The sequence below is a fragment of the Petromyzon marinus genome, chromosome 49 (genome assembly GCF_048934315.1).
Source record: "Petromyzon marinus isolate PM22_M1 ecotype Great Lakes invasive population chromosome 49, UKy_Petmar_22M1.pri1.0, whole genome shotgun sequence".
NCBI classification, from domain to species: Eukaryota; Metazoa; Chordata; class Hyperoartia; order Petromyzontiformes; family Petromyzontidae; genus Petromyzon; species Petromyzon marinus.
The window spans coordinates 14,013,818-14,084,812 of NC_133715.1; the positions used below are offsets into that span (position 1 = coordinate 14,013,818).

At 48.3% G+C, this 70,995-nt stretch overlaps 3 protein-coding genes and 1 long non-coding RNA gene across 5 annotated transcripts in view; all 4 read right to left on the reverse strand.

The window, feature by feature from the left end:
* Nucleotides 1-17,154: 17,154 nt before the first annotated feature.
* Nucleotides 17,155-37,983, reverse strand: LOC142931129 (mucin-2-like). Its single transcript, XM_076074701.1, has 13 exons — nucleotides 37,434-37,983; nucleotides 36,976-37,025; nucleotides 36,821-36,850; nucleotides 35,899-36,002; nucleotides 34,796-34,940; nucleotides 34,053-34,191; nucleotides 31,493-31,594; nucleotides 30,605-30,799; nucleotides 27,534-28,559; nucleotides 22,324-22,449; nucleotides 20,461-20,587; nucleotides 18,834-18,871; nucleotides 17,155-18,368 (listed from the first exon to the last, which is right to left on the reverse strand). The coding sequence occupies exons 5-9, from the start codon at nucleotides 34,915-34,917 to the stop codon at nucleotides 28,251-28,253; spliced, it is 867 nt and encodes a 288-aa protein (XP_075930816.1). The 5' UTR covers nucleotides 34,918-34,940; nucleotides 35,899-36,002; nucleotides 36,821-36,850; nucleotides 36,976-37,025; nucleotides 37,434-37,983; the 3' UTR covers nucleotides 17,155-18,368; nucleotides 18,834-18,871; nucleotides 20,461-20,587; nucleotides 22,324-22,449; nucleotides 27,534-28,250.
* Nucleotides 37,984-38,847: 864 nt separating this feature from the next.
* Nucleotides 38,848-45,078, reverse strand: LOC142931128 (uncharacterized). Its single transcript, XM_076074700.1, has 6 exons — nucleotides 41,516-45,078; nucleotides 40,686-40,754; nucleotides 40,275-40,568; nucleotides 40,001-40,084; nucleotides 39,571-39,723; nucleotides 38,848-39,076 (listed from the first exon to the last, which is right to left on the reverse strand). The coding sequence occupies exons 1-6, from the start codon at nucleotides 41,703-41,705 to the stop codon at nucleotides 38,868-38,870; spliced, it is 999 nt and encodes a 332-aa protein (XP_075930815.1). The 5' UTR covers nucleotides 41,706-45,078; the 3' UTR covers nucleotides 38,848-38,867.
* A 1,693-nt stretch (nucleotides 45,079-46,771) lies between these two features.
* Nucleotides 46,772-57,671, reverse strand: LOC142931130 (mucin-6-like). Of its 2 annotated transcripts, XM_076074703.1 has the most exons (11): nucleotides 56,874-57,671; nucleotides 56,044-56,112; nucleotides 55,820-55,926; nucleotides 55,359-55,442; nucleotides 54,924-55,079; nucleotides 54,292-54,429; nucleotides 52,773-52,902; nucleotides 52,302-52,351; nucleotides 52,147-52,176; nucleotides 51,221-51,324; nucleotides 46,772-50,264 (listed from the first exon to the last, which is right to left on the reverse strand). In XM_076074703.1, exons 4-11 carry the CDS (start codon nucleotides 55,426-55,428, stop codon nucleotides 50,115-50,117), a joined length of 828 nt encoding a protein of 275 aa, XP_075930818.1. In that variant the 5' UTR covers nucleotides 55,429-55,442; nucleotides 55,820-55,926; nucleotides 56,044-56,112; nucleotides 56,874-57,671; the 3' UTR covers nucleotides 46,772-50,114. The 2 variants fall into 2 exon arrangements, with proteins under 2 accessions (XP_075930818.1, XP_075930817.1); XM_076074702.1 differs by having other exon boundaries at nucleotides 56,044-57,671.
* A 12,191-nt stretch (nucleotides 57,672-69,862) lies between these two features.
* The window catches only part of LOC142931131 (uncharacterized), a 7,151-nt gene continuing 6,018 nt past the window's right edge, over nucleotides 69,863-70,995 (reverse strand). Inside the window, exon 3 of the long non-coding RNA XR_012947154.1 lies at nucleotides 69,863-70,995. This exon is cut by the window's right edge and continues 591 nt beyond it. This is a non-coding gene — a long non-coding RNA (uncharacterized LOC142931131).

Sequence of the window (70,995 nt, forward strand, 5' to 3'; positions counted from 1 at the left end):
TAACACTGAACCCTATGGGAGTCTCACTGATGAACACTGAACCCTGTGGGAGTCTCACTGATTAACACTGAACCCTGTGGGTGTCTCACTGATTAACACTGAACCCTATGGGAGTCTCACTGATTAACACTGAACCCTGTGGGAGTCTCACTGATTAACACTGAACCCTGTGGGAGTCTCACTGATTAGCAATGAACCCTGTGGGAGTCTCACTGATTAACAATGAACCCTATGGGAGTCTCACTGATTAACACTGAACCCTGTGGGAGGCTCACTGATTAACAATGAACCCTGTGAAAGTCTCACTGATTAACACTGACCCCATGGGAGTCTCAGTGATTAACACTGAACCCTATGGGAGTCTCACTGATAAACACTGAACCCTGTTGGAGTCTCACTGATTAACACTGAACCCTGTGGGAGTCTCACTGATTAACACTGAACCCTATGGGAGTCTCACTGATTAACACTGAACCCTGTGGGAGTCTCACTGATTAACACTGAACCCTATGGGAGTCTCACTGATTAACACTGAACCCTGTGGGAGTCTCACTGATTAACACTGAACCCTATGGGAGTCTCACTGATCAACACTGAACCCTATGGGAGTTTCACTGATTAACACTGATCCCTGTGGGAGTCTCACTGATTAACAATGAACCCTGTGGGAGTCTCACTGATTAACACTGAACCCTATGGGAGTCTCAGTGATTAACACTGAACCCTATGGGAGTCTCACTGATTAACACTGAACCCTATGGGAGTCTCACTGATTAACACTTAACCCTGTGGGAGTCTCACTGATTAACAATGAACCCTATGGGAGTCTCACTGATTAACACTGAACCCTGTGGGAGTCTCACTGATTAACAATGAACCCTATGGGAGTCTCACTGATTAACACTGAACCCTGTGGGAGTCTCACTGATTAACACTGAACCCTATGGGAGTCTCACTGATTAACACTGAACCCTGTGGGAGTCTCACTGATTAACACTGAACCTTATGGGAGTCTCACTGATTAACACTGAACCCTGTGGGAATCTCACTGATTAACACTGAACCCTATGGGAGTCTCACTGATTAACACTGAACCCTATGGGAGTCTCACTGATTAACACTGAACCCTGTGGGAGTCTCACTGATTAACACTGAACCCTGTGGGTGTCTCACTGATTAACACTGAACCCTGTGGGAGTCTCACTGATTAACACTGAACCCTATGGGAGTCTCACTGATTAACACTGAACCCTATGGGAGTCTCACTGATGAACACTGAACCCTGTGGGAGTCTCACTGATGAACACTGAACCCTGTGGGTGTCTCACTGATTAACACTGAACCCTATGGGAGTCTCACTGATTAACACTGAACCCTGTGGGAGTCTCACTGATTAACACTGAACCCTGTGGAAGTCTCACTGATTAGCAATGAACCCTGTGGGAGTCTCACTGATTAACAATGAACCCTATGGGAGTCTCACTGATTAACACTGAACCCTGTGGGAGGCTCACTGATTAACAATGAACCCTGTGAAAGTCTCACTGATTAACACTGACCCCATGGGAGTCTCAGTGATTAACACTAAACCCTATGGGAGTCTCACTGATAAACACTGAACCCTGTTGGAGTCTCACTGATTAACACTGAACCCTGTGGGAGTCTCACTGATTAACACTGAACCCTATGGGAGTCTCACTGATTAACACTGAACCCTGTGGGAGTCTCACTGATTAACACTGAACCCTATGGGAGTCTCACTGATTAACACTGAACCCTGTGGGAGTCTCACTGATTAACACTGAACCCTATGGGAGTCTCACTGATCAACACTGAACCCTATGGGAGTTTCACTGATTAACACTGAACCCTGTGGGAGTCTCACTGATTAACACTGAACCCTGTGGGTGTCTCACTGATTAACACTGAACCCTGTGGGAGTCTCACTGATTAACACTGAACCCTATGGGAGTCTCACTGATTAACACTGAACCCTATGGGAGTCTCACTGATTAACACTGAACCCTGTGGGAGTCTCACTGATTAACACTGAACCCTGTGGGAGTCTCACTGATTAACACTGAACCCTTTGGGAGTCTCACTGATTAACACTGATCCCTGTGGGAGTCTCACTGATTAACAATGAACCCTGTGGGAGTCTCACTGATTAACACTGAACCCTATGGGAGTCTCAGTGATTAACACTGAACCCTATGGGAGTCTCACTGATTAACACTGAACCCTATGGGAGTCTCACTGATTAACACTTAACCCTGTGGGAGTCTCACTGATTAACAATGAACCCTATGGGAGTCTCACTGATTAACACTGAACCCTGTGGGAGTCTCACTGATTAACAATGAACCCTATGGGAGTCTCACTGATTAACACTGAACCCTGTGGGAGTCTCACTGATTAACAATGAACCCTGTGGGAGTCTCACTGATTAACACTGAACCCTATGGGAGTCTCACTGATTAACACTGAACCCTGTGAGAGTCTCACTGATTAACACTGAACCCTATGGGAGTCTCACTGATTAACACTGAACCCTGTGGGAGTCTCACTGATTAACAATGAACCCTATGGGAGTCTCACTGATTAACACTGAACCCTGTGGGAGTCTCACTGATTAACAATGAACCCTGTGGGAGTCTCACTGATTAACACTGAACCCTATGGGAGTCTCAGTGATTAACACTGAACCCTGTGGGAGTCTCACTGATTAAAACTGAACCCTGTTGGAGTCTCAATGATTAACACTGAACCCTGTGGGAGTCTCACTGATTAACACTGAACCCTATGGGAGTCTCACTGATTAACACTGAACCCTGTGGGAGTCTCACTGATTAACACTGAACCTTATGGGAGTCTCACTGATTAACACTGAACCCTGTGGGAATCTCACTGATTAACACTGAACCCTATGGGAGTCTCACTGATTAACACTGAACCCTATGGGAGTCTCACTGATTAACACTGAACCCTGTGGGAGTCTCACTGATTAACACTGAACCCTGTGGGTGTCTCACTGATTAACACTGAACCCTGTGGGAGTCTCACTGATTAACACTGAACCCTATGGGAGTCTCACTGATTAACACTGAACCCTATGGGAGTCTCACTGATGAACACTGAACCCTGTGGGAGTCTCACTGATTAACACTGAACCCTGTGGGTGTCTCACTGATTAACACTGAACCCTATGGGAGTCTCACTGATTAACACTGAACCCTGTGGGAGTCTCACTGATTAACACTGAACCCTGTGGGAGTCTCACTGATTAGCAATGAACCCTGTGGGAGTCTCACTGATTAACAATGAACCCTATGGGAGTCTCACTGATTAACACTGAACCCTGTGGGAGGCTCACTGATTAACAATGAACCCTGTGAAAGTCTCACTGATTAACACTGACCCCATGGGAGTCTCAGTGATTAACACTGAACCCTATGGGAGTCTCACTGATAAACACTGAACCCTGTTGGAGTCTCACTGATTAACACTGAACCCTGTGGGAGTCTCACTGATTAACACTGAACCCTATGGGAGTCTCACTGATTAACACTGAACCCTGTGGGAGTCTCACTGATTAACACTGAACCCTATGGGAGTCTCACTGATTAACACTGAACCCTGTGGGAGTCTCACTGATTAACACTGAACCCTATGGGAGTCTCACTGATCAACACTGAACCCTATGGGAGTTTCACTGATTAACACTGAACCCTGTGGGAGTCTCACTGATTAACACTGAACCCTGTGGGTGTCTCACTGATTAACACTGAACCCTGTGGGAGTCTCACTGATTAACACTGAACCCTATGGGAGTCTCACTGATTAACACTGAACCCTATGGGAGTCTCACTGATTAACACTGAACCCTGTGGGAGTCTCACTGATTAACACTGAACCCTGTGGGAGTCTCACTGATTAACACTGAACCCTTTGGGAGTCTCACTGATTAACACTGATCCCTGTGGGAGTCTCACTGATTAACAATGAACCCTGTGGGAGTCTCACTGATTAACACTGAACCCTATGGGAGTCTCAGTGATTAACACTGAACCCTATGGGAGTCTCACTGATTAACACTGAACCCTATGGGAGTCTCACTGATTAACACTTAACCCTGTGGGAGTCTCACTGATTAACAATGAACCCTATGGGAGTCTCACTGATTAACACTGAACCCTGTGGGAGTCTCACTGATTAACAATGAACCCTATGGGAGTCTCACTGATTAACACTGAACCCTGTGGGAGTCTCACTGATTAACAATGAACCCTGTGGGAGTCTCACTGATTAACACTGAACCCTATGGGAGTCTCACTGATTAACACTGAACCCTGTGAGAGTCTCACTGATTAACACTGAACCCTATGGGAGTCTCACTGATTAACACTGAACCCTGTGGGAGTCTCACTGATTAACAATGAACCCTATGGGAGTCTCACTGATTAACACTGAACCCTGTGGGAGTCTCACTGATTAACAATGAACCCTGTGGGAGTCTCACTGATTAACACTGAACCCTATGGGAGTCTCAGTGATTAACACTGAACCCTGTGGGAGTCTCATTGATTAACACTGAACCCTGTTGGAGTCTCACTGATTAACACTGAACCCTGTGGGAGTCTCACTGATTAACACTGAACCCTATGGGAGTCTCACTGATTAACACTGAACCCTGTGGGAGTCTCACTGATTAACACTGAACCTTATGGGAGTCTCACTGATTAACACTGAACCCTGTGGGAGTCTCACTGATTAACACTGAACCCTATGGGAGTCTCACTGATTAACACTGAACCCTATGGGAGTCTCACTGATTAACACTGAACCCTGTGGGAGTCTCACTGATTAACACTGAACCCTGTGGGTGTCTCACTGATAAACACTGAACCCTGTGGGAGTCTCACTGATTAACACTGAACCCTATGGGAGTCTCACTGATTAACACTGAACCCTATGGGAGTCTCACTGATTAACACTGAACCCTGTGGGAGTCTCACTGATTAACACTGAACCCTGTGGGTGTCTCACTGATTAACACTGAACCCTATGGGAGTCTCACTGATTAACACTGAACCCTGTGGGAGTCTCACTGATTAACACTGAACCCTGTGGGAGTCTCACTGATTAGCAATGAACCCTGTGGGAGTCTCACTGATTAACAATGAACCCTATGGGAGTCTCACTGATTAACACTGAACCCTGTGGGAGGCTCACTGATTAACACTGAACCCTGTGGGAGTCTCACTGATTAACACTGAACCCTGTGGGAGTCTCACTGATTAGCAATGAACCCTGTGGGAGTCTCACTGATTAACAATGAACCCTATGGGAGTCTCACTGATTAACACTGAACCCTGTGGGAGGCTCACTGATTAACAATGAACCCTGTGAAAGTCTCACTGATTAACACTGACCCCATGGGAGTCTCAGTGATTAACACTGAACCCTATGGGAGTCTCACTGATAAACACTGAACCCTGTTGGAGTCTCACTGATTAACACTGAACCCTGTGGGAGTCTCACTGATTAACACTGAACCCTATGGGAGTCTCACTGATTAACACTGAACCCTGTGGGAGTCTCACTGATTAACACTGAACCCTGTGGGAGTCTCACTGATTAACAATGAACCCTATGGGAGTCTCACTGATTAACACTGAACCCTGTGGGAGTCTCACTGATTAACAATGAACCCTGTGGGAGTCTCACTGATTAACACTGAACCCTATGGGAGTCTCACTGATTAACACTGAACCCTGTGGGAGTCTCACTGATTAACACTGAACCCTATGGGAGTCTCACTGATTAACACTGAACCCTGTGGGAGTCTCACTGATTAACAATGAACCCTATGGGAGTCTCACTGATTAACACTGAACCCTGTGGGAGTCTCACTGATTAACAATGAACCCTGTGGGAGTTTCACTGATTAACACTGAACCCTATGGGAGTCTCAGTGATTAACACTGAACCCTGTGGGAGTCTCACTGATTAACACTGAACCCTGTTGGAGTCTCACTGATTAACACTGAACCCTGTGGGAGTCTCACTGATTAACACTGAACCCTATGGGAGTCTCACTGATTAACACTGAACCCTGTGGGAGTCTCACTGATTAACACTGAACCTTATGGGAGTCTCACTGATTAACACTGAACCCTGTGGGAGTCTCACTGATTAACACTGAACCCTATGGGAGTCTCACTGATTAACACTGAACCCTATGGGAGTCTCACTGATTAACACTGAACCCTGTGGGAGTCTCACTGATTAACACTGAACCCTGTGGGTGTCTCACTGATTAACACTGAACCCTGTGGGAGTCTCACTGATTAACACTGAACCCTATGGGAGTCTCACTGATTAACACTGAACCCTATGGGAGTCTCACTGATTAACACTGAACCCTGTGGGAGTCTCACTGATTAACACTGAACCCTGTGGGTGTCTCACTGATTAACACTGAACCCTATGGGAGTCTCACTGATTAACACTGAACCCTGTGGGAGTCTCACTGATTAACACTGAACCCTATGGGAGTCTCACTGATTAGCAATGAACCCTGTGGGAGTCTCACTGATTAACACTGAACCCTGTGGGAGTCTCACTGATTAACACTGAACCCTGTGGGAGTCTCACTGATTAGCAATGAACCCTGTGGGAGTCTCACTGATTAACAATGAACCCTATGGGAGTCTCACTGATTAACACTGAACCCTGTGGGAGGCTCACTGATTAACAATGAACCCTGTGAAAGTCTCACTGATTAACACTGACCCCATGGGAGTCTCAGTGATTAACACTGAACCCTATGGGAGTCTCACTGATAAACACTGAACCCTGTTGGAGTCTCACTGATTAACACTGAACCCTGTGGGAGTCTCACTGATTAACACTGAACCCTATGGGAGTCTCACTGATTAACACTGAACCCTGTGGGAGTCTCACTGATTAACACTGAACCCTATGGGAGTCTCACTGATTAACACTGAACCCTGTGGGAGTCTCACTGATTAACACTGAACCCTATGGGAGTCTCACTGATTAACACTGAACCCTGTGGGAGTCTCACTGATTAACACTGAACCCTGTGGGAGTCTCACTGATTAACACTGAACCCTGTGGGTGTCTCACTGATTAACACTGAACCCTATGGGAGTCTCACTGATTAACACTGAACCCTATGGGAGTCTCACTGATTAACACTGAACCCTATGGGAGTCTCACTGATTAACACTGAACCCTGTGGGAGTCTCACTGATTAACACTGAACCCTGTGGGAGTCTCACTGATTAACACTGAACCCTTTGGGAGTCTCACTGATTAACACTGATCCCTGTGGGAGTCTCACTGATTAACACTGAACCCTGTGGGTGTCTCACTGATTAACACTGAACCCTATGGGAGTCTCACTGATTAACACTGAACCCTATGGGAGTCTCACTGATTAACACTGAACCCTATGGGAGTCTCACTGATTAACACTGAACCCTGTGGGAGTCTCACTGATTAACACTGAACCCTGTGGGAGTCTCACTGATTAACACTGAACCCTTTGGGAGTCTCACTGATTAACACTGATCCCTGTGGGAGTCTCACTGATTAACAATGAACCCTGTGGGAGTCTCACTGATTAACAATGAACCCTGTGGGAGTCTCACTGATTAACACTGAACCCTATGGGAGTCTCACTGATTAACACTGAACCCTATGGGAGTCTCACTGATTAACACTGAACCCTGTGGGAGTCTCACTGATTAACACTGTACCCTGTGGGAGTCTCTTTGTCTGGCTCTGTGAGCCATCTCACCGCTCAGTGCTGAGGTAGGCTGTGACGTCATGGGGCGGGGCACGTGACACCAGGCAGGGAGGCGTCTGATTGGTCACCTGGCGGCTCACGCTGGGACCCAGGCGCGTGGTGAAGCCGTCGAAATACCTGGGGGGGGGGGGGGGGAGAGTCACGCCCATCGTGAACCCAAACCACTAACTCACTAACTCACTCACCAACTCACTCACCTACTCACTCACCCACCCACCCACTCACTCACTCACCTACTCTCTCAGCCACTCACTCACTCATCTACTCACCCACCCACCCACTCACCCACCCACTCACTCAACCACTCACTCACCAACTCACTCACTCACTCACCCACTCACTCACCCATCCACTCACTCACTCATTCACCCACTCACTCACTCACCCACCCACCCACCCACTCACCCACTCACTCACCCACTCACCCACCCACTCACCCACTGACTCACCCACTAACTCACCCACTTACCCACCCACTCACCCACTCACTCACCCACTAACCCACCCACCCACTCACTCACCCACCCAATCACCATCGTTTCAGGCCGGTCCCGAGAGAGAGTTTCACGGCGGAACAATAGACCAAGCTCCCCTCCCTTTCTTCCCGGTTCAGTTTATTATCCCCATATTATTTTTTCCTTTACTCACGGGGCGCCCGAGCAAGATTACGCCTCGAGCAACCCGTGAGTTCACGCCGGGTAACAACGACGTCGGCAGCAGCAGGAGTGCCGACGGGAACAACGAAACCACGCGCGCAGGTGTGTTGTAGCCGGCTACCATCATGGCTACACACACGAAACTGGAGAACCTCACACGGCAGCACGCGATCGTCGCGTTCCCTCCATCGGAGGTGTCCGTGGAGGCCGTCGCAACCGCAGTGGCGGGGCATGTGGGATGCTCCGCCGTCCTCGCAGCCCAGAGATAAAACCGTGGCGTCACCGTCTACGTGGCGGAGGAGGGGATGGTGGCGCGCCTGGTGGAAGCGGGGCTGACCATTGGGGACGGTTTGTTCCTGACGTGTTCCCCGCTCGCGACGCCCGCAGTCCGGGTGGTGATTTCGGGCGCACCACCTTTCCTTCCAACCGCGGACATACAGAGGGATTTGCGGAGGTTCGGCACGATGGTGTCGAGGATTACAATGCTACCTTTACGCACGACGAACCCGAGGATGGCGCACGTGATGACACTGCAGCGCCATGCTTTTATGATTCTAAAGGGCGGTGACACTGAGCTGAATGTGACTCTTAAGTATAATATAAAAGGGCACATTTACACGGTGTATGCATCCTCAGCTTTGCCGCTATGCTTCGGGTGTGGTGGAGTCGGACACACCCGGAGACATTGCCAAAACAAGAAAAGCGGGAGCGACGCTCCTGCCGTACCACCCACACCGGCGCGTGAGGAGCAGAGGCACCAAGAGAAGCTGGAGCAGCAGCAACAGCCGCAGCGGCAGAAGCAGCAGCAGCAACCGCAGCAGCAGCAGCTGCAGTAGCAAGAGGGGCAGCAGCAGCAACTGCAGCAGCAGCAAGAGGGGCAGCAGCAGCAGCAGTCCACCCGAGGTGAACCGCAGGAGCCGGCGCCCAGCTGCGGCGCGCCGGCCCCTGGGGACGACGCCGCGGGCTTTACCCTGGTCCGGAGAAAGAAGCGAAAGGCCAAGGAGGGCTCTGCAGTGGGGGATCGCGCCGGCGCTCCCTCGAAGCGGACGGCGGGAGCCGGGAGAGCTGCGTCGAAGGAGACCGTCGACGCCGAGGCGGTGCCGCAGGAGGAGGAGATGGACCTCGACGGCGGCTGCCTCGACTCGTCGGACGAGGACGAGAGCGCAGAACATGCGAAGGATCCGGCGGAGGGAGGGGACCGGCCACCTGCCGCGGAGGCGCCTGACGCCGCCGCGGCTCCTCAGGTTGGACCGCCGCCCCCCCCCCCCCCCCCCCCCGTGACGTGGCATCGGCGACGACGATGGCAGTGACAGCGGCCGCGGCGCCGGTGGAGGAGAGCCGCCCTGGACCTAGCGGAGTCTCGGCCCCAGGTGGCTCAGCGGAGGCGGTGGTGGCCGAAGCCAGTGCCGCATGCGGAGATGGCGACGACGACGACGAGCTGGAGGAGGAGGAGTTCGCGGAGTTCGACGGCATCGACGGAAGGGAATGCGCCAGGAGCTATGTGTCGGTCCCGGAGGAGAGGGAGATCCCCCTCGGGGAGATCCTCCGCTACCTCCGGGTCAATTACAGGAGGAAGAAGAAACCCTTGGAGACCTTCCCAGATTACATGGCCCTCCTGCAGGGTGCGCAGAAGATTGTTCGGAAGCCGGCAGAGTTCAGTTGCACTGAGCAAGAGCGCTACCATCTGAAGGCGCTGGTTACAATGCTGAGGACGCATTCCCGCGTCCGGCCTCAGAAAAAACCGGGCATCAATCTCCCCTAATACGTCATGGCCTCACACATTAGAGTGGTGAGCCTCAACTGCAATGGTGCTCGCAGTGATAAGAGGTGGCACCGTATCTGCCTGTTTCTCAAGGAGCAGAGAGCGGACGTGGCTCTCCTCCAGGAGACACATTTTGATGATGCGCTGCAAACCGCTCGACAGCCCCTGATGGGCAGCCAAACTTTCTTCAGCAACGGAGACGGCGGGCTTGCAGGGGTCGCGGCTGTGTTCGGCTCGAGCTTCTCCCCCAATTGCGTAGCCTTTAGGGAAGTTGTGAAGGGCCGCCTGATGACGGCGGAACTCAAGGTCAATGGCGTGTGACTGAAGTGCATCAATCTGTATGCACCAAGTAAGAGCCGAGAGAGGGGGGAGTTCTTCGCCGGCGCCCTGCGGTCCACTCTGGAGGCTGGCGTCGATGAGGACGTCGTCACCTTGGTCGCCGGCGATTATAACTGCACCCTTGCCCCGGCCCTGGATCGGAACGGCGATGAACCGCACCCGGAGACTGCGCGGCCGCTGGCCGACGTGGTGCAGTGCCTGGGTCTGGTGGACACGTGGCGGCTGCACCACCCGGGGCAGCGGCAGTACTCGTGGTGTCGCGTGACTCCCCAGGGGAGGGTAAGCCTTGCCAGGCTCGATCGGATTTACATTAGTGCCGGCGCGGCCAGCCTGCTGGGCGACAGCACCATCACCCCATCCGGTTTTTCAGACCATCACCTCGTGAGTGTGCGGCTGCGGTTCCCCGGGATAGAGCGCCGCAGCGCCTACTGGAAGCTGGACGTGCGGCTGTTGGACAATGAAGGGTTCAAGGCGACATTCAGGGCCTGTTGGGCTCGTTGGGAGGCCGGTAAAAGTGCCTTCGTCTCGGCACGGCAGTGGTGGGAGGACACAAAGGCCCAGGTCAGGGCCCTCTGCCTGCAGCTGCGGGGCCACTACGCGACCGTCGGGGCGGAGACAGAGCGACGGCTGGGGCGTGAGTTGCTGCTGCTCGAGGGAGAGTTGGGCTTGGTCCAAAGCGCGAGCGGCAGCGGCGGCGACCCTGATGACAAGGGGAGGGTACTGCTGGGGAAGCAGCGGCTTTTCCGAGCAGTCACGGACCAGCAACCCCACGACTTTTTTATGCGGGAATAGATTGCATCATTTAATGCACATGGACGCGCCCTCTAAATATTTTTTTGGGCTGGCAAAAAAACCCCCGGTCGGGAGGAGCATTTCGGGACTAAGGACCGCGACAGGGGAGGAGGCCACGGAGGAGGGTGAGATTGCCAGGGTGGCGAGGGATTACTATGCTGGGCTTTTTAGCGAGGGCGTGGTAGATAACGAGGCTGTGCGGGATCTACTGGAAGGAGTCCCCGCTCTGGAGGTCTCGGATAGCGAGCGTCTCGACAGCCCCATCGCTCTGACCGAGCTCACCAACGCAGCGAATGGCCTCGCGACTGGCAGGGCCCCGGGGTTAGATGGTTTGCCGGTAGAGTTTTATAAAGTCTTCTGGAATGAGATTGCTCCCCACCTGCTCGAGGTGCTGGAAGAGAGCCTGCGAGAGGGAGAATTCCCGCTGAGCTGTAGGAGGGCCGTGATCACGCTGCTGCCCAGGAAGGGGGACTTGAGGCGCATTGAGAACTGGCGGCCCGTCTCCCTCTTGTGCGTAGACTACAAGATCTTCGCCAAGGTCGCGGCGAATCGGCTCAAAGCGGTTGTGGGGAAACTGGTTGGCCCTGAACAGACTTATTGCATCCCTGGCCGGTGCATTTACGACAACATCAGCACGATCAGGGATGCAATATCTCTGATTTTCATGGCAAGGAATCAGGCCTCCTCTTCATGGACTTAGAAAAGGCCTTTGATAGAATTGACCGCACGTACCTGGGGAAGCTGCTCCCCTCTCTGGGTTTCGGACAGTTTTTTTTGCATATGTGAAGCTCCTGTATGAGGGCACGTATAGTCTGGTAAAGACAAATCAGTGGCTCGGTCCCCCCTTCCCTGTGACGAGAGGGATCAGGCAGGGGTGCCCGCTCTCAGGGCTCCTCTACGCCCTGAGCGTTGAGCCGCTGGTGCGCAGGCTGAAGGAAGTTTTACCTGGGCTCGCGGTTCCAGGCCCGGGGAACGTCGCTATAAAGGTGTCGGCCTATGCAGATGACGTGTGCGTGGTGGTCAGCGACGCAAGAGACCTCTCAACGCTCTGCAGGGCTGTGGCGACATTCGAACGAGCGTCCGGCGCCAAGGTCAACTGGGAGAAAAGCGAGGCCCTCTGCCTGGGAGCGCTTGGCGTCGTGCGCTCTGTGCTCCTCCCCGGGGCAGTCACGTGGCAGGACGAGGGTGTGCGGTACCTGGGGGTTCACCTGGGCAGACCGCGGGCGGTTGAACGAAACTGGACTGAGCTGAAAGAAGCATTTGAGGCCAAGCTGTCGGCATGGACAAAGCTGGCCCCACTACTGTCCTTCAGGGGGCAGGTACTGGTGGGAAACAACCTGGTGGTGTCTGTTTTATGGCACCGGGCTAAAGTCCTTCAGCCCCCTGACTGGTTGCTCCGGGGGACGGGCCATTCGCTCGTCCACTTCGTCTGGTGCGGTAAGCACTGGATGAAGCCGGGCGTGCTCCACCTGCCGATGCGAGAGGGCGGTCAGGGCCTGGTGGATGTCACCGCCAAAGTTATGTTTTTCAGGCTGCAGGCCGTGCGGCGCCTGTTGTACCAACGAGAGGGACCCCAGTGGACAGCGCTGGCCCTCAGCCTGTTGAGGGGTGCGGGCGGGCGCCTGGGGTACGACAGGGAGCTGGTCCTATTGGACTTGGACCTTGTTGACTATACGGGGCTGCCCGAGTACCATCGGAGCTTACTGGACGCGTGCCGGAGTCTTGCGTGGGACAGGGCGAAGCCGCGGGATGGCCTCGCACAGTTCCTGCGGGAGCCTCTGTTCTTTAATCGACTTTTTGCAGGGATTAGGGAGGAGAGGACGCTCGCCCTCCGCTTCACCGGGGCGGGGGTGCGGAGGGTGGGCGACCTCGTGAAGTGCCGCGACTGCCGCCTGGCGTGGAAAACCGCGGCGGAGGTGAGCGGCACTGCGGGACTCCGCACCATGCTCGCGGGGGAGAAGTTGCTGCGGGAGGCGCTCAAAGTAATGCGGGGGCTGTGCTTAGTGGTGTATGTGCCGGAGGACCGTGGCACCGAGGGACCCCCCACCCCGACCCCCCCCACCCACCCCCCCCCACCCACCTCTACCCCCCCCACCACCCCCCCCCCACCCTTCCCGGGGCTCCTCCTCTCCTGCGCGCAGCCCCCCGGGCGCTACGATGCCGGAAAGCTGCTGCGGCTCGATCAATGCAAAGACGTGGCCCTCGAGGGCGCTCCGAAGAAGGCGCTCTACGAATGCTGCGTGAAAGCGCTCCACTGCACAGAGCTGGCGGACACGCCGGACATCAAATGGAGGGCTCATTTCCCCCCCATGACTGAGGCCCACCCCCAGTGGGAGTGTTTTTACAAGTCCCCCGTAACGAAGCGCTGCGGAGACCTCCAATGGAGGCTCGCGCACTGGACGCTGCCCTCTGCCGTGTGGCTCAGCAAGATCACCCCCGGGGCGTCGGACCTGTGCGAGTTCTGCGGCGCGGTCGAGGACCTGGCTCACCAATATCTGGAATGCCCACGGCTCGGCCCGCTGTTTCAGCTCCTGGGAACGTTTTTTGTGAAACTGGGGGTCCCCTTCTACAGGAGCCGTTTTGTCTGCGGGGTGCCTTACCTGACAAGCAGGTGGCACCACTTGGCGAACTTTGCCATCGCGCAGGCGAAAATGGCTATATACAAGACCCGCAAAAAGAAATTGCAGGGTGTCGCCGACAGCAGCTGCTCCGCGGTGGCGGTGCTGCGTGGACATCTTAAAGCGCGCATTCGGTTGGAATATGAATATCACGCCTCCGCCGAGGGCGCGCTGGCCGGCTTCCTTGAGCGGTGGGGGGCTGGCCAGGCCCTGTGTACCGTCACGGACGGCACGCTGACTTTTACTTTTTGAACGCTCCTGGTGCCCGCCCACACGTCATGCGAGCCGAGGCTCCTTCTGGCAGCGTGGGGCGAGCATGGACTTGTGTGGCGTTTTTTTTTTGAGGATTGTGTTTTTTCTATTGTCTGTGCGCACGCAGGGATGAGTGGAGGTTGCGGTGTAACTCTCACTTCATCCGCGCTATGAAGTCCGTGCTTGTATGCACCAGTTGTGCCGTCGGTCGTGCGGGCGTTGACGCGCTTTACCGGTGTCGTTGTCATTTTTTGCTGTTTTTAGCTGGGACTACCCCCCCCCCCCCCCCATAAGCCTGGCGCGGATGACGCCCGGTCGCGCGCGTCGTTTGAGAAGGGGTTTTTTTTTCCGTGTACGGGATGCTGTAGGTGACCGCGTGTGTGCAGCCGCCCAGTGTCGTTTTTTTTCCCCCCATCACCGTTGCTGCCTGGACTATGATCCTATGCACTGTGGCTCCACTGCAATAGCAGGTGGAAGCCTGAATAAAGGCAGTCAAAAGTCAAAGTCTCTCTCCCCGTGTCTCTCTCTCTCCCCGTGTCTCTCTCTCTCACCGTGTATCTCTCTCCCCGTGTCTCTCTCTCCCCGTGTCTGTCTCTCCGTGTCTCTCTCTCCCCGTGTCTCTCTCTCTCCCCGTGTCTCTCTCTCCCCGTGTCTCTCTCTCTCTCCCCGTGTCTCTCTCTCCCCGTGTCTCTCTCTCTCCCCGTGTCTCTCTCTCTCCCCGTGTCTCTCTCTCTCCCCGTGTCTCTCTCTCTCCCCGTGTCTCGCTCTCCCGTGTCTCTCTCTCCCCGTGTCTCTCTCTCCCCGTGTCTCTCTCCCCCCGTGTCTCTCTCTCCCCGTGTCTCTCTCTCCCCGTGTCTCTCCCCGTGTCTCTCTCTCCCCCCGTGTCTCTCTCTCTCCCCGTGTCTCTCTCTCCCCGTGTCTCTCTCTCCCCGTGTCTCTCTCTCCCCGTGTCTCTCTCTCCCCGTGTCTCTCTCTCCCCGTGTCTCTCTTTTTTTTACGATCAGAAGAAACAAGAAGATGCTCGGTGTAGTCGGCACTTTGCTCCGTTCATGATTTCGGGTTTTTTTTAATGCTTTGCTTTATGTAACACCCCCCCCCCCCCTTTTAAATGAAAGACCCAACATTTTTTTCTTTTTTCTTTCCCCTTTCCCTCTCACTCTACCCCCCTCTCTGCCCCCCTCTCTCTCTACCCCCCTCTCTGCCTCTCCTCTCTCTCTACCCCCTCTCCGCCCCCCCTCTCTCTCTGCCCCCTCTCTTCCTACTCCATTTGGCTCTCTCTCGCTCTCTTTTTTCTTTGTAACTACGACAAGTGCTGCATCTGCACGCAGCCCTTGCCACAGTCAAACGGCCTCCGACGGGTAGCTTAGATCTGCATGCAGAGCTCTCCGTCATCTGCCACCGAGCACACGGCCTCCTCCAGCGCCCACTGCTCCTTGAAGGCCGGCACGGCGTGGGTCAGCCGCGCGTGGCGGAACTCCAGCCACACCCTGTCTCCGACCAGAGCGCGGAAGATGCCCAGGCTGCTGGCTGGACGTTGCCCCTCCAGAGCCACCTTCCTCGCCCTGTATATGGCGAACTTGGCGTAGCCGAACAGCACGTTGACCAGCCCCTGAAGATGTTGGGGTCCGTCGCCCTTCGGGTATCCAAAGATGAGGACCGTCGGGGAGAAGTGGAGGCTGAACCTTAGGAGGATGTTTCTCAGGACCTTGAACAGCGAGTCCAGGCTCTTGCACTCCACGTATTGGTGCGCCACCGTCTCCGCTTTACCGCAGAACCGGCACTCCGGGGACGTGTCGGTGAAGCGCGCCAGGGAGAAGGTGGTGGTGACGGTGCCGTGGGCGATGCTCCAGCTGAGGTCGCCGATGCGGTTGTACGTCGGTCTGCAGTAGAGTTGCCTCCAGCGAGGCCTCTCCGGAGAGACGCAGGGCAGGGCTTTCCTCCAGGCATGGTCCTTGTGGCTCCTCAGGGTGTCGTGTTGGTGGAACCGGACCATGTAGGAGTAGAGCACCTTCCTCTCTCCCCGTGTCTCTCTCTCTCCCTGTGTCTCTCTCTCTCCCCGTGTCTCTCTCTCTCCCCGTGTCTCTCTCTCCCCGTGTCTATCTCTCCCCGTGTCTCTCTCTCCCCGTGTCTCTCCCCGTGTCTCTCTCTCTCCCCGTGTCTCTCTCTCTCCCCGTGTCTCTCTCTCCCCGTCTCTCTCTCTCCCCGTCTCTCTCTCTCTCTCCCCGTGTCTCTCTCTCCCCGTGTCTCTCTCTCCCCGTGTCTCTCTCTCCCCGTGTCTATCTCTCCCCGAGTCTCTCTCTCCCCGTGTCTCTCTCTCCCCGTGTCTCTCTCTCCCCGTGTCTCTCTCTCCCCGTGTCTCTCTATCCCCGTGTCTCTCTCTCCCCGTGTCTCTCTCTCCCCGTGTCTCTCTCTCCCCGTGTCTCTCTCTCCCCGTGTCTCTCTCTCCCCGTGTCTCTCCCCGTGTCTCTCTCTCCCCGTGTCTCTCCCCGTGTCTCTCTCCCCCCGTGTCTCTCTCTCCCCATGTCAATTACACACAGATACATACACAGATACATACAGATACAGATACACACAGACACACACACAGACACACACAGATACACAGACACACACATATACATACAGATACACACAGATACACACAGACACACACAGATACACACAGACACATATAGATACACATAGATACACACACAGCCACACACAGACACACACAGATACACACAGATACAGACAGATACACACAGATACAGACAGATACACACAGACACATACAGATAAACGTCTTCATTAACATAGTAGATTAAAACCAGCGTTCAGGGTTTGTGACTTGGTGCTCACATAATCGCAAACATTTAAGCAAGCAAACCAATTACTTTAAGAAACAAGAATAGACAATTTTGCATTCTCCATGTTTTTTCTTTATACGACTTAATCCCTCCGCCCCAGGAGTGATGGCACAGAGGTCACAGCGTTGAGTTGGTACCACTGTTCACCTGGGTTCGATTCCAGGCAGCTGCCTGTGGATATGTATATGGTCCTCAAGTGCAATTAATTTATTGACTGTCTGGTCACCAATGATTTATGCACTTGATTTAGCTCAATTCCAGCTGTGAGATAAAAAATGTCAGGTTGACTACCATGCAAATTACCTCACTCTCATTAGCAGAGCGAGTCGGAGGTTAAGGTGTGTAATATGTGTGTGGACATTAGAAATAGCTTCAAGGGATTTGTGAGGTCGCTTTATAATATCCGTTTTTGTGGGCTGTTTTCAAACACGAAGGACTGAACTTCTCTGGCAGAGTTCCATTCGTCTTCTGACGTGTCACCAATACTAAAATCAGGATAAACTGGGGGGGGGGGGGGGGGAATTACACCAATAAATTTCCATCCTGAAACCCACCATCAAAGCATAAGTTACCTTCATCTGGCACTGGGGATGTCGGTGCTGTTGACAGAGGAGCAGTGGTTGCTGGAGAAATCAGCGAGCAGCAAAACCTGACCTTGTAGTTGTAGCAGAATGGCATGGTCTGATCCGTGTGTGAGCATTTCAACCCCACGTCCTTGTTACAAGTGATTGCCTGGCCCAACTCCTCCCAATGGTGTGTTCGGGTATTTGTCCGCACGGCAGTCGATGTTTTCCACCAAGAATCCCGGTGCGCAGACAACTTTCCCTGAGGCTATGACCTTCTGGTACGACTCCTCGTCGCCATCGTTGTCGGCGTCCGGAGAATGTTCGCTGTACCACTCAGACCAGCTTCCTGAGCAGGGCACTTGACTCACGCTCGTCGTCGCTGTTGGCTGCTGCACGGTGGCACCTTCAACCGGAGCGCCCACCGTGGTCGAACGTCCCTTGGGCGGTTGCATTGGAGCCACGTCGGGCACAGCTGTGCTCGAGCCGACGATGGGTGGCTCGGTTGGGAGCGGCGGTACGGCGGTGGTGGTGGTGGTGGCGTTGTTCACGTCGATGGGAGTTATCCCGCACTCCACGGAGTCTTCCACCTCCCCGAGTTGCAAGCAAGTTTTGGTGGTCGCGCAGTACTGATCGGGGTCTAATTCTCTTGATATGAAGGCGCCCAGCTCGTACAGTTGTTCGTGGTAACAGCATCCATCTGGATATAAAATATTAGTGAGCGTTATGGGGTCGGGGGGGGGGGGTTGTAATAACTGGCTTTTGAGCAATTGATTGCTCATTCCACTGCTAACACACTGCTGGGTGGACAGAGGCGAGGGGGGGTTTGAGAAACCTTCACCATATTTTCAACTTCTGCGCTGGGAGATTGAATCAAACTGGCAGCCTCTGGATTGCAAGCCCAGTATGCCAAGCATTACGCCGCAGCAGTACACCAATGTTGGTTTAATCGCACTGGTTATGCAATTCATTCGAGGGTGGCTACGTATTATGAAAGAGATCGCAATAATATCAGCTAATGACACGTATGCAAAAAGGTGATTTTGAGACAACAAAAGGTGACCATAGCCTCGGTCTTCCCATCGTGCCTGGGCATGTCACAGGCCATCTTAAAGAAAAGGTTCCCCCCTGTCCCTGACATGAAGGAATGGCTGTCCTTGGGTACCTGGTATTTCGCAAAGCAGCTCAGCATTGTCGCATGTGCTGCAGTCACACAGAGAAGACACACAACAAGGGCAATTATACAGGCACATGCCGTTGTATTTATAAAATAATGTTCAAAGTGAATGTGATACTGGAGAGAACGAGCACTCAAGCAGAGCACATGGATGGCCGTCGGTGTCCAGTGGAAGAGGTTCAGTAATTCCGCACAAACCGATGGCTTTTCAATCACCAGTGCGCATACTCATGCCGTCTGCTGCTGCATGCAGCTTAAATTATCACGCAAGCAATGTTCCAACCGAATATTTCAGTTTATCTTTTGTGTTGCAATTGCCGCGATTGGGGATTTACCTTGTGACCTACGTTGTAACAGGACTGTAAATTATCATAATATAAACTATCTACATAAATAAAGATATTTAACCTGTATGTATCAAAAACCTCTAGTGTACTTTCCGACAAGGTAGGAAGCTGAAATGTGCTACCCAGTAAACTTTTATGACACAAATAGCAGGAGAAACAATCTGAATATTCGAGATTTTTTTTATTTTAAGGCCCCCAAATCTCTATTTTAAGCACTCAATAAACATGTTTGTTCGTGTCATTCAGCAGAAACCATTCAAAATATAACATTGCGGGTTTTTTTCTTTTGATAAAACGTTAAACAGCAATAAAATTCTATCTTTTATTGTTTTTGAGACATTTCGGATTCAAGTGGTTTTGAATGAAAAAATAACACATGTTATGATGTTCAAATCTGAATAATTCCAAAACGGTAAAAGATAGGAGCTTCCCCTCATAGAATATAAAGTTCATTTTTTTGTGTTCTTTCTAATAAAAAAAAAGAGCGTAATCTTTAAATTGAGCGATTTCTGATGGGTACGTCTTTAAATATAAGAAGTTGAATCAAATTTTGATTTAAAGCTTTCGTGACTGCAGTAATTCATATTCTTAGTTTTTTCGGTAAAGTCACGTTGTTGTTTCTCTTCAACGTGACTTTACCGAAAAAACTAAGAATAAGTTGAATCAAGTTGTCAACACATTTGTGTTTTTTTTGCGGAAAATACCTAATTTTTTTAGTAGGTGTTAGTGTCTGATCGTAGATAAAAATTGTAAAAAAAAACATCAGGTTCATTTTTATATTTATTGAAAACTTGTGTCTGGCGAAGACAGGCTTAATGAACTAATTCTAATATAAACAATGATAATTATTTTTTCTTATTTTACCAGGTAAGGCTCACTGTACCTATTCAGCTCTTTTTCTTAGAAGCCACCTTGCCCACAAGTGAGAGCCCAACAAAGTGGCTTATCACGTGTCAATATATATCAGCCAAATCCTCTAAATGCGTGTTCCTTAATGTGGAGGGAAAAACCGGAGGACCCCGGGGAAAAATCAACGTGACCACGAGGAGAGAGACACGCAAACTCCAAATATAAAAGCGTCAGGGTCGGGATCGAACCCACGACCTCCTGCATAACAGGCGAGGCAGTCAACATCTCCTAGCCACCGTGCTAACCCATCGCACCACGGCAGCATCCGTGCATTCGGGACAGACGAAACATGTCAAATGGACGCGATGTTGATCCTTGAGCACGCGGTGTCAATGTGGGTGAAAGCAGAGGGATCTCACCAGATTTGGCAAGTCTTGACGATGTGGATCTGCTGCCTGGCCAGGATGACGTCATCCTCAACAAAGCAGCTGCAGTTGGTTTTTGGCACGCAGTATTGCGCGTCTGGCGGGCAGTGCGGGTAGCAGCCTGCAGCAAGAATAGCGGTGAATCGTCATCCCTACGGCTCACACCAACACCAGGACTACCGTCACTACTAAGACCAAGGGGCCATCCATAAATGACGTCACGCGATTTTGGACGATTTTTGACCCCCCTACCCCCTTGTCACACGGCGTCACAAAAAGTCAGACCCCCCCCCCTCAAATATGACGTTACAAAGTTCTGCATTCTGATGTTGTAGGAGTGTTGTTATAACAATTCTATATTTATTTAAAGTTGCGCATTTTTATGTGACGTCACATTTCTCAAACCCCCCCCCCCGTCACACATCGTGACGTCATTTATGGACGGCCCCATAGCTCGCACCAACACCAGGACTACCGTCACTACTAAGACTAACACCAACCGCCATTCACCACTAGTGGCGGTTACATCACCACGGCACTTGTGCCATGCTAAGGGGCCATCCATAAATGACGTCACGCACCTGGGGGGGGGGGTCAGACATTTGTGACGATGTGTGACGGGGGGGGGTTAGAAATATGACGTCACGTCAAAATGCGCAACTTAATTAAATAGACTTTTTAAGCAATGTTTTCTCCTACAACATCAGAGTGCAGCATCACATTAAATACGCACTACAATGACAATAGTTTAAAGCGATTTGAAGCATGTTTTATTTTTGTGGGGGGTGGGGGGGCAGAGCTTTGTGACGTCATATTTGAGGGGGGGTCTGACTTTTTGTGACGCCGTGTGACTAAGGTGGGGGGGGGGGGGGGTGTTAAAAAAAATCGTCCAAAATCGCGCGACGTCATTTATGGATGGCCCCAAAGTGCACTTTGAGGTCACGTGAAGTGGCGAAGGCCCACTGGCAGGAGGTCACGGAACAGACCCAGGTGCCACGGGTTGAATGACTGGGATGAGTGGCAGATGCACCAACTGTGCTTCCCACTGCGCCACTGTTCTGCGTTTTAGCTGCTTGTTGTTGTGAGCGTCGCTCCTCTGCCCTCCTTTATTGCTGGAGGACGACTGCCGCCAACTCCCCAAGGAGCGTCCTTCTCGCGCCTCCCACAGGGGCCGATCTTGACACTGCTGCTGCTGTTGTTGTTTTCCTCGCACTTTCTGTTTATAGGTGGCGTCGTGTCGCCACTTTCGAAGGGTTTAGCCAGAGATCAATCTATTTAATTTTTGGTCCGTGTTTTAGGCAACTGAGAAAATGGGAGACGTCTTCTGGCGTTGCTTGGCACAAAGGGCAGCAGTTTGGGTCGTTTGGGTCGATTCGATTTTGGTAATCGGCGAGCATGGAGCAGTGACCTGCCGCTGCTCGTACCAGTTGTCGGTAAGTCCAATCAGCTCCACATCCTTCGGCTCCACATGAGTCCATCTTTTCTCTAGCCTGTGCCATGCCCGTTTAGTCCCATATATCTGGCCAAACAGATGCTCCTTGGGCATGTGGTGGCTTAGCATGCAGGCTACATAACCCAGCTAACGCAGCCAACCACTAACACCACCACTACCGCTATTAACATTGGCAACCAATGCCATCAGTACTGGCACCACCACTGCCACCACAACTATCACAATAATGGAGCGTTTTGTAAGGTTGCACTCAGGGTCAGCAGATCAGAGGAGGTGGACAAACGTATGCATTCAGAGGATGTTGATACTGACGATGACGATGATGACGACGATGACAATGATGACGACAAGAACGATTATTATGATGCTAATGAGTTGATAGTGATGATGCAGTCAAAACAAACCTTCGATGGGAGGCAGGGAACCTTGGTTCAGTTTCTGGAGGTGGCTGCAGGTGCTGGGAAGGGAACTGCATGGATTGCAGTGCCACGTGCATTCCGATTCCTCGTTGTAGAAGTCGCAGAAGACGGCTGAAGGTGGGGGGGGGGGGTGCGTCGCGCGGAGGGGAGAGGGATTAACAGAGGTAACATCATAAGAAACTCATCATTGGCATCGATCTCCGCGATGCCTGAAGGGTTGCACCACTAGCTCGGCACGACATCCAACGTTTCTCACCGCGCGCTAGGGGTTTCTTCAGGAATTTCATCTGCTAGAGAAGCTCGTAGCGCGCGAAGCAAAATGTCGGGAAAATCGTCCGGAGCAAAACGTGGAACGACCCGAAAAACACACCGTCAGGCTATGTGTGTGTGTGTGTGTTTATTGAACTTCTTTCCCACCGTACGTAGCCAATCGTGCTAATCGGTGGTGTGGACTATACGGTAGACACCCTCTTAACGACGGCATTTGGTTCAACAAAACCGGTCATTAAGTGATTTGGTCGTTAAGCGAGTATAGTAAATACAGGCAAGTCCCCGGGTTACGGAAGGGGTAGGTTCCTGAGCAATATCCACAATCCGAATTTTCCGTATGTCGGAAACTGAACCATTTTCCCCGAAAATCACGATGAAATCCCACATCCGGAAATAGTTGTGCCTCCCCTACGGTTTGCACTCAGTGCTGTATCGTGCTGTTGTCCGTTTTCTATCACTACCCATGTCGTATCGCAGTACATACGCTCTGCACTTCTTATGATTATTTCATTTGATCGAATATCTACCCTAACACTGCCCATAATTAAACTAATGGAACATAAACTGTATCCAATTGTTGATTTTAATATTCATTGTTAACAGAAAGCAGTCACTTCCGAATGTTTACCGTGCATTTGGCTAGACCTAGACTTCACATACAAAAAGACAAAGATCCCCCAGTATCGCCTTAACAGACTTCTAGGGCAAGTGCTGAGTCGCTGAGAGCAGAGTTGCTGTGTGCAGAGTGTCTGAGTGCGGAGTCTCTGTGTGCGAAGTCTCTGTGTGTGGAGTCGCTGTGTGCAGAGTCTCTGAGTGTGGAGTCGCTGTGTGCAGAGTCGCTGTGTGTGGAGTCGGTGAGTGCGGAGTCGCTGAATGTAGAGTCTCTGTGTGTGAAGTCGCTGAGTGCAGAGTCGCTGTGTGCAGAGTCGCTGAGTGTGAAGTCGCTGAGGGTGAAGTCGCTGAGTGCAGAGTCACTGTGTGCAGAGTCGCTGAGTGCGGAGTCGCTGTGTGTAGAGTCTGTGTGTGAAGTCGCTGAGTGTGGAGTCGCTGTGTGCAGAGTCGCTGAGTGTGAAGACGCTGTTTGCGGAGTCTCTGAGTGTGGAGTCGCTGTGTGCAGAGTCGCTGTGTGCAGAGTTTCTGAGTGCGGAGTCGCTGTGTGCAGAGTCGCTGAGTGTGAAGACACTGAGTGTGGAGTCGCTGTGTGCGGAGTCGCTGAGTGCGGAGTCGCTGAATGCGAAGTCTCTGAGTGCAGAGTCGCTGAGTGCGGAGTCGCTGAGTGCGGAGTCGCTGTGTGCGGAGTCGCTGTGTGTGGAGTCGCTGTGTGCAGAGTTGCTGTGTGTGGAGTCGCTGAGTGTGGAGTCGCTGTGTGCAGAGTCGCTGAGTGTGAAGACGCTGTTTGCGGAGTCTCTGAGTGTGGAGTCGCTGTGTGCAGAGTCGCTGTGTGCAGAGTCTCTGAGTGCGGAGTCGCTGTGTGCAGAGTCGCTGAGTGTGAAGACGCTGAGTGTGGAGTCGCTGTGTGCAGAGTCGCTGAGTGTGAAGACGCTGAGTGTGGAGTCGCTGTGTGCGGAGTCGCTGAGTGCGGAGTCTCTGAGTGTGGAGTCTCTGAGTGCAGAGTCTCTGAGTGTGGAGTCTCTGAGTGCGGAGTCTCTGAATGCGAAGTCTCTGAGTGCAGAGTCGCTGAGTGCGGAGTCGCTGAGTGTGGAGTCGCTGTGTGCAGAGTGTCTGAGTGCGGAGTCGCTGTGTGTGGAGTCTCTGAGTGCAGAGTCGCTGAGTGCGGAATCGCTGAGTGTGGAGTCGCTGTGTGCGGAGTCGCTGTGTGCAGAGTCTCTGAGTGTGGAGTCGCTGTGTGCAGAGACGCTGTGTGCAGAGTCTCTGAGTGCGGAGTCGCTGTGTGCAGAGTCGCTGAGTGTGAAGAAGCTGAGTGCAGAGTCTCTGAGTGCGGAGTCTCTGAGTACGGAGTCTCTGAATGCGAAGTCTCTGAGTGCAGAGTCGCTGAGTGCGGAGTCGCTGAGTGTGGAGTCGCTGTGTGCAGAGTCGCTGTGTGTGAAGACGCTGAGTGTGGAGTCGCTGTGTGCGGAGTCGCTGAGTGCGGAGTCTCTGAGTGCGGAGTCTCTGAATGCGAAGTCTCTGAGTGCAGAGTCGCTGAGTGCGGAGTCGCTGAGTGTGGAGTCGCTGTGTGCAGAGTCGCTGTGTGTGGAGTCGCTGAGTGTGGAGTCGCTGTGTGCAGAGTCGCTGAGTGTGAAGACGCTGTTTGCGGAGTCTCTGAGTGTGGAGTCGCTGTGTGCAGAGTCGCTGTGTGCAGAGTCGCTGAGTGTGAAGACGCTGAGTGTGGAGTCGCTGTGTGCGGAGTCGCTGAGTGCGGAGTCTCTGAGTGCGGAGTCGCTGAATGCGAAGTCTCTGAGTGCGGAGTCGCTGAGTGCGGAGTCGCTGAGTGCGGAGTCGCTGTGTGCGGAGTCGCTGTGTGCGGAGTCGCTGTGTGCAGAGTCGCTGTGTGTGGAGTCGCTGAGTGTGGAGTCGCTGTGTGCAGAGTCGCTGAGTGTGAAGACGCTGAGTGTGGAGTCGCTGTGTGCAGAGTCGCTGAGTGTGAAGACGCTGAGTGTGGAGTCGCTGTGTGCGGAGTCGCTGAGTGCGGAGTCGCTGAGTGCGGAGTCTCTGAGTGCGGAGTCTCTGAATGCGAAGTCTCTGAGTGCAGAGTCGCTGAGTGCGGAGTCGCTGAGTGTGGAGTCGCTGTGTGCAGAGTGTCTGAGTGCGGAGTCGCTGTGTGTGGAGTCTCTGAGTGCAGAGTCGCTGAGTGCGGAATCGCTGAGTGTGGAGTCGCTGTGTGCGGAATCGCTGTGTGCAGAGTCTCTGAGTGTGGAGTCGCTGTGTGCAGAGTCGCTGTGTGCAGAGTCTCTGAGTGCGGAGTCGCTGTGTGCAGAGTCGCTGAGTGTGAAGAAGCTGAGTGTGGAGTCTCTGAGTGTGGAGTCTTTGAGTGCAGAGTCTCTGAGTGCGGAGTCTCTGAGTGCGGAGTCTCTGAATGCGAAGTCTCTGAGTGCCGAGTCGCTGAGTGCGGAGTCGCTGAGTGTGGAGTCGCTGTGTGCAGAGTCGCTGTGTGTGAAGACGCTGAGTGTGGAGTCGCTGTGTGCGGAGTCGCTGAGTGCGGAGTCTCTGAGTGCGGAGTCTCTGAATGCGAAGTCTCTGAGTGCAGAGTCGCTGAGTGCGGAGTCGCTGAGTGTGGAGTCGCTGTGTGCTGAGTGTCTGAGTGTGGAGTCGCTGTGTGCAGAGTCGCTGTGTGCGGAGTCGCTGTGTGTGGAGTCGCTGTGTGCAGAGTCTCTGAGTGCGGAGTCTCTGAGTGCGGAGTCTCTGAGTGCGGAGTCTCTGAGTGCGGAGTCTCTGAATGCGAAGTCTCTGAGTGCAGAGTCGCTGAGTGCGGAGTCGCTGAGTGTGGAGTCGCTGTGTGCTGAGTGTCTGAGTGTGGAGTCGCTGTGTGCAGAGTCGCTGTGTGCGGAGTCGCTGTGTGTGGAGTCGCTGTGTGCAGAGTCTCTGAGTGCGGAGTCTCTGAGTGCGGAGTCTCTGAGTGCGGAGTCTCCGAATGCGAAGTCTCTGAGTGCAGAGTCGCTGAGTGCGGAGTCGCTGAGTGTGGAGTCGCTGTGTGCTGAGTGTCTGAGTGTGGAGTCGCTGTGTGCAGAGTCGCTGTGTGCGGAGTCGCTGTGTGTGGAGTCGCTGTGTGCAGAGTCTCTGAGTGCGGAGTCGCTGAATGCGAAGTCTCTGAGTGCAGAGTCGCTGAGTGCGGAGTCGCTGAGTGCGGAGTCGCTGTGTGCGGAGTCGCTGTGTGTGGAGTCGCTGTGTGCAGAGTCGCTGTGTGTGGAGTCGCTGTGTGCAGAGTCGCCGTGTGCGGAGTCTCTGAGTGCGGAGTCCCTGTGTGCAGAGTCGCTGTGTGTGGAGTCGCTGTGTGCAGAGTCGCTGTGTGTGGAGTCGCTGTGTGTGGAGTCGCTGTGTGCAGAGTCGTTGAGTGTGAAGACGCTGAGTGTGGAGTCGCTGTGTGCAGAGTCGCTGAGTGCAGAGTCTCTGTGTGTAGAGTCGCTGAGTGCAAAGTCGCTGAGTGCAGAGTTGCTGAGTGCGGAGACGCTGAGTGCGGAGTCGCTGTGTGCAGAGTCGCTGAGTGCGGAGACGCTGAGTGCGGAGACGCTGAGTGCAGAGTCGCTGAGTGTGGAACCGCTGATAGCAGAGCTGCTGAGTGCAAGATAGGTGGGGTGCAGAATAGACAAGAGCGGGGAGAAGTCAAGTGTATGTGACCGTAAAGAAAAGAGATATAGGAGTGCCTACAACTGGCGCGAGACAGCAGAAATAAAGTGTAAGCAGGTGACTTATTACTCCGTGTCGGTGTGAGGATTTTTTAAAGACACTAGACTATATAGCAGTGTACACTACACTACTATACACTACACTACTATATACTACACTGCTATCCACTAAACTACTATATACTACACTATACACAACACTACTATCTACTACACTATACACAACACTACTATATGCTACACATTTGGCTCTATGGAGGCCCGTGGTTAAGTGATTAGTCGTGAACAGGGGTGCTCGTTAAGAGGGGTTCTAATCTCCTGTGAAAACACATGCGGTGATTTTTTTAAATGGTCGCTGTCATCGTGGCCATCATCATCATTATCATCCTCGCTTCGGCAACCCAAAGCCCCCGGTCGGTCAGTCCGCATTTGCTGGGAAGTCGCTCCCTCTCACACGAACCGTCGTGTCGGGACAATGGCGCCGTGGGAGATGCGCTGAGCGGCTGAGCAAACCGTTCATTGCCCGAGGCCGAGCGGCCGGGTTTGAGGAGCAAAGAGGACAAACGAGCAGGCCGGTGAGTGGAGCGACCGTGACCACCTACCGCCCCCCCCCCCTCCCCCTGTCACATGCATTCCACTCACGGCAGCGGTCGGGAGTCCTCCACTTGATGCACACGCCGGCCTCATTGCAGACCTGGGCGTACGCAGCCACCGCAGTGCAGAAGCACTCGCAGTCGCTGCCATCGCATGCGCACGAGTCGTAAATGCACGCCTCCAGGAACGGCGCATGGTCCACCTGGGTCAGGACAAGGGGAGCGAGGTGATATTGGAAATCCGCGATCAGTCGCCGACAGAAAGACAAGGGAGAGGCGCAGCCACGTCGGGTGTCGAGGACGTCCACAAAACAACAACAACCGCCGTTCACCACTAAGTGGCGGTGACGTCACCACGTCAGGTGAAGAAACGGGACTCTCCGGAAGACAGCGCTGTCTTCCGGACAGTCCTGTTTCTTCACCTGAGGAAGGCTACTTGTGTTGTGGCCAAAACGTCGTGAGAATTTATTCTGTTATTATTTTTTAATTATTATTTTATCTCCATTCTACGTGACTTTACCGAAAGAACCCAGAAGATGAATCCCTGCAGTCACGAAAGCTTTAAATCGAAATATAATTGTGGCTGTGTCGGGTGGTGGCGGATTTAACGACACATTTATATTCACACGATCTAGCCCAAAAAAAACCATATAGTTGTATGGTGCACACTACCATGGCCACGGGGAAACCACAGACAAGCAGGAAGGCAGCCAGAACCAGTGTCAACAATTGCCTAAGCTCTGTGGTCATATATTTGGGTGTCTATTTATATCATTGACCCCTCCACTTGCTCCTCATGCCTTCTCATCGTGGACCATCGACGACCCACGGGTAGTGGGTCGTGGCATGAGCTGAAGACGTCACTGGCGAGGACGTAACACTGGCGCAGCGCCCACGCTTGGCGGTGCGGATTCTGCTGGCAAGGCTCCGCCGCCTCTGTCATGGCGGCGCAGCTCTCCTTTATCCTCCAACTGTTGCCGAACGCCAGCACGGACGCGGCCGTGGAGCCGTCGGCCGCTGTCAAGTCGTCGCTGTCGCGCCCATTGTAGTTGCCGCAGAGGCCGCACAGGGTGCTCTGGGGTGGGGTGTGGGGGGGGTCGGGAGCGGGGTGGCACCGAGCCGTGAGCGAAACGAAGCCGAGAGTTTACGACTCCCGGGCAGCCCAAAGGGGGTGACCCCCTCGGATTCGCGAGAGAAACTGTATCAACTTGAACTCGTTTGATCCTAATCTAATGATTATAATTATCCGGTGGCTTCCGGTGGGGAGGGAGGGTGCAGATTTTCATAAATGTCGGAAAATCACCAAACATCATAATTTAAAATAACCTCATTTTGGGCATTCTTGTATGACATAACTTTTTTTAGGTGTTGCCGTATGTTTTCAGCGTTTACTATCGTAGTGTAGTAGTATAGTAGTTTAGCATAATAGTGTAGTAGTAGTATAGCAGCATACTAAAGTAGTATAGTAGTGTAGTAGTAATGTAGTAGTATAATAGTGTAGCAGTATACTATAGTAGTGTGATGGGACTTTGTAGGATGAACGTTGAGAGATTTATAAGGGGCACGGGATGACCAATAAGGTCTGAATTGGTCTGTAATAAGGTAGGGCACTAATAAGGTGTTGACAGGTATGAATCTAAGATCGGCAGTTCATGCGCATGTGGAGGAGTAAAGTACGCAGCTCCGATCTCTTCCGGGACATCTCGCCGGTGTAGGACTTTCTAGAACTCCCCTCTAAGAGGCCGTTCCGTCGGCATGGTTATAAGCAACCATTTGCAGTGCTCCACAATTCTCTTTGTCCCTAACACCTCTCTTTGTCCGGGCAGTTGGCTCGGCAGTTGAGCGAGTGGCTCGCAATCGAAAGATTGCAAATCTCTGGTTGGGAGGTGACAACTCGGCCTCCATAATCCGTCTGGGATCTATATGCTGATTAAGACTCTTTGGGGAAGTCTGAATAATCATTTGAGTAGGATAAAAGTGTGGGTTTTTTTATTTAAAAAATACAGTGAGGGAAAATAGTATATGATCCCCTGCTGATGTTGTACGTTTGCCCACTGACAAAGAAATGATCAGTCTATAATTTAAAAGTTAGGTTTATTTGAACAGTGAGAGACAGAATAACAACACCAAAATCCAGAAAAACGCATGTCAAAAATGTTATAAATTGATTTGCATTTTAATGAGGGAAATAAGTATTTGACCCCTCTGCAAAACATGACTTAGTACTTGGTGGCAAAACCCTTGTTGGCAATCACAGAGGTCAGACGTTTCTTGTAGTTGGCCACCAGGTTTGCACACATCTCCGGAGGGATTATGTCCCACTCCTCCTTGCAGATCTTCTCCAAGTCATTAAGGTTTCGAGGCTGACGTTTGGCAACTCGAACCTTCAGCTCCCTCCACAGATTTTCTATGGGATTAAGGTCTGGAGACTGGCTTATAATCTCTCGCTCACCTCCATCTAACAATAATAAGCGGAATAATTAGTATTATTCTACACGCACAGGTTTCGCTCTCCCCGTTGAAAAGACAGAACAACTCGGACACGCGATTAATAGTAGACGAGTGGGAAAGGAAGTAGGAAAATGATCCCGGTGCCAACAGCTGCCCAAGCCCTACGGACCTCGATGTGTTAATGTTTTTCAGCTAATTATTAAGTGCTTATACACATATACACAAAGACAACCCATGTGCCCGAGAGGGCAACAACAACAACACCACTACCCCATGCAGATCGAAACAGATGGCTATTAATCCACGTGCTCCACTGCCAACTCTTGGCGAGCCAGGGTGTGGATCCTCCTCAACGCCGCATCCTAGGGGAAGGGATATTCGCAACATCTGTGTGGTGATCCGCCAAACCCTCGCTGCTGCCTCCACGGAGCTTGATCACACCGCGGGGGAGGCAGCCACGTCCAGCAGCAGCATAGCAACCACCGTCCATTTCTATCTCCTGTACATTGCACCACCTTGGCTTTGGCCCTGACCGTGTACTTGGAGTCGACCTGTGACGAAGATGCTTGTGCGCTGGTCCCACGTGACCATGACGCCACCACCACCTCCAGCACCATCACCACCAACCACCACCAAAATCACCACCAACACCACCACCGCGACGCTGACCTTGTACTTGGAGTCGACCTTGACGAAGATGCTCGTGCGCCGGTCCCACATGACCATGATGCCGATGCCGGTCTGCACGATGCGGTAGAGCCCCACCGAGTGGATGGTCAGGTCATCCACCATCGCCGGGATCTCTCCGGCCACGGGCACCACCATCACCTCCCCGGCCACCATGTGAACCTCCACGTTGTAATCCTGTAGTGGACGAGGAAGGGAGAGAGGGAGGGAGAAGACGGAGGGAGGTGAGGGGGGGGGGGTTACAGAGGGAGGTGAGGGGAGGGAAAGTTTGAAGAGGGAGGGAGACGACAGAAAGAGCCCAGTGGCCAAGCACATTCGGCATGGACCCTGATGCCAGGGAATAAACTAAACTGGCGATGGGGGTGAGGGAACCTGTCGTCTAAACTTCCTGGACCTCCCCTGGCCCGTGGATACCGCGAACTTTTGCACTCCCTCGTTTGCACACTCAATTGCTATGCTAAGAACAAAGAGCCAGCGAAGACTTACTCTTTGGTTCTATTCGGTAAAGTCACGTAGGTAAAAAATAAAACAACAAAAATCACGACGTTTCGCCACAACACAAGCGGCCTTCATCACAAGCGGCCTTCATCAGGTGATGAAGGCCGCTTGTTTTGTGGCCGAAACGTCGTGATTTTTGTTGTTTTGTTTTTTACCTACGTGACTTTACCGAATAGAACCAAAGAGTATGGATCCTTGCAGTCACGAAAGCTTCAAATCTAGAACAGCATAGACTTATCGAAGAAACCAATCGACTCGCGCGTACACCGAGACGCGCAAGCTCATCAACTCGCAGCGCTTGGAAAGCTCGCGCTTAACCCAGCCCGCGTCGCAGCGCGGTCAGCCAGCCATTGGAGTGGCTCTTGACTTCACCTTGATGTAGAAGCGGATCGCCTTGGAGCAGCTCGAGTCCACAGCGCTGCAGCCCTTGCCGGTGATGATCTGAAAGTTGCCCTCGGCTGTGGAGCAGTAGTCCTGGTCGGCACAAAGCGAGCGCAATTAGGTGATCCATCCATCCAATCGTCGTGCATCCCTCCGTTCGTCCATAGGTAAATCCGTCCATTATGTGCGATCATTCTCCCCCACCCAGTTGTGGCGCTGCCTGCTGTAAAGTGTATAGTGTACTATACACTATACAGTAAACATTACTATACACTACTATACGCTACACTACACACTATACTATACACTACACTATACACCACTATACACTACACTACACACTATACTAGACACTACACTATACACTACACTATACACTACACTATACACTACACTATACACTACACTATACATTACTATACACCACTATACACTACACTATACACTACATACTACACTATACAGTAAACATTACTCTACACTACTATACACTACACTACACACTACACTATACACTACTATACACTACTATACACTACACTACTATACACTACTATACACCACTACACTATACACTACCTTATACTACCACTACACACTGCCTTATACTATTATACACTACACAAGTATACTACACTACATACTACACTATATACTACACTATACACTACTGTACTACACTGCTATACACTACACTACTATACTACACTTTACACTATACACTACACTACATACTACACTTTACACTATGTACTACACTACACTATATACTATACTACATACTACACTTTACACTATGTACTACACTACACTATATACTACACTACATACTACACTTTACACTACATACTACACTACACTATATACTACACTACACTATATACTACACTACTATACACTACACTATACACTCCACTACTAAACACTACACTACTATACACTACACTTAACACTGCTATACACTGCACCACTGTACTACATATTCTTGGTTCTTTCGGTAAAGTCACGTAGAAGGGAAATAATAAAATAATAAAAGTATAAAATAATAAAATTCTCACGACGTTTCGACTGCAACACAAGCAATCATCATCAGGTGTCAAAACCACAGCAAGAAAATTTGAAAGAAAAAACGCCACTTTTTTCAAATTTTCTTGCTGTGGGTTTCACACCTGTTGATTATTGCTTGTGTTGCAGTCGAAACGTCGTGAGAATTGTACTATTTTATAGTTTTATTGTTGTATTGTTTCCCTTCTATGTGACTTTACCGAAAGAACCAAGAATATGAATCCCTGCAGTCACGAAAGCTTTAAATAATTTTTTTACTATACTACACTTTAGACTATGTACTACACTACACTATATACTACACTACATACTACACTTTGGACTGTGTACTACACTACACTATATACTACACTACATACTACACTTTACACTGTGTACTACACTACACTATATACTACACTACTATACACTACACTATATACTACACTTTACACTATGTACTACACTACACTATATACTACACTAAATACTACACTACACTATATACTACACTACTATACACTACACTACTATACACTACACTACTAAACACTACACTATACACTCACTACTATACACTACTAAACACTAGACTACTATTCACTACACTTAACACTGCTATACAATACACTACTATACTACACTTTACACTATGTACTACACTATATACTACACTACTATAGACTACACGATACACTACACTACTATACACTACACTACTAAACACTACATTACTATACACTACACTAAACACTACTATACACTACACCACCATACTACACTTTACGCTATGTACTACACTACACTATATACTACACTGCTATACACTACACTATATACTACACTACTATACACTACACTACTATACACTACACCACTATACACGACACTACTATACACTACACTATACACTACTAAACACTACACTACTATACACTACACTACAATACACTACACTAAACACTACTATACACTACACTATACACTACTATACACTACACCACTATACTACACTTTACACTATGTAATACACTACACTATACACTACACTACTATACACTACACTACTAAACACTACTATACACTACACCACTATACGCTACACTATACACTACTATACGCTACACCACTATACTACATTTCTTTTGAACTGCTTGTTGTGTTTAGTTTGTTGTCCTTACCCCGCACCTCCGATTAGCACGGTTGGCTAAGTACGGTGCGAAAGAAGTTCAACACACATGTAGAAATGTCGATGTTTGTAAGTCCCGACCAAAAACCAGTTTCCTCTCATGCACTTTGATCCTCTGGCTCTTCTTCTGCCCTTCACACCCCCCCCCCCCCCGGTTCATGCTTATTCTTCTTTGTGCGTGGCACCTCGAGATTTTATCGTGAAAGGCGCCTGATAGTCACAAATTATTGTTACGGATTCATTATGAATTAATGAATTCACTCGCCCGACGTCAGTCCGTGGCGTGCGTGAGCAAGGCGCGTCCGTTCTGGTGCCCACCTGCACGATGCTGGAGTCGCAGTTTCCGTCGAAGACGAACCTCTTGCCGTCGAAGGTGATGTAGTGGCCGTCCCCGTACATGCGGCACGTGCCAGGGCGCTCGGCCGAGTTGCAGCTCCACGCGCCGCTGCCGCTCGTGCTGCACCCGCGCACGCGCGCGACGTCTCAAAGGGAGGGGGCGGCGAGCCCTTCAAACCCCTTAGCCCAATATTTTCTCTCGGAATAACAACATTTTTTATATCCCAACGGGTATTTGGTCAAGTCTAAGGAGACTCAAAAGTAGGTGGCTTCCGCGCCACCCGGATATGACGTCACAGGCCGGTCCCGGCTGCTTTCACAATGTCACGGATGCGCTCCTGGAAAACCCCGTCCTCGCAAATCGGATACCTTTAATTCTCCCATAAATGGCAGAAACAGTAGACGCGTCGCTTGCCCGTGTGTATTTTTCCTCCTTATCAGCCACATTCAACGGGGTTTAAACGGTACAAAATTCACCAACGCACTTAATAATTATACAAAAGCTCGCTGCGCCAAAATGACACTGGAAACTGGACCATGTCCAAACGTGCTCGGAGTCTTGTCGGAAGACGCGCCGTAATTCAAGTTTCTGCGTCCTAAACCTATGCAGGTGAAGAAATGCTGTTGTCTTTCCCCCCCCCTCCCCCACACAAAGCGGTAGCCATCTTAACGCGCAGCCACCAGGCTCGGGACAGCCGCGCCGCGCTAAGCCCCCACTTGCTCACCACACGTTGCAGTCCACCTTGATTGTATCCCCCTTGCTATAGACAATGCCGTGGTGCCGGCACGGGCAATCCTCCGCGGGATACAGTTGCCGTTGTCGTCTGGGATGAATCCATCCCCGCATGGGCAGTCCGATTCGCACGGCGGCTAAGACGGAGGCCGAGAAGTGGGGCAAACAACAGAGGAAGAGTAAGAAGGCGGGGATTCGCCTTTCGCTCCGAGCCATCCATCGCGCAATGCCTGTGCTACTAGTCTGGCCAAGAGGGCATCGAAGAAGGTCGCTTTTTCCTCTCCATGTCAAAGTCCGTCTTTAACGCCGAGCAATTATCACTGTCGCACGAAGGACACTTTTCGGCTAAGGTTTTCCCCTGCTGATGTCGTGGCTGTAGTGGAGTGCCCAGTGACTGCCTCACTGCTGCAGCAGAGAGAATTCGGAGTGAATCAAGTTGTCACGGGGGGCGATCGATGCTCCAGCACTCACCGATTCACTCCAGTCAGCTCCTGATTGCTCACCGGCAGTCAGTCGCCTGCTGGTCGCTCTTCTATCGCTACTACTACCGTGGTTACTCGTTCCCGTGAGCTTCACTCGCCCGTGTTGAGGACTCTATCTCTACTGGACACTAACCGTTTCGTCCCGTCCATACTGTGTTCAACCACCACCATCACACAGGTCAAAAAGCTTGTGCCCTGAAGCATACGATTATCACTGTTGCTAAGCACAGACCAAATAGCTTAAAAGCCAGTAAAGGACATTTGCTAAAGTCTGAATTCATATCCCACGGTTTAATACTTTATGTCCCCATGCTCAATGCATGACATGGGCAAAAGACAAAGCTACCCGAGTGGCATGGAACAGGTAGTAAGCCACTTTGGTCTGCGCTATTTCTAAAGAAGAGTAGCAAAGCGACGCTAACTTTATCCTCTTAAGCCCTCTTGTCGTGGCCAGCAGCCCTCAGACATTGGCTATTTAACTGCTGAATCATATTGCTGATGCTGCTACTGCTGCTGCTGCGATCATACAAGAGAGCATAGAACAGAACCCTCTGAGTGGTGGGTGAAAGCCAACCCCGTGGGCTGTGTCTAAGGGGGGGTCGAGTGTACTCACGCAGGGCAAGTTGATGGTCTGGCAGGTCCTCTCGCAGGCCTTCGTGTGGCTCCTGCCTCTCAGGGCGCTGCCATCGACCAGGAGTTGGAGGGCATTTTCGACCTCTGCCCAATGACATTTCACCATGGAGGACGTCAAATACAAAATATCCCGTGCCGCCATTCGCGAAAAGAGTAGCAGGCCAATGCGCACGCTGGGCACGTCAAAAACACAAATTTGCCAATTTCGAACACAAAAAAATTGACCGCAAATTACTCGATTAGCATCACAACGACAACAGCCGCTATTTGCCACTAAGTGGCGGTGACATCACCATGGCGCTTGTGCCAGGCTATGTGCACGTTAAGGCCATCATGTGAGGTGTGTTGAACGCTACCCGCCGGCAGGAGGCCATGGGACAGACCCTCCTGGCACCATGAGAAACGGTGCGATTGCCAAAGGTGTTCGTGATTTAATTCTGTTCGTTGAGATGGGCCGAGGTTGCCCGGGAGGGAGGTAATTCTACTGTTGAGCGGTGCGAGGGAAGAAGCGGACAGAGAAGTGGACGTGACCTGCAGTGTGGTGAGTGGGTGGGTGGCTGAGTTGGGTGGTGAGTGTGGGGAGAGCGGCAGTGTGGCGGTTAGCGTGCTGCGCTATGGACCCGGCGACCCGAGTTTGATTCCCGCTCACGACCAATAACGCTGGTGAATATCTGAATCGGTCCTGGGCCTCTCCTAGGTCGACTCAGCTGTGCTGGCCTTGCTGACAGTACTTACCCAACAACAGCACATTAAGGCTATGTGGGGGGATTTTTTGTCTTTGAATTAGTAAGCGAGCGAACGAGTTGGTTGAGTGAGTGAGTGAGAAAGTTAACAAGTGAGCGAGTGAGTTGTGAGCCGTGGTGGTGGTGGTTGATGCGGTCTTTGAGGGCAGGCAAACTTACGGAGGGGGCTTTCACGTCGCATTCTTCCGCCTGCGGTCACGCGGGGATACAGGGAGCGCCAGACATCGGTGAGAACCTCGCGTGGTGGCAGTGTGGTCAATGGTATCGTTTGTGGTGTTGGTGGTGGGGGGGGGGATTGGCGCTGCAGGACTCACCGAGCATGGTGATGGGGTTTTCGCACCTGAGAACTCCGTACTCGCAAGCACTGCCAAGGAGACACATCAACATGGCGTGGTTAAAGCTCTCATGTGTACTAATTCACCCCCCCCCCTCCCCTCCCTGGGAAAGTGACATGACCCGGCTAGAAAAAAAAGCCAGAAATCGATTATTTCAATTGTTGGTAAGGACAATCCTTAGAGCAAGCCAAGGCACGTGCAAATGGCGCGGCGATGTCGCGTCATTTGCACGTGTTATTTATTGAATGTCACGCCGCCACAAAGGCATCATTTGCCCAGGCCCCTGGCCCTGCTTGGCAGATGTTTCAGCTATAGCTCGGCACTTGCTAACGGCCAGTGGGGGGAAAAAAATCCCACCTATACCGCGAAGGGTCACTCTGCTCTGGCTCGGCTCAGATGCGGCAGTGGAAAAGGCCCATGAAGGCGACCATTCATACCAGGCTAGATCGCCGACCCAGTAGAATTTCCCAGGCGGGACAATGTCGTGACCTGTGTAGCATGGGCACTCGATGCCCGGAACACACTCTCCCTCGTGGTCCATGAAAGTCCCCTCTGCACACACGCAGCCTGTGGGTTACAGAGAGAGGGAGAAGGTCAGAGGAGGAGGGCCAGAGAGCGGTGCCAATGTAGAGGCTCAGTTTCAGTTTCTTTATTTTGGTATAGCCCTGTGAGCCATTCGGCTCTTGAATCGGGTGCAACCACAACAAACAAAAAAACAAAAACACGAACAAGAAAAACATCTTAAAGTGACTATGTGTGACTGTGCAAACAGAAAATCCATGAAAAAAACAGCAAAAATATTCCTGAGAAAAGCACCGTACACCAACGCTGTGTGCAAAAAATCCCAGTGGGATGCAAGTCAAACAACAACAACAACCACAAGACAACTTAGATTAAGGCCATCAGTCTAACTCCGTACTACAACAAAAACAAACATGTCCAAACCCAAAAACTTTTCGAAATCACGAAAAATAAAGCCATAATTGCAACGTAGCAGTGATCATAGGGACTATGACCGGATTTTTACAATAAACTACATAAATAACATGTAACACCAAATCCTAGAGCCATAGCTGGCTGCATGAGTTACTCCACAACAACAGAAGCATCAGTCGGAGTATCAAATTTTTCAATGCACCTTTAAGATCAGCACGCTAAATCAAAATACAGAAAATACTTTGCTGCGTCATTGGGAGCGAAAACATTTTATTTCATTTTACGCCAATGAATAGCAGTGGCAGCTAGGGGTGTACAACTCCTCTAGAGCAGTTTTGAGAGAAGATCTCATTGGTAGCGATTCAAGTTGCAGTTTATTGGCAATAGCATTCCAGACCCTGGGGGCATCAATAGCAAAGGCCCTTCCTCCAGTTTTTGTACGGCAATAGGGAATTTGAAGCTGGTATATGAGCGAAGACCTGAGGCCAAATTTGTTCTTTGAAACAGAGAGGAGATCCAGAAGCTAGTCTGCGGATTTTTTTGTAAGTACATCGTGAATAATTAAGATCTGGTGCACAAGCCGTCGAACATTAAGAGATGTTACGTTTGACCCAATGTAGATATCACAGTGGTGAGACCTATATGAGCAGTTCAATGTAAATCTTAAGGCCGAGTGACAAATTGAGTCAAGCGTCTTCAGTACAGTACTTGGGGCTGATTTATACACGATGTCACAGTAGTCAAGTAGAGGCAGTATGGTAGCGTTTATCAATTTCAAACGGAACATTGGGGGGAAGCAGTGCTTGTGTCGATACAGAAAATCTAATTTTAAACAATGGAGCGAGTTTGTGAAATCCGACCCACGGCAACCACCCCCCCCCCTCTGGCCCACCCAACTACCCAGCAGTGTCAATGAGTTAAGTCTGTCGGGCAGGTTACAAAGCAGTGGATAAACGAGCATAATATGAATGTGATGATAATATAGGACCCTGCCTAATATAGGACCTTGGTTCTGGTTCCTTGTTGCTGGAGGTTGGAGGTGGGGGTGTCTTGTCCTTCGATCCAGTTGGTTCTTGAGGAGGAGGGCCACTCTCTTCAGGAGCTGGCTTTGTTGGCTTTTCCTCAACCGGGGGTTTTGGTGTCACTATGAAAGAAAAGCAAGGGATGGATGTTGACAGAATTAAGATTGCTCATGCATTCTCAATAACTCCTTGTAAAATGTTGTAAACAACCTTCAAACGATACTTTTAATCTGCATCTCAAATGAGTTACTTGGAAGTGTTCCAAAATAATGTACAGCTTTGCCAATCCACTGTTCAATTAAAGCCTCCCCAAGTTGTCTGGGTTTGTGGGATTGTTTGACCGCGCTTCATCATTTTCTTTAGTGTGAGTGTGGGAATCATGGACGGGGAAGCATGGAAGTACAGCACAATAAAGGGTTCTGGCATTCTGCCCTCTGTATTCCACATTGTAAATATTCAGCCTTATGACATCGATTATGCAGGTAGTCACCCATCTAAAATCATCCATGCGTCACCATGTTTAGTTTCTAGCATCTAACGAATTCAGTCACATTCTGTGTGATTTGAACCTAAGCACTATACATCCTGTATATATACTCTGACAAAATGAACACACCTGGCCCTTCTGCGGGCGATGGTCCTGGCTCCTTGTTGCTAGAGGTTGGAGGGTGGGGTGACTTCTCCTTCGATGGAGTTGGTTCTGGAGGAGGTCCACTTTCTTCTGATGCTGCCTTTGTTGGCTTTTCCTCAACCGGGGGTTTCGGTGTTACTTTGAAAGAAGAGAAAGGGATAGATCTTGAAAGAATGTACATTTAAAAGACGTGGGAGCATGGACGTACAGCACAAAAAATTAGTTTAGCATTCAGACCTCTGCAGCCTAAAACTTTCAGTTTATAAATCATGTTAACTGCCGTGGTCACTCATTCATACCATCCAGTTACAATCATACTTCGCCTCTGAGATCTAAAAATGTAGTCGCATTTTGCGTGAATTGATTATGAGTATTATACATCCTGTGTATATATATTCTTAGAGCATGGACACACCTGACCCTTCTGGGTTTGAGGGTCCTGGATCCTTGATGCCAGAGGTTGGAGGTGCGGGTATCTTGTCCATCGATGCAGTTGGTTCTGGGGGAATAGTGCAAACCTCACTGATTGGCTGTGCCAGGTGGTGGTGCATTTAAAGACACATTTACCTGATCTAAAAAAAACCTCAATTTTGAATGATGGCATTTAATATATTATCCATGTGATTTTGCAACTAATTCCAGAATGGTATCTGGGCTTGCTTTAGATGGAGTTGGTGCAGGGGGTTCACCTGCTCTGGAGCAGCAGAATCTGACCTTGTAGTTGTAACATGGCAAATAGTCCTGATCGTTATTAGAGCATTTCAAGCCTGTGGTCTGGTCACAAGTGATCGTCTGGCCTAATTCCTCCCATGGGGTATTCGGGAATCTTTCTGCTTTGCAGTCAAATTTTTCCACTGATGAGTCAGGCAGACAGACCTCTCTCCCCGAGTCTATAATCTTTTGGTAGGATTCCTCATCTCCGCCATTTTCTTCATCAGGATATTGATCATCGTACCAGTCAGACCAGCCTAAAGCACAATCTTCTGTAAACATAGAACATTAATCAGTGATGAAATTCAAACAGATTATGGAAAATATTTAAACCATATGTATGCATTAAAACAGGCCTCAAGACTATCTTACCACACTCCAATCCTTACCTTGTTTGGTGGGTGTTTCATTTGGTTTTGTAGCCTCAATTGGTTGCTGTGTTGCAGGCACAATCAATTCTGCAAAAAATATAAGTGAATTATGGTGTGTATCGCGTAAAATAATACACATAATCATCATCACTGAATATTACATCTCCCAAAATAATGTTTGTTAGGACAGGTAAGCAGTTATGAGTTTCTATTGATTGCATTGAAGTGGACCCATCCAAATGTTGGGTTTACAAATTGAAATGGATGCTGCATCATTTGACCAAATGGCTGCCTTTTTACAACATTCGATTTTGTTAAAAACGTTCTAAACATTGACTCATAGAGACGCATGGAATGGGGGAATAATAACTTCAGAAAATTAGTATCTGGAGCACTGTTAACATCAGCAATTCGGAAATTAGCCAGGTGTAGTGTGTGTATTAAATACGTGTATACCTGTAGCATGATGTTTATCTATGTAGCTTGCATACACGGGCAATGTATTTTACTTGAATTTGTTTACTTTTCAAACGTCTATTATTTTAACGTGGATTATAACCTATCATGTGAAGTCACAAAACGTGTTTAATCTAATTTAAAGTGTTTTTGATCTCACGTGTTTCGAATATATTCATAAGTCAAATATTAGAAAAACTGCCCAAGCATTATGCTTATTTCCCAAAGTATCGGTTTTCAATGTTGAGTAAAAGCTGTCTTTGATCTCAATAAAGGTACAATACTTCTGATTGGTGGAATGTTTACAAGGTGAAGGACGGTCATGTTACTGACGTGATTTATTTTAACTAGAAGATAATTGATGTTGTTCATGTTCCCATTGTCATAGTTACCTTCACCGATAGTGATGATCTCTTTAGGCACTGGTGGGGACTTTGGTTTCCTTTTCGTTGTTTCCGGAGCAGCTGCTGTTGGTGGTTTCTCAGGGGCCCCTTTGGTTGGGGCCTGAGTAATGGGTGGTGGAGGGGGGCCACCTGATTTGGAGCAGCAGAATCTGACCTTGTAGTTGTAACATATAAACATGCCTTGATCGTCATGAGAGCATTTCAGGCCTGTGCTCTTGTCACATGTGATCGTCTGGCCCAATTCCTGCCATGGGGTATTAGGGAATCTCTCTGCTTTGCAGTCATTTTTTTCCACTGATGAGCCAGGCAGACAAACCACTTTCCCTGAGGTTATGACCTTCTCGTATGATTCATCATCTCCACCATTTTCTTCATCAGGATATTGATCATCATACCACTCAGACCAGCCTGTAGCACAGTCTTCTTCTGCAAAGATACATTCTCAATCAGTCTTCAAACGGTTACAATGTATATATGAACTCCATTTCTCTAAGATAATGTTCTGACAGCTATAAAATGCATCATACCTATGAATGCGCCGTTGGTAGGAGTGTACAGCGAAATATGTATTTACGTACAGCAAGGATACAGTGAGCCTCTTAATCATGAAAGGACTGTACATAGAGCTGCCGAATTTTCGTTGAGTATCAACCCGAAAGACTGATGAGCTGCAATACCCCTTCTGTTAGCACCACCTTCTTTTACGAAGATACGGTCACTCAATAACTCTGACACAGAGTGACCTACTGCTTCGTAAGTTCCTCCTATTCTGCTACCAACCCAGCCTAGAGTCTGTGAGTCATACCCTCTTCCAGTAAATGAGCCAAGGTTGGGACCAGAACACTGTAAAGTGGTACAAAAGCCCAAATTAAAATGCTTCAGGACACTAGCATAGTCTTTTTGCAACCGGGAATGTCCCGGCACAACCAGAACAACTGGTTGCTTTGACTGAACATATGATGTATTCATAATAAAGGTTTTTGGGTTAGATCGCGTTATTTATAAATGTGTGGTAACCCTCCACCACCCGACACGGCCAATCAGCAAAAAGTGTCACGTTGAGAAAAGACAAATAGTTCACTACTTTAGCCCACCGGTGTGTTGAAGAGTGAATCCACAACATTTACAGTTTGAGTACGACGTTTCGCTGGTAATTACATCCAGCATCATCAGGGAATTCGCCAGAATGGCAAAGCCCTCACTTGATCCCGGTCTTAAATAGAGCAGCAGGGTGACGTCATCTTTTAACTCATTCAGGTGCAGTGATTTGAGGCAGAGGGGGGGGTATTGTAATTATATAATCGATTGGTAATCAGTCAATGGTTATGATTAGTAATGAGTTGTAGATTAGTATTAGTTACGTGTGTTTGTGTGATTATATGCTATGTTAGTAATGCGTTAATTAGTATGTGTTTCCCCTATAAGGAATTGTAATATGTATTATTTAATAATACGCTTCCAAGCCGCACTAATCCTGTAGCTGATCCTAAGTAGTGTACCTTTATTATGAATCATAGTGGACGCGAAAGCCTACGTGTTAAACTGATATGATTGTATGTAATATATTATCCACATGTGATCTTGCAACTAATTCCACCATGGTACTTGGGCCTGGAGTTGGGGGTGATGGTTCTGGCTCCTTGCTGCTGGAGGTTGGAGGTGCGGGTGTCTTGTCCTTCGATCCAGTTGGCTCTGGAGGAGGAGCGCCACTCTTTTCAGAAGCTGGCTTTGTTGGCTTTTCCTCTACCGGGGGTTTCGGTGTCACTTTGAAAGAAAAGCAAGGGATCGATGTTGACAGAATGTAGATTCATATTCTTAGTTTTTTCGGTAAAGTCACGTTGAAGAGAAACAACAGAATAACAAAATATATATAAAACAATAAAAAATTCTCACGACGTTTCGACCATAACTCAAACGGTCATCATCAGGTGTGTCGGTTTGCATAAATGTATTTTTAAAACGGCATATTTATTTATTTATATTTAAAAAAATAACGTTTGCGTCACGCGCAACGATTGGCAGTTTGCCCAGGACTAGTCCATCTATTTTTTGAAAAGAGGAGGGGGGAGACGAATTTTTTATGTATGCTGTCTGAAAGCCACTGTAAGCGTGAACAATCAATCAAGAACTGAAATGATTTATCAAATCTTTCCAATGATTGCTAAGATAGAATCCATCTTCTCGGTTGAAATTGTCTCTGTGCATGTATATGTGGATAGCCTCATGAACGAATCTCTCATGGAAGCCAGATGGCTTACAAAGAACTTCCGTCTTGGAAAAGTCAATGGCATGTGAGCCTACTGAATTAGAACAATGATCTGCTACGGCCGAGGTGTTGGTCCTACCGTGTTTAAGGTCTGCTTTATGTTCACGAATGCGGTCCGAGATATGGCGTTTGGTTTCTCCAATGTAACTACTACCACAGAGGCAACTTAGTTTGTAGACACCAGGGTATTGTATGTCTGGAATCACATCTTTTACAGACGGAACCAGATCACGGATTTTATGTAATGTGTTGAAACGGACCTGGATCTTGTGTTTATTCAAGATTTTGGAGATCTTTTTTGTGATCCCAGCAATGTAGGGTAAAGTGATGGTTTTGAAAGGCTCCTCAAGAGGGTTCTTCTTCATGGTTTGAGTGATAGCTTTGCGGATTGTATAGTCGGAGTAACCATTAGCCCTAAGAGCTTGGTGTACGTGCTTGAGTTCACTGCTTATGTGTTCCTGGTCGGATATGCATTGGGCTCTATGATACAGTCTTGATGAGAGAATTCTTCTGTGATGGATGGTGGTGGGAATCCGGTTTCAGATAAGCATCCGTATGGGTAGCTTTCCTGTAGACAGAGTGGCTCATTGAACCATCATGTCTTCTTTTAATTAAGACATCCAAAAAGGGTAGTTTGCCATCTTTATTATCATCTTTATCATTGCCATCTTCATTATCATTCTACGTGACTTTACCGAAAGAACCAAAGAAGATGAATCATTGCAGTCACGAAAGCTTTAAATCGAAATTTAACCGCCTCTACGGGGAGGGATTCCACACATCCTTAAGATCATTCAACAGACTTCGGGATAAGAAGGCTCAACTAATCGAGTCTCTCACCTTTCTGAAGAGATGCCGCGACTCTAAGGTAATACCAACCGCATTTACACTAACCTCTGCTGTTGCAACTTCTCTCAATGCAAAACGAATTCTAGCTAGAACTAGCTTCGCTCTTATCTCGGAAAAAATCAGACTTACACGCACTGAACTCGATCAGTTAGACAAGACACTCTACAAATCACACTTAAAATTGACAGCAACAATGTCTACATCGGATTGGGAACATGTAGACAATATGACTACCTCTTCGGCTGCCACTATGTCGAACAAATGTAGGGACAATTTGATTTCCAAATTCAATCACCTCTCCAGCAAAAAATCGGATCCACACACCGAAAAGATAGACGTCAACAAAGTCGTAATTAATCGCAGTAACAGTTCCATTTCTGATGGTCTGAAATCCGTTTTAGCTAAAGGTCTAAACTTTGCTGTCACACCGAGACACTTACCGGTTAATGATATCATTGCCCATGTCGACGTTGCACTCAAGGGCTTGAGTCACATCGCTGCAGACGTAGCAAGATCTGAAATCGCTGCAACCCTCAAAAACGCTAAGTTGCCACCCAGCAACATCAGCAAAGACGAACGTTTTGAATTATCTCAATTAAAAAATAGGGATGATATTGTCGTCCTCTCAGCCGACAAAGGCAATGCCACTGTCATCATGGACAAAACAAAATATAACAACAAAATTCAAGAACTACTCAACGATGGCAGCTACACAAAAATAAAAAGAGATCCCACCAACAGCCTGGTCACCAAAACGAACAAAATAATCTCTGATTCAACAGCATTAATTGATGAGATCAAACAGTTCTCGTTGAAGCCCTCTGCTGCCAGACCACCAAGATTATATGGCCTTCCAAAGATACACAAAGAAGATACACCCCTTCGTCCCATCGTCTCTACTATCAGCTCCCCCACCTACAAACTGGCACGTTTTCTGGCTGATATACTGCGACCTTTCACTGGAAAAACCACCTCTGCGGTACTAAATTCTACTCACCTGGTATCGACAATCAAAGGGATTTCCCTGTCCCCAAACGACCTGCTTGTCAGTTTTGATGTGGTGTCCTTGTTCACCAAAGTCCCGGTACCTGACACCATCGCTATCATTGAAGACCTGGTTCATCAAGGACTGCATACTGATGTACCCCCCCTGGTGAGACATTGCTTAACCAACACTTACTTCACCTGGAATGGAACTTTCTACAAACAAACTGAGGGCACCCCAATGGGCTCCCCCCTATCTCCGGTTGTAGACAACGTATTCATGGAAAAATTTGAAACTGACGCCATCCAGACTGCCACTCTACGCCCGACCTTATGGAAGAGGTACGTTGATGACACCTTTGTCGTCTGGCCACATGGCCAGCCTGCTCTAGACCAATTCCGCGACCACATCAATTCCATACACCCAGCCATCAGATTTACCATGGAGGTCGAAAAAGATGGCAAACTACCCTTTTTGGATGTCTTAATTAAAAGAAGACATGATGGTTCAATGAGCCACTCTGTCTACAGGAAAGCTACCCATACAGATGCTTACTTGAAACCGGATTCCCACCACCATCCATCCCAGAAGAACTCCCTCATCAAGACTCTATACCATAGAGCCCAATGCATTTCCGACCAGGAACACATTACCAGTGAACTCAAGCACGTACACCAGGCTCTCAGGGCTAATGGCTACTCCGACTACACAATCCGCAAAGCCATCACTCCAGTCATGAAGAAGGATCCTCTTGTGGAGCCACTCAAAACCATCACTTTACCCTACATTGCAGGGGTCACTAAAAAGATCTCCAAAATCCTGAATAAACACAAGATCCAGGTCCAATTCAACACAGTACGTAAAATCCGTGATTTAGTTCCATCTGTAAAAGATGCTGTTCCAGACATACAGTACCTGGGCGTTTACAAACTAAAGTGCCTCTGTGGTAGTAGCTACATTGGAGAAACCAAAAGACATATCTCGGACCGCATCCGCGAACATAAAGCAGACTTGAAACACGGTAGGACGAACTCCTCTGCCGTGGCAGATCACTGTTATAATTCAGTGGGCTCACATGACATTGACTTCTCCAAGACGGAGGTTCTTTGCAAACCAACCGGCTACCATGAGAGATTCGTTCATGAGGCCATTCACATATACAAGCACAGAGACAATTTCAACCGAGAAGATGGATTCAGGCTTAGTAACCACTGGAAAGATGTTTTAAATCATTTCTGTTCTTAATTAATTGTATTTTTACGATGACCTTCAGACCGCAGCTCTTTCGCCAGCATTGCCTCTTAATACCTCTCACACCACGGTTAATGGTATAGTTTTACAACATGGAGTATACTAGGGCCTCGCAGCTGTCTCTCTCCCCCTCCTCTGTTCCGACCATGGACGAACGCGTCCGTCTGAACGGGGCCCGTAGCTATCCGTGGTGCTGAAATTTGAGGGCGCTTTGTTCCTCTCACACAGCTTAAAGGCCGTGATCTGAATGTGGCTCTTTCACTCCAGCGCTGTCCTACCAGACAGTCTCGCCCCTTCACCTGATGAAGGCCGCTTGTGTTGTGGCCGAAACGTCGTGAGAATATTATTGTGTTATTTTATTTCATCAATTTATTATTTTATTCTCATTCTACGTGACTTTACCGAAAGAACCAAAGAAGAGGAAAATGTGACCACATCCATAACATGTGTCATAGTCTGCATGTTATAGGCTGCAGAGGGCAGGATAACACATTCCTTTATTTTGCTGTAAATACATGCTCCCAAGTCAATGCAAAATACCTTCTGTCAACACCAATCCCTTGCTTTTCTTTCAAAGTGACACCGAAACCCCCGGTTGAGGAAATGCCAACAAAGCCAGCTCCTGAAGAGAGTGGCGCTCCTCAAGAACCAACTGCACCGAAGGACAAGACACCCCCACCTCCAACCTCCAGCAACAAGGAGCCAGAACCATCACCCCCAGAAGGGCCAGGTGTGTTCATTTTATAAGATTATATATACAGGAAGTATACTGCTTATGATCAAATCAAACAACGGGACTTAATTTGTTAGATCTCAGAAACTAATTAAGACTTGCTTATGGATAGGTGTTGGATAGGTGACAATCTGTGTAACAGATGTCATAGGTTTCGATTTAAAGCTTTCGTGACTGCAATGATTCATCTTCTTTGGTTCTTTCGGTAAAGTCACGTAGAATGATAATAAAATAATAAATTGATAAAATAAAATAACACAATAATATTCTCACGACGTTTCGGCCACAACACAAGCGGCCTTCATCAGGTGAAGGGGGCGAGACTGTCTGGTAGGACAGCGCTGGAGTGAAAGAGCCACGTTCAGATACGGCCTTTAAGCTGTGTGAGAGGAACAAAGCGCCTTGACAAAGGAATTAGCATATAATTTAGCATTGAAATGGCTGAATGATTAGCTTGTGACTGGTCACAGAAATAGCTATGTTAAAAGTTAAAGCATACACACCCGCAGAGGCATTGAAATAGCTAAGTTAAGGCATACACATCTTGACAATGGAATTAGCATAGAATTTAGCATTGAGATAGCTGAGTGATTAGCTTGTACCTGCTGCAGAAATAGAGCTTGTACCTGCTTTAGAAATAGCTACGTTAAAGTCAGAGCATACACATTCACCGAGGCCCTTAGTACAAATCAAACAGGAGAATTTAGCATTGAAATAACTAGGTGAATCCAGCATTGAAACAACTGAGTGATTAGCTAGTGACTGGTCACAGAAATGACTACACATCTGAGCTATTCACAGTACTATATAGTGAACCAATAAAAACTAAAATATAAATTACCTTCATGTTATCAATAAACTCTATATTCTCCAATCAGCTAAGCTACCAACAATAAGTCGTTATATATCACAATGCTATATGGCGAAAAAATGGGTGGATTCTTACCCTCAAATTTCAGCACCACGGATAGCTACGGGCCCCGTTCAGACGGACGAGTTAGTCCATGGTCGGAACAGAGGAGGGGGAGAGAGACAGCTGCGAGGCCCTAGTATGTTCCATATTGTAAAACTATACCATTAACCGTGGTGTGAGAGGTATTAAGAGGCAATGCTGGCGAAAGAGCTGCGGTCTGAAGGTCATCGTAAAAATACAATTAATTAAGAACAGAAATGATTTAAAACATCTTTCCAGTGGTTACTAAGCCTGAATCCATCTTCTCGGTTGAAATTGTCTCTGTGCTTGTATATGTGAATGGCCTCATGAACGAATCTCTCATGGTAGCCGGTTGGTTTGCAAAGAACCTCCGTCTTGGAGAAGTCAATGTCATGTGAGCCCACTGAATTATAACAGTGATCTGCCACGGCAGAGGAGTTCGTCCTACCGTGTTTCAAGTCTGCTTTGTGTTCGCGGATGCGGTCCGAGATATGTCTTTTGGTTTCTCCAATGTAGCTACTACCACAGAGGCACTTTAGTTTGTAAACGCCCGGGTACTGTATGTCTGGAACAGCATCGTTTACAGATGGAACTAAATCACGGATTTTATGTACTGTGTTGAATCGGACCTGGATCTTGTGTTTGTTCAGGATTTTGGAGATCTTTTTAGTGACCCCTGCAATGTAGGGTAAAGTGATGGTTTTGAGTGGCTCCACAAGAGGATCCTTCTTCATGACTGGAGTGATGGCTTTGCGGATTGTGTAGTCGGAGTAACCATTAGCCCTGAGAGCCTGGTGTACGTGCTTGAGCTCACTGGTAATGTGTTCCTGGTCGGAAATGCATTGGGCTCTATGGTATAGAGTCTTGATGAGGGAGTTCTTCTGGGATGGATGGTGGTGGGAATCCGGTTTCAAGTAAGCATCTGTATGGGTAGCTTTCCTGTAGACAGAGTGGCTCATTGAACCATCATGTCTCCTTTTAATTAAGACATCCAAAAAGGGTAGTTTGCCATCTTTTTCGACCTCCATGGTAAATCTGATGGCTGGGTGTATGGAATTGATGTGGTCGCGGAATTGGTCTAGAGCAGACCAAATAGGAGACTCAAAAGTAGGTGGCTTCCGCGCCACCCGGATATGACGTCACAGGCCGGTCCCGGCTGCTTTCACAATGTCACGGATGCGCTCCTGGAAAACCCCGTCCTCGCAAATCGGATACCTTTAATTCTCCCATAAATGGCAGAAACAGTAGACGCGTCGCTTGCCCGTGTGTATTTTTCCTCCTTATCAGCCACATTCAACAGGGTTTAACCGGTACAAAATTCACCAACGCACTTAATAATTATACAAAAGCTCGCTGCGCCAAAATGACACTGGAAACTGGACCATGTCCAAACGTGCTCGGAGTCTTGTCGGAAGACGCGCCGTAATTCAAGTTTCTGCGTCCTAAACCTATGCAGGTGAAGAAATGCTGTTGTCTTTCCCCCCCCCCCCCCCCCACATAAAGCGGTAGCCATCTTAACGCGCAGCCACCAGGCTCGGGACAGCCGCGCCGCGCTAAGCCCCCACTTGCTCACCACACGTTGCAGTCCACCTTGATTGTATCCCCCTTGCCATAGACAATGCCACGGTGCCGGCACGGGCAATCCTCCGGCGGGATACAGTTGCCGTTGTCGTCTGGGATGAGTCCATCCCCGCATGGGCAGTCCGATTCGCACGGCGGCTAAGACGGAGGCCGAGAAGTGGGGCAAACAACAGAGGAAGAGTAAGAAGCCAGGGATTCGCCTTTCGCTCCGAGCCATCCATCGCGCAATGCCTGTGCTACTAGTCTGGCCAAGAGGGTATCGAAGAAGGTCGCTTTTCCTCTCCATGTCAAAGTCCGTCTTTAACGCCGAGCAATTATCACTGTCGCACGAAGCACACTTTTCGGCTAAGGTTTTCCCCTGCTGCTGTCGTGGCTGTAGTGGAGTGCCCAGTGACTGCCTCACTGCTGCAGCAGAGAGAATTCGGAGTGAATCAGTTGTCACGGGGGGCGATCGATGCTCCAGCACTCACCGATTCACTCCAGTCAGCTCCTGATTGCTCATCGGCAGTCAGTCGCCTGCTGGTCGCTCTTCTATCGCTACTACTACCATGGTTACTCGTTCCCGTGAGCTTCACTCGCCCGTGTTGAGGACTCTATCTCTACTGGACACTAACCGTTTCGTCCCGTCCATACTGTGTTCAACCACCACCATCACACAGGTCAAAAAGCTTGTGCCCTGAAGCATACGATTATCACTGTTGCTAAGCACAGACCAAATAGCTTAAAAGCCAGTAAAGGACATTTGCTAAAGTCTGAATTCATATCCCACGGTTTAATACTTTATGTCCCCATGCTCAATGCATGACATGGGCAAAGGACAAAGCTACCCGAGTGGCATGGAACAGGTAGTAAGCCACTTTGGTCTGCGCTCTTTCTAAAGAAGAGTAGCAAAGCGACGCTAACTTTCTCCTCTTAAGCCCTCTTGTCGTGGCCAGCAGCCCTCAGACATTGGCTATTTAACTGCTGAATCATATCGCTGATGCTGCTACTGCTGCTGCTGCGATCATACAAGAGAGCATAGAACAGAACCCTCTGAGTGGTGGGTGAAAGCCAACCCCGTGGGCTGTGTCTAAGGGGGGGTCGAGTGTACTCACGCAGGGCAAGTTGATGGTCTGGCAGGTCCTCTCGCAGGCCTTCGCGTGGCTCCTGCCTCTCAGGGCGCTGCCATCGACCAGGAGTTGGAGGGCATTTTCGACCTCTGCCCAATGACATTTCACCATGGAGGACGTCAAATACAAAATATCCCGTGCCGCCATTCGCGAAAAGAGTAGCAGGCCAATGCGCACGCTGGGCACGTCAAAAACACAAATTTGCCAATTTCGAACACAAAAAAATTGACCGCAAATTACTCGATTAGAATCACAACGACAACAGCCGCTATTTGCCACTAAGTGGCGGTGACATCACCATGGCGCTTGTGCCAGGCTATGTGCACGTTAAGGCCATCATGTGAGGTGTGTTGAACGCTACCCGCCGGCAGGAGGCCATGGGACAGACCCTCCTGGCACCATGAGAAACGGTGCGATTGCCAAAGGTGTTCGTGATTTAATTCTGTTCGTTGAGATGGGCCGAGGTTGCCCGGGAGGGAGGTAATTCTACTGTTGAGCGGTGCGAGGGAAGAAGCGGACAGAGAATTGGACGTGACCTGCAGTGTGGTGAGTGGGTGGGTGGCTGAGTTGGGTGGTGAGTGTGGGGAGAGCGGCAGTGTGGCGGTTAGCGTGCTGCGCTATGGACCCGGCGACCCGAGTTTGATTCCCGCTCACAACCAATAACGCTGGTGAATATCTGAATCGGTCCTGGGCCTCTCCTAGGTCGACTCAGCTGTGCTGGCCTTGCTGACAGTACTTACCCAACAACAGCACATTAAGGCTATGTGGGGGGTCTTTTTTGTCTTTGAATTAGTAAGCGAGCGAACGAGTTGGTTGAGTGAGTGGGTGAGAAAGTTAGCAAGTGAGCGAGTGAGTTGTGAGCCGTGGTGGTGGTGGTGGTTGATGCGGTCTGTGAGGGCAGGCAAACTTACGGAGGGGGCTTTCACGTCGCATTCTTCCGCCTGCGGTCACGCGGGGATACAGAGAGCGCCAGAAATTGGTGAGAACCTCGCGTGGTGGCAGTGTGGTCAATGGTATCGTTTGTGGTGTTGGTGGTGGGGGGGGGGATTGGCGCTGCAGGACTCACCGAGCATGGTGATGGGGTTTTCGCACCTGAGAACTCCGTACTCGCAAGCACTGCCAAGGAGACACATCAACATGGCGTGGTTAAAGCTCTCATGTGTACTAATTCACCCCTCCGCACCCCCCCCCCCCTCCCCTCCCTGGGAAAGTGACATGGCCCGGCTAGAAAAAAAAAGCCAGAAATCGATTATTTAAATTGTTGGTAAGGACAATCCTTAGAGCAAGCCAAGGCACGTGCAAATGGCGCGGCGATGTCGCGTCATTTGCACGTGTTATTTATTGAATGTCACGCCGCCACAAAGGCATCATTTGCCCAGGCCCCTGGCCCTGCTTGGCAGATGTTTCAGCTATAGCTCGGCACTTGCTAACGGCCAGTGGAGGGAAAAAAATCCCACCTATACCGCGAAAGGTCACTCTGCTCTGGCTCGGCACAGATGCGGCAGTGGAAAAGGCCCATGAAGGCAACCATTCATACCAGGCTAGATCGCCGACCCAGTAGAATTTCCCAGGCGGGACAATGTCGTGACCTGTGTAGCATGGGCACTCGATGCCCGGAACACACTCTCCCTCGTGGTTCATGAAAGTCCCCTCTGCACACACGCAGACTGTGGGTTACAGAGAGAGGGAGAAGGTCAGAGGAGGAGGGCCAGAGAGCGGTGCTAATGTAGAGGCTCAGTTTCAGTTTCTTTATTTTGGTACAGCCCTGTGAGCCATTCGGCTCTTGAATCGGGTGCAACCACAACAAACAAAAAAACAAAAACACGAACAAGAAAAACATCTTAAAGTGACTATGTGTGAATGTGCAAACAGAAAATCCATGAAAAAAACAGCAAAAATATTCCTGAGAAAAGCACCGTACACCAATCCTGTGTGCAAAAAAATCCCAGTGGGATGCAAGTCAAACAACAACAACAACCACAAGACAACTTAGATTAAGGCCATCAGTCTAACTCCGTACTACAACAAAAACAAACATGTCCAAACCCAAAAACTTTTCGAAATCACGAAAAATAAAGCCATAATTGCAACGTAACAGTGATCATAGGGACTGTGACCGGATTTTTACAATAAACTACATAAATAACATGTAACACCAAATCCTAGAGCCATAGCTGGCTGCATGAGTTACTCCACAACAACAGAAGCATCAGTCGGAGTATCAAATTTTTCAATGCACCTTTAAGATCAGCACGCTAAATCAAAATACAGATAATACTTTGCTGCGTCATTGGGAGCAAAAACATTTTATTTCATTTTACGCCAATGAATAGCAGTGGCAGCTAGGGGTGTACAACTCCTCTAGAGCAGTTTTGAGAGAAGATCTCATTGGTAGCGATTCAAGTTGCAGTTTATTGGCAATAGCATTCCAGACCCTGGGGGCATCAATAGCAAAGGCCCTTCCCTCCAGTTTTTGTACGGCAATAGGGAATTTGAAGCTGGTATATGAGCGAAGACCTGAGGTCAAATTTGTTCTTTGAAACAGAGAGGAGATCCAGAAGCTAGTCTGCGGATTTTTTTGTAAGTACATCGTGAATAATTAAGATCTGGTGCACAAGCCGTCGAACATTAAGAGATGTTACGTTTGACCCAATGTAGATATCACAGTGGTGAGACCTATATGGACAGTTCAATGTAAATCTTAAGGCCGAGTGACAAATTGAGTCAAGCTTCTTCAGTACAGTACTTGGGGCTGATTTATACACGATGTCACAGTAGTCAAGTAGAGGCAGTATGGTAGCGTTTATCAATTCCAAACGGAACATTGGGGGGAAGCAGTGCTTGTGTCGATACAGAAAATCTAATTTTAAACAATGGAGCGAGTTTGTGAAATCTGACCCACGGCAACCACCCCCCCCCCTCCCTCTGGCCCACCCAACTACCCAGCAGTGTCAATGAGTTAAGTCTGTCGGGCAGGTTACAAAGCAGTGGGTAAACGAGCATAATCGTAATAATATGAATGTGATGATAATATAGGACCCTGCCTAATATAGGACCTTGGTTCTGGCTCCTTGTTGCTGGAGGTTGGAGGCGGGGGTGTCTTGTCCTTTGATCCAGTTGGTTCTTGAGGAGGAGGGCCACTCTCTTCAGGAGCTGGCTTTGTTGGCTTTTCCTCAACGGGGGTTTCGGTGTCACTATGAAAGAAAAGCAAGGGATGGATGTTGACAGAATGAAGATTGCTCATGCATTCTCAATAACTCCTTGTAAAATGTTGTAAACAACCTTCAGACGATACTTTTAATCTGCATCTCAAATGAGTTACTGGGAAGTGTTCCAAAATAATGTACAGCTTTGCCAATCCACTGTTCAATTAAAGCCTCCCCACGTTGTCTGGGTTTGTGGGATTGTTTGACAGCGCTTCATCATTTTCTTTAGTGTGAATGTGGGAATCATGGATGGGGAAGCATGGAAGTACAGCACAATAAAGGATTCTGGCATTCTGCCCTCTGTATTCCACATTGTAAATATTCAGCCTTATGACATCGATTATGCAGGTAGTCACCCATCTAAAATCATCCATGCGTCACCATGTTTAGTTTCTAGCATCTAACGAATTCAGTCACATTCTGTGTGATTTGAACCTAAGCACTATACATCCTGTATATATACTCTGACAAAATGAACACACCTGGCCCTTCTGCGGGCGATGGTCCTGGCTCCTTGTTGCTAGAGGTTGGAGGTTGGGGTGACTTCTCCTTCGATGGAGTTGGTTCTGGAGGAGGAGGTCCACTTTCTTCTGATGCTGCCGTTGTTGGCTTTTCCTCAACCGGGGGTTTCGGTGTTACTTTGAAAGAAGAGAAAGGGATAGATCTTGAAAGAATGTACATTTAAAAGACGTGGGAGCATGGACGTACAGCACAAAAAATGAGTTTAGCATTCAGACCTCTGCAGCCTAAAACTTTCAGTTTATAAATCATGTTAACTGCCGTGGTCACTCATTCATACCATCCAGTTACAATCATACTTCGTCTCTGAGATCTAAAAATGTAGTCGCATTTTGCGTGATTTGATTATGAGTATTATACATCCTGTGTATATATATATTCTTAGAGCATGGACACACCTGACCCTTCTGGGTTTGAGGGACCTGGCTCCTTGATGCCAGAGGTTGGAGGTGCGGGTATCTTGTCCATCGATGCAGTTGGTTCTGGGGGAACAGTGCAAACCTCACTGATTGGCTGTGCCAGGTGGTGGTGCATTGAAATACACATTTACCTGATCTAAAAAAACCCTCAATTTTGAATGATGGCATTTAATATATTATCCATGTGATTTTGCAACTAATTCCAGAATGGTATCTGGGCTTGCTTTAGATGGAGTTGGTGCAGGGGGTCCACCTGCTCTGGAACAGCAGAATCTGACATTGTAGTTGTAACATGGCAAATAGTCCTGATCGTTATTAGAGCATTTCAAGCCTGTGCTCTGGTCACAAGTGATCGTCTGGCCTAATTCCTCCCATGGGGTATTCGGGAATCTTTCTGCTTTGCAGTAAAATTTTTCCACTGATGAGTCAGGCAGACAGACCTCTCTCCCCGAGTCTATAATCTTTTGGTAGGATTCCTCATCTCCGCCATTTTCTTCATCAGGATATTGATCATCGTACCAGTCAGACCAGCCTAAAGCACAATCTTCTGTAAACATAGAACATTAATCAGTGATGAAATTCAAACAGATTATGGAAAATATTTAAACCATATGTATGCATTAAAACAGGCCTCAAGACTATCTTACCACACTCCAATCCTTACCTTGTTTGGTGGGTGTTTCATTTGGTTTTGTAGCCTCAATTGGTTGCTGTGTTGCAGGAACAATCAATTCTGCAAAAAATATAAGTGAATTATGGTGTGTATCGCGTAAAATAATACACATAATCATCATCACTGAATATTACATCTCCCAAAATAATGTTTGTTAGGACAGGTAAGCAGTTATGAGTTTCTATTGATTGCATTGAAGTGGACCCATCCAAATGTTGGGTTTACAAATTGAAATGGATGCTGCATCATTTGACCAAATGGCTGCCTTTTTACAACATTCGATTTTGTTAAAAACGTTCTAAACATTGACTCATAGAGACGCATGGAATGGGGGAATAATAACTTCAGAAAATTAGTATCTGGAGCACTGTTAACATCAGCAATTGGGAAATTAGCCAGGTGTAGTGTGTGTATTAAATACGTGTATACCTGTAGCATGATGTTTATCTATGTAGCTTGCATACACGGGCAATGTATTTTACTTGAATTTGTTTACTTTTCAAACCTCTATTATTTTAACGTGGATTATAACCTATCATGTGAAGTCACAAAACGTGTTTAATCTAATTTAAAGTGTTTTTGATCTCACGTGTTTCGAATATATTCACAAGTCAAATATTAGAAAAACTGCCCAAGCATTATGCTTATTTCCCAAAGTATCGGTTTTCAATGTTGAGTAAAAGCTGTCTTTGATCTCAATAAAGGTACAATACTTCTGATTGGTGGAATGTTTACAAGGTGAAGGACGGTCATGTTACTGACGTGATTTATTTTAACTAGAAGATAATTGATGTTGTTCATGTTCCCATTGTCATAGTTACCTTCACCGATAGTGATGATCCCTTTAGGCACTGGTGGGGACTTTGGTTTCCTTTTCATTGTTTCCGGAGCAGCTGCTGTTGGTGGTTTCTCAGGGGCCCCTTTGGTTGGGGCCTGAGTAATGGGTGGTGGAGGGGGGGCACCTGATTTGGAGCAGCAGAATATGACCTTGTAGTTGTAACATATAAACATGCCTTGATCGTCATGAGAGCATTTCAGGCCTGTGCTCTTGTCACATGTGATCGTCTGGCCCAATTCCTGCCATGGGGTATTAGGGAATCTCTCTGCTTTGCAGTCATTTTTTTCCACTGATGAGCCAGGCAGACAAACCACTTTCCCTGAGGCTATGACCTTCTCGTATGATTCATCATCTCCACCATTTTCTTCATCAGGATATTGATCATCGTACCACTCAGACCAGCCTGTAGCACAGTCTTCTTCTGCAAAGATACATTCTCAATCAGTCTTCAAACAGTTACAATGTATATATGAACTCCATTTCTCTAAGATAATGTTCTGACAGCTATAAAATGCATCATACCTATGAATGCGCCATTGGTAGGAGTGTACAGCGAAATATGTATTTACGTACAGCAAGGATACAGTGAGCCTCTTAATCATGAAAGGACTGTACATAGAGCTGCCGAATTTTCGTTGAGTATCAACCCGAAAGATTGATGAGCTGCAATACCCCTTCTGTTAGCACCACCTTATTTTACGAAGATACGGTCGATCAATAACTCTGACACAGAGTGACCTACTGCTTCGTAAGTTCCTCCTATTCTGCTACCAACCCAGCCTAGAGTCTGTGAGTCATACCTTCTTCCAGTAAATGAGCCAAGGTTGGGACCAGCACACTGTAAAGTAGTACAAAAGCCCAAATTAAAATGCTTCAGGACACTAGCATAGTCTTTTTGCAACCGGAATGTCCCGGCACAACCAGAACAACTGGTTGCTTTGACTGAACATGTGTTAAACTGATATGATTGTATGTTATATATTATCCACATGTGATCTTGCAACTAATTCCACCATGGTACCTGGGCCTGGAGTTGAGGTTGATGGTTCTGGCTCCTTGCTGCTGGAGGTGGGGGTGTCTTGTCCTTCGATCCAGTTGGCTCTGGAGGAGGAGCGCCACTCTCTTCAGGAGCTGGCTTTGTTGGCTTTTCCTCAACCGGGGGTTTGGGTGTCACTTTGAAAGAAAAGCAAGGGATGGATGATGACAGAATGTAGATTGTTTAGACGTGGGAGCATGGATATACAGAACAATAAAGGTGCGTGGCATTCTGCCCTCTGCAGCCACATTGTTAAACATTAGCCTATGATATCTGTTACACAAGTAGTCACCCATCCCAACCTCATCCAGGTGCAAGTCTAATTCGATTAAAAGATCTAACATATTAAGTCGCATTGTGTAATCTGATCCTAAGTATTATACAGCCATTATATTTATATATAATCTTGCAAAATGAACACACCTGGCCCTTCTGGGGGTGATGGTTCTGGCTCCTTGTTGCTGGAGGTTGGAGGTGGGGGTGGCTTGTCCTTCGATGCAGTTGGTTCTTGAGGAGGAGGGCCACTCTTATCAGGAGCTGGCTTTGTTGGCTTTTCTTCAACCGGGGGTTTCGGTGTCACTTGGAAAGAAAAGCAAGGGATGGATGTTGATAGAATGAAGATTGCGCATGCATTCCCAATTACCCCTTGCAAATAGTTGTAAACAACCTTCAGACGATACTTTTAATCTGCATTTCAAATGAACTACTTGAAAGTGTTCCAAAATAATGTACAGTTTTTTCCAATCCGCTGTTCAATTAAAGCCTCCCACGCTGTCTGGGTTCGTGGGGTTATTTAACCGTGCTTCATCATTCTCGTTAGTGCGAGTGTGGGAATTATCGATAGCGAAGCATGGAAGTACAGCACAATAAAGGGTTCTGGCATTCTGCCATCTGTAGTCCACATTGTAAATATTCAGCCTTATGACATCAATTATGCAGGTAGTCACCCATCTAAAATAATTCATGCGTCACCATGTTTAGTTTCTAGCATATACCGAATTCAGTCACAATCTGTGCGATTTGATCCTAAGCAGTATTCATCCTGTATATATATACTCTTACAAAATGAACACACCTGGACCATCTGAGGGCGATGGTTCTGGCTCCTTGTTGCTAGAGGTTGGAGGTGGGGGTAACTTCTCCTTCGATCAGAATCAGAATCAGAAAGGGTTTTATTCGCCATGAAAGCTCACACCGACACGGAATTTACTTTGGCAGGATGGTGCATACATTCAACATATAGGAATCTAAAATCTTAAATAAGTTTTAAACAAGTCTTACTGTAATAATAAGGGTTAAAAGTCTAACTAACACCAAGGGGCTGAAGTATATCAAATTGAATAAATATCGAATATAAAATAGCTTTAAGATATAATTTAAAAATAAAAAATACAAATAGGTTAACATAGTTAATATCGGCAAGGTGTCATTATGTAGATAAAATGTTAAAATCGGTGTAAGCCCTTGGCCTTGTTTAACAGGCCAGCAGCAGATGGGAAGAAACTGTTTTTATGGCGTGAGGTTTTGGTCCTGATGGACCGAAGCCTTCTGCCGGAGGGGAGCAGCTGAAACAGAGAGTGTCCAGGGTGGGAGGAATCGGCCATAATCTTCCTCGCTCGCCTCATGGTCCTTGTCGTGTGCAGGTCCTCGAGGGTTGGTAGATTGCAGGCAATTACCTTCTCAGCAGTGTGGATGATACGCTGCAGTCTGCTCTTGTCCTTGGCAGTGGCAGCAGCGTACCAGACGGTTATGGAGGAGGTGAGGATGGATTCAATGATCGCTGTATAGAATTGCACCATCATTGTCTTTGGTAGGTTGAATTTCTTCAGCTGCCGTAGAAAGTACATCCTCTGTTGAGCTCTCTTGGTGAGGGAGCTGATGTTCAGTTCCCACTTGAGGTCCCGGGAGAGAATAGTGCCCAGGAAGTGGAAGGACTCTATAATTTTGACTGGGGAGTCTAACAGGGTGATGGGGGTGAGTGGGGCTGTATTCTTCCTGAAGTCCACAACCATCTCAACTGTCTTTAGAGCATTTAGCTCTAAGTTGTTCTGGCTACACCAGGTCACCAGGTTGTCAGCTTCCCACCTATAGTCAGACTCATCCCCACCAGAGATCAGCCCAATGAGGGTGGTGTTGTCCGCAAACTTCAAGAGTTTGACGGACAGATGATTGGAGGTGCAGCTGTTGGTATACAGGGAGAAGAGCAGTGGGGAAAGGACGCAGCCCTGAGGAGTTCCGGTGCTGATGGACCTGGAGTCAGAGACTTGTGTTCCCAGCTTAACGCACTGCTTCCTGTCAGACAGGAAGTCTGTGATCCACCTGCAGGTGGAGTAGGGCACGTTCAGCTGGAAGAGCTTGTCCTGAAGCAGGGCAGGGATGATGGTGTTGAAGGCAGAGCTGAAGTCCACAAACAGGATCCTGGCGTAGGATGCTGGGGCGTCCAGATGCTGTAGGGTGAAGTGGAGGGCCATGTTAACTGCGTCGTCCACAGACCTGTTGGCTCTGTAGGCAAACTGAAGGGGGTCCAGAAGAGGGTCTGTGATGGCTTTGAAGTGTGCCAGGACCAGGCGCTCAAAAGACTTCATTACCACAGATGTAAGGGCGACCGGTCTGTAATCATTTAGTCCTGTTGGCCTTAGCTTTTTGGGCACAGGGATGATGGTGGAGGACTTGAGACAGGCTGGTACATGGCATGTCTCCAGGGAGGTGTTAAAGATGTTGGTGAACACCGGAGACAGCTGGTCAGCGCAGTGCCTGAGGGTGGCTGGAGAGACAGAGTCTGGCCCGGCTGCTTTGAGTGGATTCTGCCTCTTGAAAAGTCTATTAACTTCTCCCTCCTGAAAGGAGAGAGTCGTCTCTGTAGTATGGGTGGGGGATGGGGCCTCTTGGGTGGGAAGGGGTGGTTCAGGACAGTTCAATTGTCTTTCAAATCTACAGTAGAACTCGTTCAGGTCGTTGGCTAGGCGGGAGTCGTTAGTGGTGTGGGGGGCTCTGGGTTTGTAGTTGGCGATCTGCCTGAGCCCTCTCCAAACAGAAGCAGCGTCGTTAGTAGAGAACTGGTGTTTTAGTCTCTCTGAGTACAGTCGTTTAGCCTCTCTCACCGCTTTGCTAAACCTGTTCTTCGACTCCTTGAATCTGTCTCTATCTCCACTCCTAAACGCTTCCTCCTTCTCCAACCTCAACCTTCTGAGCTTTGCTGAGAACCAGGGCTTATTGTTGTTAAAGTTCACCCTGGTACGTGTTGGGATACAGCAGTCCTCACAGAAGCTGATGTAGGACGTCACAGCCTCTGTGAGTTCATCCAGACTATTGGTAGCAGTCGTGAACATATCCCAGTCAGTACAGTCTAAGCATGCCCGCAAATCTTCCACAGCCTCACTGGTCCACTGTTTAGATGTCCTCACAGCAGGTTTACAGAGTTTTAGTTTCTGCCTGTATGCAGGAATCAGGTGGACCATGGCATGGTCAGAGTGTCCTAGTGCTGCTCAGGGGACGGCGTGGTAGGCTCTACTGACTGTAGTGTAGCAGTGATCCAGAGTGTTCCCTTCTCTGGTTCGGCATTTAATGAATTGTATGTATTTGGGGAGTTCGTGGCTGAGATTACCTTTGTTAAAGTCGCCAAGTACGATAACCAACGAATCTGGATTTGCTCGCTCCACACTCAGAATCTGATCGGCGAGCATGCGTTGGGCCTCTTTAACCTGAGGACAAGGCGGCAAATAAACTCCGACCAAAATGAGCGACGCGAACTCGCGAGGCGAGTAAAACGGTTTACAAGTTATAAAAATTGATTCAAGGAGTGGAGAACAATGTTGCAGAATCACTGTGACATCTACATACCAGCCACTGTTAATGTAAAAACAAATACCACCGCCTTTCGTCTTGCCGGAGAGTGCTATGTCACGATACAATCTTACAAGATAGAATCCTGCTAGTTGTAGCGAGGTGTCCGGAATCAAATCACACAGCCATGTCTCCGTGAAGCACAAAACAGAAGATGAAAGAAAGTCTTTGTTTTTTACCATCAGTAGCTGAAGTTCATCCATTTTGTTGTACAGTGAACGTACGTTGGAGAGGAAAAAGCTCAGGAGCACTGTTCGGATCCCGCGTCTGCGTAGCCGTACTAGAGCCCCCGACCGTTTACCCTTTGGGCGGCGTTTCGCTGCTTGAGCAAAGCCTAGTGCGGCATTTACTAAAAAGCCTACTAATTCTGTCGCTGGAAGCAGAAAAGTAGGAATTAAATCCACAGGAGTTGTTTCCCTGATATTTAAAAGTTCGTCTCTTGTTAGAGAACTCCGAAAATCTTGGCAAAACACTGAATTGACAGACAAAACAAGACAAAACAGGGCGCACCGACCGGCTGAGGCTACCATCATCCGCGCCATCTTCGCACCAGCACGGGTGTGCTGAACAGCAGGCCCCTCTCACCAGCACAGCTATGATGAACAGCAGGCCCTTCTCACCAGCACGGGTGTGATGAACAGCAGGCCCCTCTCACCAACACGGGTGTGCTGAACAGCAGGCCGCTCAACAGCAGGCCCCTCTCACCAGCACCGGTGTGATGAACAGCAGGCCTCTCTCACCAGCACGGTTGTGTTGAACAGCAGGCCCGTCTCACTAGCACGGGTGTGATGAACAGCAAGCCTCTCTCACCAGCACGGGTGTGTTGAACAGCAGGCCCCTCTCACCAGCACGGGTGTGATGAACAGCAGGCCTCTCTCACCAGCATGGGTGTGTTGAACAGCAGGCCCCTCTCAAGACAAAACTGGACAAAACAGGGCGCACCATCCGGCGGAAGCTGCCATCATCGGCGCCATCTATGGGATGGAGTTGGTTGTGGAGGAGGAGGGCCACATTCTTCTGGTTGTGGAGGAGGAGGGCCACTTTCTTCTGAGACGTGGGAGCATGGACGTACAGCACAATAAATGAGTTTAGCATTCAGACCTCTGCAGCCTAAAACTTTCAGTTTATGAATCATGTTAGCGGAAGTGGTCACCCATTCATACCATTCCGTTACAATCATGCTTCGTCTCTGAGATCTAAAAATGTAGTCGCATTTTGCGTGAATTGATTCTGAGCAATTTACATCTTGTGTATATATATTCTTAGAACATGTACACACCTGGCCCTTCTGGGTTTGAGGGTCCTGGCTCCTTGATGCCAGAGGTTGGAGGTGCGGGTGTCTTGTCCTTCGATGCAGTTGGTTCTGAGGGAAGAGTGCAAACCTCAATGATTGGCTGTGCCAGGTGGTGGTGCATTTAAATACACATTTACCTGATCTAACCCAAAAAAACTAAATTATGAATGATGGCATTTAATATATTATCCATGTGATTTTGCAACTAATTCTAGAAAGGTACCTGGGCTTGCTTTAGATGGAGTTGGTTCAGGGGGTCCACCTGCTCTGGAGCAGCAGAATCTGACCTTGTAGTTGTAACATGGCAGTCCTCCTTGATCCTCATTAACACATTTCAGTCCTTACTTTCTTGTCACAAGTGATTGTCTGGCCCAATTCCTGGCATGGGGTATAAGGGAATCTCTCTGCTTTGCATTCAGTGTTTTGCACCAGTGAGTCAGGCAGACAAACCACTTTCCCTGAGGCTATGACCTTCTGATAAGATTCCTCATCTCCGCCATTTTCTTCATCAGGATATTGCTCATCGTACCAGTCAGACCAGCCTGGAGTACAGTCTTCTGCAAAGATACATTCTTAATCAGTCTTCAAACGGTTACTATGCATATATCAACTACATTTAAATAAGGTAATGTTCTGACAGCTATAAAATGCATCAAACCTATGAATGCGCCATTGGTAAGAGTGTATAGCGAAATATGTATTTACATACAGCAAGTATACAGTGGGCCTCTTCATCATGAATGGACTGTACATAGAGCTGCCGAATTTTCATTGAGTATCAACCCGAAAAACTGGTGAGCTGCCATACCCCTTCTGTTAGCACCACCTACGTTTACGAAGATACGGTCGCTCAATTACTCTGACACAGGCTGACCTACTGCTCCGTAAGATCCTCCTATTCTGCTACCAACCCAGCCTAGAATCTGTTAGTCATACCCTGTTCCAGTAAATCAGCCAAGTTTGGGACCAGAACACTGTAAAGTAGGACAAAAGCCCAAATTTAAAATGCTTCAGGACACTAGCATAGCCTTATTGAAACCGGGAATGTCCCGGCACAACCAGAACAACTGGTTGCTTTGACTGAACATATGATGTATTCATAATAAAGGTTTTTGGGTTATATCACGTTATTTATAAATGTGTGGTAACCCTCCACCACCCGACACGGCCAATCAGCAAAAAAGTGTCACGTTGAGAAAAGACAAATAGTTCACTACTTTAGCCCACCGGTGTGTTGAAGAGTGAATCCACAACATTTACAGTTTGAGTACGACGTTTCGCTGGTAATTACATCCAGCATCATCAGGGAATTCGCCAGAATGGTAAAGCCCTCACTTGATCCCGGTCTTAAATAGAGCAGCAGGGTGACGTCATCTTTTAACTCATTCAGGTGCAGTGATTTGAGGCAGAGGGGGGGGTATTGTAATTATATAATCGATTGGTAATCAGTCAATGGTTATGATTAGTAATGAGTTGTAGATTAGTATTAGTTATGTGTGTTATTGTGATTATATGCTATGTTAGTAATACGTTCATTAGTATGTGTTTCCCCTATAAGGAATTGTAATATGTATTATTTAATAATACGCTTCCAAGCCGCACTAATCCTGTAGCTGATCCTAAGTAGTGTACCTTTATTATGAATCATAGTGGACGCGAAAGCCTACGTGTTAAACTGATATGATTGTATGTAATATATTATCCACATGTTATCTTGCAACTAATTCCACCATGGTACCTGGGCCTTGAGTTGGGGGTGATGGTTCTGGCTCCTTGCTGCTGGAGGTTGGAGGTGCGGGTGTCTTGTCCTTCGATCCAGTTGGCTCTGGAGGAGGAGCGCCACTCTTTTCAGGAGCTGGCTTTGTTGGCTTTTCCTCTACCGGGAGTTTCGGTGTCACTTTGAAAGAAAAGCAAGGGATCGATGTTGAAAGAATGTAGATTGTTTAGACGTGGGAGCATGGATATACAGAACAATAAAGGTGCGTGGCATTCTGCCCTCTGCAGCCACATTGTTAAACATTAGCCTATGATATCTGTTACACAAGTAGTCACCCATCCCAACCTCATCCAGGTGCAAGTCTAATTCGATTATGAGATCTAACATATTAAGTCGCATTGTGTAATCTGATCCTAAGTAGTATACAGTTGTTATATTTATAAATAATCTTGCAAAATGAACACACCTGGCCCTTCTGGGGGTGATGGTTCTGGCTCCTTGTTGCTGGAGGTTGGAGGTGGGGGTGGCTTCTCCTTCGATGCAGTTGGTTCTAGAGGAGGAGGGCCACTCTTATCAGGAGCTGGCTTTGTTGGCTTTTCTTCAACTGGGGGTTTCGGTGTCACTTTGAAAGAAAAGCAAGGGATGGATGTTGATAGAATGAAGATTGTGCATGCATTCCCAATTACCCCTTGCAAATAGTTGTAAACAACCTTCAGACGATACTTTTAATCTGCATTTCAAATGAGTTACTGGAAAGTGTTCCAAAATAATGTACAGGTTTGCCAATCCACTGTTCAATTAAAGCCTCCCCACGCTGTCTGGTTTTGTGAGGTTATTTGACCGTGCTTCATCATTCTCTTTAGTGCGAGTGTGGGAATTATAGACAGGGAAGCATGGAAGTACAGCACAATAAAGGGTTCTGGCATTCTGCCCTCTGTAGTCCACATTGTAAATATTCAGCCTCATGACATCAATTATGCAGATAAATAATCTTGCAGGTAGTCGCCCATCTAAAATCATTCATGCGTCACCATGTTTTGTTTCTAGCATCTACCGAATTCAGTCACAATCTGTGTGATTTGATCCTAAGCAGTATACATCCTGTATATATATATTCTTACAAAATGAACACACCTGGACCTTCTGCGGGCGATGGTTCTGGCTCCTTGTTGCTAGAGGTTGGAGGTGGGGGTGACTTCTCCTTCGATGGAGTTGGTTTTGCAGGAGGAGGGCCACTTTCTTCTGATGCTGCCTTTGTTGGCTTTTCCTCAACCGGGGGTTTCGGTGTTACTTTGAAAGAAGAGAAAGGGATAGATCTTGAAAAAATTTACATTTAAAAGACGTGGGAGCATGGCCGTACAGCACAATAAATGAGTTTAGCATTCAGACCTCTGCAGCCTAAAACTTTCAGATTATGAATCATGTTAGCGGAATTGGTCACCAATTCATACCATTCAGTTACAATCATACTTCGTCTCTGAGATCTAAAAATGTAGTCGCATTTTGCGTGATTTGATTGAGTATTATACATCCCGTGTATATATATTCTTAGAGCATGGACACACCTGACCCTTCTGGGTTTGAGTGTCCTGGCTCCTTGATGCCAGAGGTTGGAGGTGCGGGTGTCTTGTCCTTCGATGCAATTGGTTCTGTAGGAAGAGTGCAAACCTCACTGATTGGCTGTGCCTGGTGGTGGTGCATTTAAATACACATTTACATGATATAACCCAAAAAAACTCAATTACGAATGATGGCATTTAATATATTATCCATGTGATTTTGCAACTAATTTCAGAATGGTAGCTGGGCTTGCTTTAGATGGAGTTGGTGCAGGGGGTCCAGCTGCTCTGGAACAGCAGAATATGACCTTGTAGTTGTAACATGGCAGTCCTCCTTGATCCTCATTGACACATTTCAGTCCTTTATTCTTGTCACAAGTTATTGTGTGGCCCAATTCCTGCAATGGGGTATTAGGGAATCTCTCTGCTTTGCATTCAATGTTTTGCACCGGTGAATCAGGCAGACAAACCACTTTCCCTGAGGCTATGACCTTCTGGTAAGATTCCTCATCTCCGCCATTTTCTTCATCAGGATATTGCTAATCATACCAGTCAGACCAGCCTGGAGTACAGTCTTCTGCAAAGATACATTCTTAATCAGTCTTCAAACGGTTACTATGTATATATCAACTACATTTAAATAAGGTAATGTTTTGACAGCTATAAAATGCATCATACCTATGAATGCGCCGTTGGTAGGAGTGTACAGCGAAAAATGTATTTTCTTACAGCAAGCATATAGTGAGTCTTCATCATGAATGGACTGTACACAGAGCTGCCGAATTTTCATTGAGTATCAACCCGAAAGACTGGTGAGCTGCCATACCCCTTCTGTTAGCACCACCTACTTTTACGAATATGCGGTCGCTCAATTACTCTGACACAGGCTGACCTACAGCTCCGTAAGTTCCTCCTATTCTGCTACCAACCCAGCCTAGAATCTGTTAGTCATAACCTGTTCCAGTAAATCAGCCTAGTTTGGGTCTAGAACACTGTAAAGTAGGAGAAAAGCCCAAATTAAAATGCTTCAGGACACTAGCATAGCCTTTTTGAAACTGGGAATATCCCGGCACAACCAGAACATATGGTTGCTTTGACTGAACATATGATTGTATGTAATATATTATCCACATGTGATCTTGCAACTAGATTTAAAGCTTTCGTGACGGCTAGGATCCATACTCTTTGGTTCTATTGGGTAAAGTCACGTAGGTGAAAATAAAATAACAAAAAAATAACAAAAATTCACGACGTTTCGGCCACAACACAAGCGGCCTTCATCAGGTGAAGAGACGAGACTGTCTGGAGGACAGCGCTGGAGTGGAAGAAGCCACGCTCAGATCACGACCTTTAAGCTGTGTGAGAAGAAAAACACCAAGCACCTTGACAAAGGAATTAGCATATAATTTAGCATTGAAATGGCTCATTGAAATAGCTAAGTTAAAGTATACACATCCGCAGAGGTACCCCTTGACAAAGGAATTAGCATAGAATTTAGCATTGAAATAGCTGAGTGATTAGCTTGTAACTGGTCACAGAAATAGCTATGTTAAAGTTAGAGCATATACATTCACCGAGGCACCTAGTACTCATCAAACAGGAGAATTTAGCGAAACACAACCACGCTCAGACAGCGGACCTTTAAACTGTGTGCGAGCAAACAAGGTGTTCTGACAAAGAAATTAGCATAAAAATTAGCATTTGATTGGCGGATTTTTGGAAAGAGGTGGTGTACGTGCCGGTGGACTTGCCATTTGGCGCGGGGCGGGGGGAAGGGGGGGAGGGGGAGTTTACCTATTGATGGTGTGAAAAGGGAATTTATAAGAGCTGCGAAAGTTTGGGGTACCACTACTTGAAAAATATACTGTACCATTGAAATTAGTTTAATGTTTAGTTCGATTTAGAACATCTTTCCAATGGTTGCTTAATTTGAAACCATCCTCTCGGTTGAAATTGTGTCTGTGTTTGTAGATCTGAATTGCTTCATGAACAAATCTCTGATAAAAGCCCGTGGGTTTGCAAAGAACCTTGGTATCGGAGAAAATTATATCGTGATCCCCCACAGCGTTGTAACAGTGATCAGCCACGGCAGAAGAATTCGTTTTGCCATGTTTCAAATCTGATTTGTGCTCGCGAATTCGGTCAGAGACATGTCGCTTTGTCTCACCGATATAGCAATCACCGCAGGTACAACTCAATTTGTAAACCCCGGGGTACTGTCAATTAGGAATGACATCCTTCACGGATGGGATCAGATCACGAATTTTGTGTACTGTATTGAACCGGACCTGGATCTTGTGTTTGTTCAGAATTTTGGAAATCTTTTTAGTAACGCCTGCTATATGTGGAAGTGTGATGTTTTGACCGGAGTATCAAGTGGTTGTTTCTGTATGGAGGGAGAGACAGTTTGGCGGATGGTACGGTCAGAGTGACCATTCCTTTTGAGGGCCAGGTGTACATGTTTCAATTCACTGGTCAGGTGGTGTTGGTCCGAAATGCAATGAGCCCTATGGTATAAAGTTTTGATGAGAGAATTATTTTGGGCTGGGTGGTGGTGGGAATCAGGTTTCAAGTAGGAATCTGTGTGGGTGGGTTTCCTGTAAACAGAATGCCCCAATGAGCCATCAGGTCTCCTCTCAAACAGAACATCTAAGAATGGTAGCTTGCCATCTTTCTCCACTTCCATGGTGAACTTGATGGCGGGATGTCTGGAATTGATGTGGTGTAGGAAAAGGTTCAGAGCTGGGAGGCCATGTGGCCAAATGACGAAAGTGTCATCCACATATCTCTTCCACAGGGAAGGTCTGAAGGTGGAAGTCTGGATGGCGTCTGATTCAAATTTCTCCATGAAAATATTGGCTATCACTGGTGATAAGGGGGATCCATGGGGGGACCCTCATTTTGTTTGTAGAAGGAGCCATTCCAAGTGAAGTAGGTATTGTTGAGGCAGTGCCTAACCACTGCAGGTGTGTCGGGGTCTAGTCCATGTTGGACCAAATTTTCAATTATTTCAATGGTATCAGGTAATGGGACCTTGGTGAACAAAGAGACCACATCGAAGCTGACAAGGATATCGTCAGGGGACAGAACAACGTCTTTGACCATAGAGACCAATTGGGCTGAGTTAAGTACTGCTGAGGTGGTCTTGCCAGTGAAAGGCAGCAAGGTATCTGACAGAAAACGGGCTAGTCTATAGGTAGGGGAGTTGATCGTGGATACAATGGGTCGAAGTGGGGTGCCTTCTTTATGAATCTTGGGAAGACCATAGAATCTAGGGGGTCTTGCAGCAGAAGGTTTTAGGGTGGGACGTTTAGTTGGGTCGATTAGAGAGATCGAACTTGTGATGATCTTGTTGGTTTTTATCGCTAAAAAGGAATGGTCACTCTGACCGTACCATCCGCCAAGCTGTCTCTCCCTCCATACAGAAACAACCACTTGATAATCCGGTCAAAACCATCACACTTCCACATATAGCAGGCGTTACTAAAAAGATTTCCAAAATTCTGAACAAACACAAGATCCAGGTCCGGTTCAATACAGTACACAAAATTCGTGATCTGATCCCATCCGTGAAGGATGTCATTCCTGATTGACAGTACCCCGGGGTTTACAAATTGAGTTGTACCTGCGGTGATTGCTATATCGGTGAGACAAAGCGACATGTCTCTGACCGAATTCGCGAGCACAAATCAGATTTGAAACACGGCAAAACAAATTCTTCTGCCGTGGCTGATCACTGTTACAACGCTGTGGGGGATCACGATATAATTTTCTCCGATACCAAGGTTCTTTGCAAACCCACGGGCTTTTATCAGAGATTTGTTCATGAAGCAATTCAGATCTAAAAACACAGACACAATTTCAATGAGAGGATGGTTTCAAATTAAGCAACCATTGGAAAGATGTTCTAAATCGAACTAAACATTAAACTAATTTCAATGGTACAGTATATTTTTCAAGTAGTGGTACCCCAAACTTTCGCAGCTCTTATAAATTCCCTTTTCACACCATCAATAGGTAAACTCCCCCTCCCCCCCGCCCCGCGCCAAATGGCAAGTCCACCGGCATGTACACCACCTCTTTCCAAAAATCCGCCAATCAAATGCTAATTTTTATGCTAATTTCTTTGTCAGAACACCTTGTTTGCTCGCACACAGTTTAAAGGTCCGCTGTCTGAGCGTGGTTGTGTTTCGCTAAATTCTCCTGTTTGATGAGTACTAGGTGCCTCGGTGAATGTATATGCTCTAACTTTAACATAGCTATTTCTGTGACAAGCTACAAGCTAATCACTCAGCTATTTCAATGCTAAATTCTATGCTAATTCCTTTGTCAAGGAGTACCTCTGCGGATGTGTATACTTAGCTATTTCAATGAGCCATTTCAATGCTAAATTATAGGCTAATTCCTTTGTCAAGGCGCTTGGTGTTTTTCTTCTCACACAGCTTAAAGGTCGTGATCTGAGCGTGGCTTCTTCCACTCCAGCGCTGTCCTCCAGACAGTCTCGTCCCTTCACCTGATGAAGGCCGCTTGTGTTGTGGCCGAAACGTCGTGAATTTTTGTTAATTTTTTTTGTTATTTTATTTTCACCTACGTGACTTTAACCAATAGAACCAAAGAGTATCTTGCAACTAATTCCACCATGGTACCTGGGCCTGG

Coding starts and splice junctions, on each gene's coding strand:
- LOC142931128 (XM_076074700.1), bottom strand. CDS start 41,705: ATGTTTATATGTTACAACTACAAGGTCAGATTCTGCTGCTCCAAATCA. Junction 40,085..40,274: donor ATTCTGCTGCTCCAGAGCAG/GTGAACCCCCTG, acceptor CTATTCCCCCAG/AACCAACTGCATCGATGGAC. Junction 39,724..40,000: donor CTCAAACCCAGAAGGGTCAG/GTGTGTCCATGC, acceptor CTTCTTTCAAAG/TAACACCGAAACCCCCGGTT.
- LOC142931129 (XM_076074701.1), bottom strand. CDS start 34,917: ATGCGGGGATGGATTCATCCCAGACGACAACGGCAACTGTATCCCGCG. Junction 31,595..34,052: donor GCGACTCCAGCATCGTGCAG/GTGGGCACCAGA, acceptor TGTGCCGACCAG/GACTACTGCTCCACAGCCGA. Junction 28,560..30,604: donor AGGTCGACTCCAAGTACAAG/GTCAGCGTCGCG, acceptor ACCCCACCCCAG/AGCACCCTGTGCGGCCTCTG.
- LOC142931130 (XM_076074703.1), bottom strand. CDS start 55,428: ATGGACAAGATACCCGCACCTCCAACCTCTGGCATCAAGGAGCCAGGT. Junction 54,430..54,923: donor ATCGCCCGCAGAAGGGCCAG/GTGTGTTCATTT, acceptor TTTCTTTCATAG/TGACACCGAAACCCCCGTTG. Junction 52,352..52,772: donor TGGGTCGGCGATCTAGCCTG/GTATGAATGGTT, acceptor TCTCCTTGGCAG/TGCTTGCGAGTACGGAGTTC.